Source organism: Gymnoscopelus braueri (assembly GCF_963280865.1).
Source record: "Gymnoscopelus braueri genome assembly, chromosome: 21".
Lineage (NCBI taxonomy): Eukaryota > Metazoa > Chordata > Actinopteri > Myctophiformes > Myctophidae > Gymnoscopelus > Gymnoscopelus braueri.
Window position 1 is genome coordinate 35498217 of NC_137623.1, and position 72089 is coordinate 35570305.

The window sequence follows — 72089 nt, forward strand, 5'->3', positions numbered from 1 at the left end:
ACTGGTTAAATAAAGGTTACGTAAATAGGGTTCAAGTGGTTGAGGGTTGTTTGTACAAAGAACCTCGGTCTGAAAGGTACTTTCTGGAAGCACAAATGGTTCTATGGCAGTGGTTTTCAACCATTGGTCCGGGGACCACCAGTGGTCCTTGAAGGGGTTCCAGGTGGTCCCCAGCTAAATGATAGTGTTGGTAACCAAATGGACCCTTATAGATCTTTAACTCTTGTTAAACATCTGCATTACATAATTAAAGAATTGTTATTTTGATCAGCGTTTTCCTGTTATCTCTCCTATGGTACCACATCAATACAGCATGGAATTGTGGATAAAATCGTATCCAACGATAATAAAATATTCTAAGTTTTGGGTCTGAGAGTCTAAATCTCATCAAACGGTGGTCCGTGGCTCAAATGCCGAATAAATAATGCACCTTGATATGAAAAGGGTTCAAAACCACTGTTCTATGGCAACCAGTTTCGGTTCCAGTTGGCACCTTTTATCTTTCGGTGTGTTTAGGGAGGACAGGAGTCTGTGTCCTTTCCAGAGGGAGCTTATCCAACTGAAACTCAGGAGGAGAAAAAAAAAGAAGTCTGTGTCGAGAGTTGAACCAGGCTTTGGTACTTTCCCATAAACTCTGACACTGCATCTTATCATCGTAGCTAAATCAGACACCGGTGTATAGAACGTTACATTTCATTAGGAAAGGAAAAGTCACCCTTCATTATTTCCGCTGCCCTATTTATGCTTTGCTTTGTTGATTGTGTGTAAATAATTAAGCTGAAATAACATTCCAGACCTCGGTTGCATTCATAATTCAGGAACAGTTCATGTTCTGTTTCATTAATTTGTTTTGGTTGGTTTCTTGCACTGATTAGAACGAATGTGGACCCCCTGCCCCCCCGATGTGGGTTGCTCTTATTTATTTTTATCCCCCCCCCCCCCCCGCTTACTTCAGAAGTTACCAGGTATTTTTGCTGCGTCTCAGACGTTGTATAGCAAAGCATGTCATAGCAGCATAAACACAGGTTCGAATAAAGACAGACATAGAGAGCAGTCAGTGGCGGTTATGGGACTTATGACAGGGGTGGGGGATAAATAACTGCGGCGAGCGCCTTTGCGTTCCGGAGGTTTTTGTCTAGCCCTGCTCATCTTTCTGTGTTTTTTTTTTGTTGCATTTGTATGCGTTGTCTCCTAGAGCAGTGGTTCTCAAGCTGTGGGTCGGGGTCCCCCAAATGATGTTGATGGGTCCCCAGATGATTTAATGTGCAACATTTTTTTCTCACTCAACAGCTACAGAATAAGGGTGTTTGCACATTTTGTAAAGTGACAATTTAAGGACTTTTAAAAGTGCTTGTCAGGGTTGGAAAAAGTTTGGGAACCACTGTCCTAGAGTGAGGAGAGACATGCGTGACAAGACGGGGTTCGGATTCAACGCCGTGTCCTCGCACTCACAAGGAGCATATGGTGTGTGTCATGCGCCTCCTCAGCCCCATAGCACTGCTGATCCGAGACACACACACACACACACACACACACACACACACACACACACACACACACACACACACACACACACTTCAGCTCAGTTCCCCACACTTTCATCACGAAGGCAGAGCCCCTGCCTATCCCCACCGGAATCCCCGCATCAAACAGCAGAGGGAGCCTATAGGTCAGTGTTTCTCAAACTTTTTCATGTCAAGGAACCCCAAATTGATGTGTATTTGGCCGCGGACCGCCATCTGAAAAGTTTTTGTGCCAGGGACCCGCAGAAGAGAAGATTTATGGGGGGAAAAAATCTAAATTATTCATTTTTTCCCCCCCAAAAAGTATATTTTAACAAAATTCAAAAATAGCAGATGAACGCTGGGAGCTTGTACATCTACTATTTTTGAATAGCCAACATATAAATGGATAAAGCGGTTAAAATGGTTGTGATGCTATGTTAACTACTTTTGCTGGGGAACCCCAAAATGTGTCTAGGTGCAGAACATGACCTTTGATAGAAGAGCAGGGAGACAAAATACAACCACCCCAATGGTATAAGTGACATTGTATTAACATACTCTACCATACAGAATGGACAAAGTAAAACAATAAGTTACATAGTCCCGCTTTAAGTACAGTACTTGAGTAAATGTACTTTAGTTATACTATCCACCACTGAGAAAGAGAAAATGGTGAAAAGGTCGGCAGGAGAACAAGGGGGGGGGGTAGGGAGGGGGGTTCTCGGGGGACAGGAAATGAAGGGCACACAGTAAAGCATGTAAGACCTAGAAGACACAACGGTTGAGGCAGTTAATGTCATGGTTCACTGTCTTCGACCCCCCCACCCCCTCAACCCCCCCCCCCCCCCCCACCTTCCCCCGCATGCCAACACCATGTGTCACAATTAAGGCCAAACATCATATCCTGTCCTCTTACCAATTACCGTTAAAAGGTTACCGCCTCAACTGTTAACCTGCCTTCTGTACGCAACCCCTGTTCCAACCTCCAGGAATTCATCTGGTATACCCCCCACTGTATGAGTGGACATAAATATTGTTGACGGGCAGAAACCTTTTTTTTTTTTGTAAATTAACGCCCTACTTGATCATACTACAGCAGCGTCACACAAAAATGTAGTCGATCTGCTACTTTTGCATTGCATTTGAATCCTGAAAAGTATATATATATTTTTTTTTACATTTGAGGTTTCAACCCGACAGAGACGATATCCTGTCCTCTTACCAATTACCTTAAAGGTTACCGCCTCAACTGTTAACCTGCCGTCTGTACGCAACCCTGTTCCAACCTCCAGGAATGCATCTGGTAGCAAAATGGCCGTGTCGGTATGGTCAATAACATCCCGTTTTAATTTTCCTTTTAGTTTTACAACCTCTGGCCCTTTTTATGAAAAGGCTCGGCCGCGCACGCGCGGGGGGGGGGGGGGGGGACTTTGTACTATAGCACTTCTTTGTATCAGCACTTGCTCTGCTCAGTGACACTTTTGATCTTGGGCAGAAGAAGGAGAGAGGTGCACTTTTGGAGATGACCTTAGATCAGTGGTCCCCACATTATTTTCGGGGGGGGGGGGGGTCCCCAGATGACAGTGAAGTTACAAGGACTTTTAAGACCTTTTTAATACCTAAAACCTAAGACCATTACTGCATCAAAAGTAATCAACAAACTATATAAAAACTGGTCAAACATTGGCCAAATTGTCAAATAATATAAGAAAGAGGCAAAGCTTTTGAAAATAGCCAATCTACAAACTCACAACGCCTCACAATGCAAGGCGTTGTGAGCTTGTAGATCTGCTATTTTCACTATATTTATTTGTGGAACTGAGTTAAACTAAATGTAATGCCTCAACTCGTACAATTCCAAGTGCTTGTCAGGGTGGGGGGTCCCCAGTTCAAATAGGGTTATTTTGGGGGTCCCCAGTTCAAATATGATTATTTTGGGGGGTCACCAGTTCATTTTATTGCGGCCTGAAAAGGTTGAGAACCACTGCCTTAGATGACATGGAAGGTGTGCTCTCACTCTCTCTCCCTCCTCTGAAATTCAACTCTTTCATGCTATCATGCCCTTTGTAAATGTGGTTACGTGATGACTATAAGAACAGGTCAGATGGTAAGTGGGCTATAATTGTTTTCCCGGGGGCTGGAACTTTCTAATTGTTTTTTATCCATCAAGAACTGTACATTTGCGACTGCTTATTGTTATCAAGGTTCTAATGTTAGCTTGCCGAACTCTGAACTTTATAGGAGCGTGAGCGCAGTAGCAGTGTGAGAGTGATTCTTGAGAGGGTGACTCATGCCTGGAGAAAATGTGTAACCATTAACAGCCTGCAAAATTGTCTTTCCAATCAAGTCCTGCGTCCTTTTTTTTCAGGGTAAGGCCTATTATATGTGTTCAATAAATGTCAGAATACGCCACGGCTCTCTGAGCCATATAACCCTTGACCTTATGCGCGAGGACATGCTGTCCGCGAAAGCAGCCGTATCCCTATAACGTTCGATATTACTTCCGCGAAACCAAAGTGCAGTAATATGCAGAACACAACTGTATCCAATCTATTTCTACGCTGTGTCTAAGCCATTGTGATGGAAACCCCCCCCACCCCCACCCACCCACACACATACACAAGGGACTTGTTTTCCTGACTTCCCTCCACCCTAAAACAGACACAGAGAGGCCCCCCTTAGATAAGCCCCATACGTTCAATTTGTTCTGCCAATTTACTACCTTCCCTCCTTCCACAGTGATGGAAGGCAACTGCTCAATGAGCTGGAATGCCACCCTACTGCAGTGGTGGAAAAAGTACTAAATTTTCTTACTTAAGTAAAAGTATCAGTACCTCAATCTAGAAATACTCTGTTAAAAGTAAGTAAAAGTCCGGAATTCTAAATTTACTTGAAAAAAAGTACAAAAGTACTGGTATCAAAATGTACTTAAAGTAACAAAAGTAGAAAGTACTCATTATGCAGAATGTCCCGTTTCACAAGGTATCATATGTATAAAATGTATTAAAATCTTTTGAAAATAGCAGATCTAAAAGCAAAGCTTGAAGATCAGCTATTTTCAAATAGTATGCATAGGGCTGAAGTGGTTAATGTATGTTTTCAATCGAAATCTACAAAGTAATTTTCAATCAAAATCTACAAAGTAACTAGTAACTAAAGCTTTCAAATAATTATAGTTGAGTAAAAGTACAATATTTGCCTCTGAGATGTAGTGGAGTAGAATTATTGAAAATTGGAAACACTCCAATAAAGTAAAAGTACCTCAACATTGTATTGTACTTAAGTTCAGTACTTGAGTACATGTACTTAGTTACTTTACACCACTGCCCCACTGCCTCCTCTCAACAAAGGAGAAAAAGAACCCCCGTGCCTTGTTTTAGTTTTTATTCTGGGGATCCAGTCAACCATTCGCTGACAGATTGGCCGGGGCGACTAACCAGTCATCTCTTCAAAGAGACAAAAGAGAGTTTTGAGGTGGGTGGGTGAGGAGGGTAGGAGCGTATAGGAGGGAGAGAGAGGGGGGGTGTGGTGGGTTCACAAGGTGATGGCGGCGGTGGGGGGGCGGCTGCTAGCGAAAGAAGAAGAAGAATGACCTGCCAAATGAGAAAGAAAGACATATTGAAAGAGACAAGAGAGAGTGAGGAAGAGAAAAGAAAAGAAAAGGGGAAAAACCGTATTGAACGGGACAGAGAACAACCTTTTGACCATCTGGCTTGACAGGGTGTCAACAGGCTGCGTGTGTATTTTTCGGGACCAATCATCCTGTCAGAGAGATGAAGGGGAGTGAGAGGAGCTGCAGAGTGGTGAAAAATGGAACAGTGTCTATAGGACAACAGTTATATAGGGTATACTGTGTGCTGTTTAACACATTAACTGCCAGGAATTAATTAATCAGCCTCTGCCAGTGTTTTTACTAATCTTTCGAGACCCACAGACTTTTTTTTTCAATAATTTTTTTCAATAACGATATTTGGGGGGAAAGACGAGGGTCTCTTTTTTCATCAAAAAAAAAAAAAATTGTAACCGCGATCTTCCATTCTTTAGTTATCGGCAGTTGAATATGGCTTGTTTTTACCAAAAACGCAATCTGGGAAAAGAAATCAGAGATACATTTATTTTTATAAATCTGATTTAAACGTTAGACTGGACGGGCTGGATTTTGTTTTTGATCACGTTATTTCCGGTTGTATTCTTCTTCGGGAGTCCTAGGATCACTGACAGGTTGCGGAAGAGCGCTCTCTATCGTAATCACTGACATCACCAAATGACGTCTATAGACATCAATGGCAGTGAAGCGTTGGATTTGAAATGACACTGGCAGTCAATGTGTTAATATGTTGTCGCTGTCGGGCAGAAACCTCTCATCTCCATAGATTAACTTTTTGTGTTTTTTCGTAAATTACTACAGCGTCTCACAAAAGCATCACAAGTAGCAGATCGGCAAGCTCGAAACCGCAACGCATTCCGAGCTTGTAGATCTGCTACTATTGCTCGTTTTTAAATTTGAATCCTGAAAAGTACGTTTTTGGACATATGAGGTTTCCACCCCGACAGAGACGATATCAAGTCCCTGGATCCAGAAGTGTTCATCTTCAGATATGGATTATGTATTCAATGCGACTACTATTCAACACTGTATGGAAATGCCCGCATGCAGTGAGGCTACGATGCGTATCGTCTTTCCCTTATATGGAGATGAGTTCTGAAATTGTAAGTCATCGTAGCTGTGCCAGAGCCTTGTATTAGAGAGTTGCGTCACCTCAGGGGGGCAGAAAACAGCACCGGTCACGTGGTTCATGTAAACTCGAAATAGTGACAAACGCTCATAGACTCCAGTGCAGTCCGTAAACTTCCGGGCTTTGTCACTATTCGCCAATAGAAGGCTCTGTAGAAGACTGGCCCGATGAAGTGAACAGAGGTAAACATAAATGTAATTTACTGTAGGAACGTTTCGTGTAATGAATGAACCAGCGGCCTGGAACTGTTCTGCTGCTGCTATAATCTATCCTAATTTTCTATTTAAACGTGGTTGACTACTTGTTTCCAGTGCGATGAGAATCACGAGGGAAAACTCTGAGATGATCTCAGTATGCTTCCGCTGTACCGTATTAATCCTCCAAAATGCCCTAAATGAAACTCCGCTCTGTTTTCTTCTGATGAGCCCTCTCTCCTCCGCGCAAAAAAAACAGGGATCAGATAGCCGTGACCACAGCTAATCTCCTTATTGCGTGCTCCATTTGTGCGCGTGCACCGGTGCACACCTTCCCTTCCGACGTCCTTTCTCTGCAATTTGGAAAGCCCTAATAGCTTTGACTTCGACCGGGTGCTGGCAGTGAAATACAGTATAATGCGGTTTTGAGTTTCGTTCCTCTTTATGCCCATAAATCGCTCTTACGGATCAGAGCCGGCCCTCTTTGACATGCATTAGGGTAGTCGGGGAGGGGGGGTGTGCTTCTGCAAGCGTGAGAGTGAAGGTGAGTGCAACTCCAGCACCACTCCCCCACTCCCCCCTCAGCTCAGCCCATTTGCTTTTTTCTGCGTTTTCTACTTCGCTGATCAAGGACCTGTTCCTCTCGTCCTCCTTACCCCCTCCCCCCTGACACCCCCCCCCCCCCCCCCCCGGCCTGCTGGCCACTTAATTCTCTTGCAGGAGAGATGAAATGAGTGGCTTTTTGTAGTGCGCTCGAGAGCCTTTTGCCTCCTCGAGGCCGCCTTGCGATTGACTTCACCCCTACTCTTCCCTCCTCCATCTCCCACAACTCTCTCTCTCTCTCTTTTTTTTCCTATAGTGGTAACATGATGGACAAATGATTAGTCTTTTTCCCCCCTTTTCTCCCAATTGAGTTGTCAATTCAACCTTTTTCCCCCCAGCTCCTACTATATACACTCACCGGCCCACTTTATCAGGCACACTAGTCCAACTGCACTGCAATTTCTAATCATGCCAATTAAATGGCATCAACTCAATGCAACTGAACATAACCTCAAATAAACTCAAATAACCACTTGTTACAACCGAGGTATATAAGAGCATCTCCACAGCAGCTGAAGACCACACCAGGTGCCACTCCTGTCAGCTAAGAGAACAGGATATACACAGGCTCATCAGTGGTGGAAAGTAAATTTACTCAAGTACTGACGCGTTGTGAGCTTGTAGATCTGAAAACTTGTGAAATGGGACCTTCTGCATAATGAGTACTTTTGGTACTTTAAGTATATTTTGATGCCAATACTTTTGTACTTTCACTCAAGTTGATTTTGAATACCGAACTTGTACAAACGTTGCTGTGACATTCGGATTGGTAGGGTCAGAATGTGGCATCTACAACATGAAGGAATGGACCCAGCCTGCCTTGTATCACCGTTTCACCGTTTCAATTCACGTTGAAAGTCACTTAAATCACCTTTCTTCCCCATTCTGATCTGCAGCAGATCATCTTGACAATGTGTGCATGCCTAAATGCATTGAGTTGCCGCCACGTAATTGGCTGATTTAGACATTTGTGTTATAACTTGCAGATGGACTAGTGTGGCTGATAAAGTGGCCGGTGAGTGCATATTACCACACAGTATACTGTACTATACTAAATCACACTTTCCGTTACCATGAGGTCCAATACGATGACCATCAGTGATATTATTTATGTGATTTCATAAGCAGATATCATGACATATCGATATAGCAAAAAACATGCTGGTTGATTATTGTTTCCATATCACCCAGCCTTAATGTTAACATCTCATAACCTGTATCTCTTGGTCTCCCTTCCTATATCAGCTTTTCTCACTGAGTGCGCCTTCCTTTGGCTCACATGCCTTTTGTCTCCCTGTAATTCTTCTGTCTGTCTATCTTAACTTTTCTCTGCATCTTCTCCGGCTCTTCTACCCTCTCTACTATAAGTTCTCTGTTGCTGGAATCACCATGGAGCGCCATAGGCAGGCTGCCCCACTGATTCTAGCGAAAGGGGACGAATGGTCCTTTAGCCTGATTGGCTCCCCAAGCTACATGACACTGGTGGGGGTGGGGGGGTTGGTGCTGAGGGGTGTGTGAGGGGTTATGCAGACAGCTCAGCGAGAGAGAGAGCGTGTGTGGTGAGATTGTGAGAGAGAGAGCAGTGACAGGATAGTAAAGGCAGGGAAAGAGAGAGATAAAGGGGGAAGAACAGAGAGATTGTGAAAGCAAGAGAGGGGGGAAACTTCACAAAGGGGACAGCGTGGACTCAGGTGACTTTATGGAAACTAATGCACCGCAGGCAGCTCCTTTCTTAACTTTTACAAGGGACATTTTAGTGGGTGTGTGTGTGGTGGGAAAAACGAGATAGACTAAGAGAGGGAAGAGACACGTGCGCTTCTCAACGGGACAGAGAAGAAGAAAAGGGAGAGGGAAAGGGAAAAAGGTAAGGCTTGCGTTTTATTGTATTTCATTATTCTATATTTTTCTATTTACTGACTTGCATCCAGTATTCAGTGAAGATTTTATAAGACAGTAGTGCTAATGAGAAATGCCTGCAGTATCTGTCTTTCAAACCACAAAACGAGGGGGGGACTGGTGAATGTGATTGCGTGGTGCCTTGGGGGGGGTTTTGGCAGCTACCTGAGTAACTTAGAGCGGAGTGAGACATAAAGTGCCCAGATGAATAAGACATGAGGTTGGCATACTCTGTCTGTGCGGGCGCACAAATCAATAGTCCTCTCCTTGCTAATTACAAAACCGTGACAAACGCGCTCGTGTAGACAATATGTTCCGTGGACTGGCTGTCAAAAGCACAGGTGTGGTGTTTTTAAACCCGAGAGTTATTTGCTCAGTTAGACAAGGGGGTGCCAGCGGCGCGTTGGCAAAAAAGTTGTTGGTATTTTTAGTTGTTGTTTTATTTTACGCTCTCTTCTGAGCTCAAGGCATGCCATCAATTCCCGGCACGTCAGTGCTGTCGCTGATTCAAACAAGCCTTGCCAAAATTAAGAGAATGTCTATATCTTGCCATTTAAGAGAGTTTGTATTTTGGCATTCAGATCCACATTCCTCAGCCACAAGCCAAGCTTTTTCTCAAGATGAGGACAAGATTCAGTTCGTTTTTCTTTGTTTGTTTATTTATTTATTTCAAAGCCATATCGGTCTTGTAAGTCGATGCCGGCAAATAACAGATTGACAACCAAGTGGTGCTGCCAAAGGAGTTTTTTTTTCAGGCTAATAGGCTATTATCGCTGTCGGCGCGAGGCAGCTGGGAAATGCTGTCTTGGTTGAGCCATCTCATCAGGAAGTATTACAGAGTATCTCTCCTGCTTTCATGTGCCTTAACGATGGCAAGAGAGTCGCAGCACGTGACCTGTGACTGGGAACTGGTCACAAAGTCAGATTTGATGTCGAACCTTTGACGTGGTGACTCTGTGTAATTGGTCTGAGGTCTGTGTAATTGTTTGTGAGTGGGGTCTGTATCAACTGGCTGAGCAATGAAGAGGGGACATTCCAGCACAAACAGGGGACACAAAAGAAAGTGGGGAATGGGGTAGGAGAGGAGAGGAGAGAGTGAATAAATAAGTCCAATGCTGCTTCCTCTTTTTTGTCCACACTGGTGCTTAAATTCCATAGAGATTATGGGGTAATATTAACATGAATGGAGACCACTGTCCCGGGGCCTTTTTTTTCTTTTTAATTTGCGGGGCTGGTGGGGTGGTGGTGGTAGTGGGGGATTGACACTGATTGCAAACTTTTCCAGATGACGCTGATGCGTGGTGACATCATTTCCATGCGCCACTAGCCCGGGATGAGTGCCAGTTGCCGTGATTTAATTTCTCAATAAATGACAAAGCTGCCTTTTTATGGCCTCCACCAGGCAGGGAATGAACTGAAGAGGGGGGGGGGGAGAAAAGAAAGAAAGGAACGGGAGGACGGAGTGAGGAAAAGAGTGGCGAGGCAGCGGAGAAGAAGGAAAGTGTGTGTGTGTGTGTGTGTGTGTGTGTGTGTGTGTGTGTGTGTGTGTGTGTGTGTGTGTGTGTGTGTGTGTGTGTGTGTGTGTGTGTGTGTGTGTGTGTGTGTGTGTGTGTGTGTGTGTGTGTGTGTGTGTGTGTGTGTGTGTGTGTGCGTGTGCATGGATGGGGGGGGAAATAGTAAGAATGATCACCATGGCATTTAAACCAGTGGCATTCCATGGCATTCACACTTTTTTCATGTCAAGGACCCCCAAAATGTGTTTGGCTGTGGACCCCCATCTGAAAAGGGTTTGTGCCAGGGACCCCTCAGAAGAGAAGATTTGTGTGAACATTTTTTTAAAATCTCAAAAATAGCAGATATACAAGCTGTGAGCTTGTATATCCCCCCCCCCCCCCCCAGGACGAACCAATGATTTAAACTACACAATGAGACAGATTGAAAAAAAAATAAAGAAAGACATTAGTGGAATACAGATTGAGCATTGGAGAACAAAACAATAACCCATTAGTAATACATTTGCATGTTTTCCCATCCACCATCCCAGAAAACATAGCATGGCAGGGCACACACACACACACACACACACACACACACACACCTAGGTGTGGCTCTATAGCTACAACTGAGGAGTGTGGCACAGGCAGGTTCAAAGCATCAAAGCCTCTGTGTTGGAGTTGGGGAGTTAGGATGAATAGAGACTGACGCACACCCATTCACACATACAAACATACAGACAGTGGTGTAAAGTAACTAAGTACCTGTACTCAAGTACTGTACTTAAGTACAATTTTGAGGTACTTTTTACTTTACTGGAGTATTTATACTTCTACTTCTACATTACATCTCAGAGGCAAATATTGTACTTTTATTCCACAACAATTATTTGAACATGTTTAGTTACTAGTTACTTTTAGATTTTGATTATTATTACAAAACATACATTAGCCACTTCAGCCCTACATATATACGCTTCGGCTATTTGAAAATAGCCGATCTACAAGCTCACAAGCTTGTAGCTTGTAGATCTGCTATTTTTATGCATTTTGAAAACTTGTGAAAATTGGATATTCTGCATAATGAATACGTTTTACTTTTACCACGTTTAAGTATATTTTGATGCCAAAACCTTTGCACTTTTACAAAGAATTCTGAATGACAGACTTTTACTTGTAACAGAGTATTTTTCACAATGTTGTATTGATACTTTTACTTAAGTAAAACATTTGAGTACTTTTTCCACCACTGCATATACAGATAATGTTGTCCTCATATCCATACCCACATACACACAAACAACTCTGTGATCTCGGGAGAGCTGGGGCCAAAACACATGGCTCCCCTTGGCCCCAGACTGGCTTTGAAGGCTGCCATCTCTCTCTCTGTGAACTCACTGGGAGAACAGGATCCTTGCTGCAGGCTATAATATACCAGGGTGCAGGAGCCCTTTGCAGTAGAAAAACCACAAGACCTGGAGTTCTGTCGTCAGGTTGAGATGCCATACTGTTGCAACAACACTGTCTGCTTATCTCAGAGCCAGGTTGCAGCAACAAAGGCAAAGGATCAATCGTAAAATTTGAATTTATAACCATTACCAAAGAAATATCAACTATAAAATGTAATAATACTTCTTCAAAGACACAATTTGTGTTGCCAGGCTTGAAGAGTGCAAGCTAAAAGCAGCGGTTGCTTGTGGAAGGAAAAACCTCAACTCGGCTTGTATATAAAACATATTTCCCCCCCCCCCTCACATTGTATTATAGCGCTCGCTTTTACTTCTAGGGCTTATTGTAAGCCAGTTTTCTCATGCCACGGTCAGGAGTAATTCGTGAGGGGAGCTATCTATGCCACCCTTCCTGGGTCAAACATGCAAAGTGCCTTCGTGGTGGCCATGCACTTTTTTTACACCATGCAAAATCAATTGTGGTTAACAAATTGGCCATGACGTTTTGCCCTGCCAGAAAAGGGGGGGGTGGGCGGGCATGGGAGAGCAAATCATCCCCATTTTTCACGGGTCCTCCCATTTTTTTTAGCAGAAGGAGGGGGGGGGGGACTTTTAGGTGGTCCGGGGGAATGTCTTTTTAGAGTTAGGTGAATGGTAGCATACGGACATGGCTGGTGTGAAATCAGGCCTTAATAACGCTCCGCACGGCACTTAGACAACACAGAGCAGGGCTGGACCATGCTAATGCACCACACACAAAGTCACAACAGCAACACCAGTACGGGAATTTAATGTGCAACGCTATCATCTGTACTACTATTATTAGTACTATACTCTACAGTGACCTTTTTTCAGGGTATTAACCTTTCAGAAAGGTTGATCCTGTATCAAAAGAATTAGAATGGGCTTCATACATGATGTAGCTACTGTGAGAAGGTTTCTTGACAGCACACATGTAAGGGATAATGAACAGCCAGGCAGTCATTAGTGACGATGGAACCCTGGCTGGGTGATGCAGGACCACAATGCAAAACGCAAAAGGCATCTTGAATCACCCTGAATGGGTTTATGTAATGATTTTTATTGATTTGAAAAGAATTCCATTGATTCTGCTAAAGAAACATACTCTGTTCGATTGTACAGTTGTCACAGGTGTTGCGAACGAGTTGATTGCTATTTATCTAGTCTGTTGTTGAGCAGAGTGGTCTGCTATTGAGAAATAAAACAACACAGAATGCCGTGATTGACCGTTCAGAATCAAGCGGTAGAGATGAAAATGTTTCCAAAATGTCAAAAGAAATTCTAAATATTTTATACATTTTTCAAAAAACAGCTACAAGCTCGGCTATTTTCGCGAGTGGTTAACAATGGGCTCATAATGTCTGACGTTGCTGTTGGCAGAAACCTCTTATCTCCATATTTTAACTTTTTGTGGTTTTTTTTTGTAAATTAACGCCCTACTTGATCATACTACAGTGTCACACAAAAGCATCAAAAGTAGCAGACCTGCAAGCTGGAAACGCGGCTTGTCGATCTGCTACTTTTCCTAGTTCTTTATTTGAATCCTGGAAAGTCACAGTTTTGGACATATGAGGTTTCCACCCGACAGAGACGATAAATAACACAAACAAAGAGGTAGTAGCATCAGCAGATGGACATGGGCAATGCTTTTTACATGGGTATGAATGCACTGACTGCCACACCAAGGCGGAGCTTGACCATGTTTGTATTTATTTTTCTTTGATAGCCGTCGGGAGGCTAGTGTCAGCAGTTGGTCTTTTCTTTTTTCTTTTGTTTCCTGTTTGTTTTTCCTCCAGGGGGAACGGCGCTGTTCGCCACTCTCTCCAGCAGCGCAGCCAGAGTGTGGTCTGTTCTTGTCAGCTAGCAGCTAATGGAGTGGCAGGTGGACTTGGAATATAAGATGATACGACAATATGTTCCATCATTTTGTCATACCAGCTGCTCTCGTCTGCACTCGTGGCGCCCCTGCGTTCCGTTCTGTTGTGCTTGCACATCTCGCCAAACTTGCTTATTTTTCCTGTGTTTTCTTTTCTTTCTTTCTTTTTTTCCCACACACAACTAGACACCCTAGCCATAATTTGCAGAACTGGCTTTACTTCAACTTCAAGGTTATTGTCACATCATAAAGTTTGATGATTAACGACATATGTCACATTTTCCTCCCTAGACAAGAAAACATTAGGATTCCCTGTGATTACCGTAGATTGAGTTTTTTTCACAGGATCCACGCGCAGATCTACAAGCTCACAGTGAGCTTGTGGATCGGCTATTTTGGGGCGAAGAGATTTGATTTTTTTTTTTTAATGTATGGAAAGTTTTGAGTTTTGATTTTTTGATACATAAATCTTCACTTATGGGGGTTCCCTTCCCTGGCAACAAAACCTTTTCTGATGGGGGTCCGCGGCCAAATACATATCAATTTGGGGGTCCTTGGCAGGAAAAAGTTTGAGAACTTAACTGGTCTAGAGGGTTTATGATGGCTCCTCTGCCCTCCACCTCACTCCTCATCCTGTGCTCATCCCTTCATCCCTAAATCCTATCCTCTCTCTCTCTCTCTCTCTCTCTCTCTCTCCCCCCCCCCCCCCCCCCAAGAGTGGGGCTGCCTGTGGCAAACGGCAGCTGCTCCCTCCCTTGTACTTTGTACTTTGCCCTCTCCTTTAACAATGGAAAAGCCACAAGATTAGCCGGAGGAAGATGTGTGGAATGTTTTGCCGGCACAATTATGTAGCCATGTCAGCTCATTAGGCAGTACAAAATAGAGCAAAATGCACGGGTGCAAGCCGTGACCCCAGTGGGGGTGGGGGGGGGTGGGGGGTCTGTGGGGGGCTGGGAGCATACAAGGGGGCCATGGTGAGGGATTGTGGACCAGGAAGGGAGAGTCGGGGGGGTGGGTGGGGTGGATGAAGTGGATAGGGAGCTAATTTGACTTCATAATGACAACGGGGACCACTTGAATGGCAGAATAGAGGAGAATAGAGGTCAAGTCTTATACCCACCCCATCCCACAGCCTGCCGAGCTGGCTCCACGGTCCGACACAGCCCAGACGTCCCCCCCCCCCCGCCCACCACCCACCAACACCCACCCACAGCCACGCCCAGCACCCTTCTGTGCCTCTTCAACAATGATTCACTGAGTCGGGAGATGGAGAGCGAGTCCATAGGCAGCACAATGCACTCTCTCTCCCTTACAAAAACATAATGAAGTCTAACAGTCTCTCTTTTTCTGCTGCACTCTTTGTGTGTGAGTGCGTGTGTGTGTGTGTGTGTGTGTGTGTGTGTGTGTGTGTGTGTGTGTGTGTGTGTGTGTGTGTGTGTGTGTGTGTGTGTGCGTGCGTGTGTGTGTGTGTGTGTGCGAGCCCCCCCCCACCACCCCCACCTGCCAACTTTCCAACTCCTCCTAACAGCCTTTCTCCGAACTCTCTCTTTGAATTCTCTTTCCCTTTTGCCTTTTCACCATAAATCTGGGCCATTTTTATCCGCAGCTTGTTAATGCGAGGGGTAGTGGAAGCAGATGGACCCATCCTCCTCCTGATACGTAAAAAAAACAAAACAAGGTGCAGATAGAGAAAAAGAAGACAGAGAGAGAAAAGCTGTGTGTGTGTGTGTGTGTGTGTGTGTGTGTGTGTGTGTGTGTGTGTGTGTGTGTGTGTGTGTGTGTGTGTGTGTGTGTGTGTGTGTGTGTGTGTGTGTGTGTGTGTGTTGCATTTGGAAAGCTCATTAATAGCCTAAAATTGGACGCATGCTCTTAGAATACACTTATGGCGAAGGAGTTCATTGAGAATCACCTCGCCGATCCTATTGATTAGTGGATTCAAACTTTAATCACTTTCAAACCTGGCGTCCTTTTTTGGGCATGTCGTTATAGACCAAAACTCTAGAACAGTGAACATGGCCGTTCCTGCTGTGTGTAAGAATTTGATTTTTTTTTAGAGGGGAATGCGTAATTCTGCCACTCTGAACCCTCCTTGGACTATTTCTGTACTCACGCTTTTTGGAAGAGATCATAGTTAATCATTGTATCCATCTTTGCAACTGCAGGCAGTGCAGGGTATGTTTGCATGGTCCACAGAGTCCCTAACAGCACGAGGAAAGAGTTCTTATCATCATACCAATTTCAATAGCTGTCATTTTCAAACGTGCTTAGACTGCTTACAGTGTGAAATAAATAGACACCTTGTGTGCTTACATAATAATGTGCTTTCACTGCTTCAGAATGCTCTGTGAGTTGTACTACCAAAAACAACAAAATGACACGTTTTGAGCCTCCCAGGACACACAACGTGCTGTTATTGTGCAAAAACGATATGACTACGTGCACAATAATATGTATGGGATGTTACAGTGGAGCTTGTACCGCCTCATGAAATGCATTTTTTTTCTTTTTTTTAATGAAAGTTTTATCCCACGATTTTTGTTAACCATTTTTTCACCCAGTGCCAATTGTCTAAGTAATCCTGGGCGCTACACTCCCTCTGCCAGCCTAGGGTGAGCCTAGAGCCGAGCTCATGCCTCCTTCAATGCATGAGAGCTAGCAAGCCGCTTCTTATCATCTGACAGGGGGGGAGGTTCCCTGGTTAAACGTAGCGCGTGGAAGGAACACGTTATTCCAACCAGTTCCTTTCCCCTCCATCAGGCGCCCTGGCTTGACCAGGGGGAGGCAGTATAGAGACCAGGATTACTGCATGTTTTTGTGAGGGTACCTACCCTAGGAGACACGGGGAGAACATGCAAACTCCACACAGAAAGGCCCTCTCATGCCGAGTATATTTAGGGCTGAAGAAGCATGTGAAGTATAGGGCTAGGGTGTATGTTTTGTAATATTAATCAAAATCGAGAAAGTAACTAGTAAATTACGTTTTCAAATAATTGTAGTGGAGTAAAAGCACTGACTATACTGTACTTGCCTCTGAGATGTTGTGGAGTAAGTAAGTAAAAGTATTGAATTATTGGAAATACTCCATTAAAGTAAAAAAGAAAATACCTCAAAACTATACTTAAGTACAGTACTTGAGTAAATGCAGTCAGCTTACTTTCCACCACTGAACTGCACACACAGGAGGAGTGTGGTGCGTTGGGCTGGAGGGTCTTATGTACTACACAGTGTGAGCATGGCTTAGGAGGGTGTGTTGACAACAGCACACCGCAGACTCATCACAGAACATCATCACACCCCCGGGCCCTTCGCAGGATGCTCACCTCTCTCTTCCTCTCACACACGTACTCGTGGCGGCGGCTAAACATAGACAGTAAATGAGACAGGGGGTGGGAGAGAGAGAGAGAGGGAAAGCGATAGTAGATGCACTTCGTTTCAGGCTAACGCAAAGACACTAAAATGTCATTTACATAGCCTGTTATGTAGACAGATGCCAGGTTCATTTGTAGACCTGGCTTCCTATAGTTTGTATAGTTTCAATGTACAGATTATTGATTTTGTTATATTATACTGTTTCGACTGATGATAGGTTCTTGGTTTACCTATGATCCTAGATTACCATTTCTATGCATTTGATGTATTACCTCGTGTTGTCCTTGCTTACTGTAAATCACTCTGGATTAAGAGCGTCTGCTAAAGGCCTAAATTGTAAATGGTTTTAGTGTGCAAGGTCATTATAAACATAAATAATGGTGCAATTATAATAGCACCTTTATCCAAAGCGCTTTACAATGTAAAATGGTAAAGGGTGCATTTATATAGCGCTTTTATCCAAAGCGTTTTACATAGATTGTGCATTACATTCACCCATTCACACACACATGCATGGAGGAAACCATGCAGAATAGATTATTGTATGTTCTTATTGTATTACTATACTAGACATTTTAGAACAGCATTTTAGAAATGTTATGAATGCCTTTTTTCTAATATATATGTATTTTTTAAAACCATTTTCCTTATGCGGACCAGAAAAAAATGTCCTCACAATGTCTATTTCTCAAATTCTACTATATTTATGGGGACATGTGGCCCTTAAAAGTATAGTAATAAAGTACACACACACACGCACACACTGAGTTCATTATCACTCAACAAAAAAGCCCTCAGATGAGGGCTGTAGGAGAGAATAAAAGTGGACGTGACATCTAGCATCTCTCTGCAGTCTCCCGCAATGAATCACAGAGGTGTCTGGGCCTAATCAGAGGACAGAGTTGTGTAATAACAAAACTCATCTTTCTTCCATTCTTTTCCTCCTCCATCCAGGAGCCCAGGCGCCAGGCACACTCTCACACACTCCAGGGGAAAATCACAAGGAGACGCTGAACATCTTCACCACATTCAGTGGAAGAGGAGAAGAGAAAAGAAGTCAAGAAGTGTGATCATTCCCATCATCAGAACACGATGCCTCCTCCTCCTCCTCGCCTCCTGGCCACACTGCCCGCCGTTTTCGCCGCCCTGATCCTTCTCCTGCCCCATGGCCTTCTGGGTAAGCCGGAGGAGGAGGAGAGAGCCGGCAGCGCGGCGCTGCTGCAGAGGGTGAAGCGTGGCTGGGTGTGGAACCAGTTCTTTGTCCTGGAGGAGTACACGGGCGTGGAGCCGCTGTACATCGGGAAGGTACGTGGGGACGATCGCAAGACACATAAGCACACAAATGACACACACACACACACGCACACGCACACACACACACACACACACACACACACACACACACACACACTGTAGCTCACGCACACGCATAACACCACCGGTTGCTTGATTGATTGAATACTTTGTTAACAGTTTGCAAAAAGTTCAGATGTACAGTTATAAATGAATGCTAAAATACATTGTGGTCCTATGTATGCAATTCATCAAGACATATAAAGACATGCAATACTATATAAAGAAATCATCAATACTAGGAGCAGTGAAAGTATATTTACAGAAAAAAAACTGTCTTTTGGCAAGCTAGAAGACTTGTCTAGGTCCCGTTGCAAATTGCAGACAGGTGCTCTTTTATGGCAGTTTTGAAGGAGGGTAGGGAGACACACTTTTTGATGGCTAGTGGAAGGACATTCCACATTCTGGTGACATGATAGTAGGATGAATTCATCCCTATGTTTGTGCCAAATCTGTGGGGAATGAGATCAGTGGAGCTCCCTCTGGTGTTGTGCCCGTGGGCGTTGCTCACTCTTTTGAAGTAGTCTGACAGGTACATGGGCACTGGTCCCTTGAGTATCTTGAAAACCAGGCCCATTGCAAGTTGCTGTATACTCTGTCCTCTACCCTGAGCCATCCCACCCCAGCATAATGTCCTAGGTGTGAGATCTAGTATTCGTCTGTCTAGTTTGTTTTGAGAGGTCTGCAGTTTAGATTTTAGTGCCATGAGGTGCATGCATAGTCAAAATGACCTTCCAGAAATCCACACACACACACACACACACACACACACACACACACACACACACACACACACACACACACACACACACACACACACACACACACACACACACACACACACACACACACACACACACACACACACAGGCAGACAGACAGACAGACACGTGCGCGCACATACACGAGCAAAAGGTGCAAACTCAAGAACAATAGATTCAGTATGGATTTTCTTTTCTTGGCCGACTTGCTGGAACTCGGGCACCTTTGACCTCCCTCTGCCCATGTGAACAGCACCGCAAGGTGTTGCAGACTAAACCTTTTTGGAGACACTGCAGTGGAACCATTCAAATTCAAGACAGACACCGTCCGCACGTGGTGGGGGCTTGGGTTGACGTTAGCTGCAGTCCGGGGCTGAGTGCACGCATACAAAGGTGTGTGTGTGTGTGTGTAGGACTGTCACAATTGTTACATAATCGTCTAATCGCAATAATTTAAGATAATCGCAACTGTTGCGCATTATCATTTCCATGTTGAAACATTTTCATATAGTTTCAAACATTTTCGAAAAGTAGTGGAAATAGCAGATCTACAAGCTCACAACGCATCGCGTTGCGATGCGTTGTGAGCTTGTAGATCTGCTATTTCCACTATTAATGTTTTTTTTAGTTAGTTAGTTATTAAATATGCCAGTCAGCTTTGTATATTTAGGTTATTTGTCACATCTGCACCTGTGTAACTTCAAAGCCTAAAAGCCAAACAGAAATATAATTTGTATTCATATGCTCCAGTGTTCAACGACGAAAACACAATTAAACCGCTGATCGCAATCATTTGTATGACAATCAATCGTCAACTTAAATGCCCTATAGCTTGTATAGATCAGCTATTTTCGCTATTTCTGATATAGGGCTGATCCCTGATGCACAGCCGCCTCCACACTAAGATAGGACCCAGTCAGCCTTGATGCGGAGCCAGACAGTGGTGAGATACGGCTAATTTGAGGGCTTCGCAAGCGCCCAGTTCCTGGGAGAGAGCCATGGCGTGCATCTACACAGAACAGGGGCTCCGAGGAGCGCTCACAAAGGGTTACTTTGATCCCTCAACCGTTAAGAGTGAATTGAGCATTTCATCAATAACTGTAAACCCAGTCATTGTTTGCCATATGAGACGCAACATGCAGCGAAAACAAACAAAATAACTTGTATCTAAAATAAAGTTTGGTGTCTGTGTAGAAGATGAATTTATTCATAGTCGAACACGTTATTTATTATACAGTGCAGTAGATATTCAAGCATATCAAATGATATATCTGGGTTGGAATAAAACATGATCGTCTGGTATTTATTAAATAAAATAAAAAGTTACCTCATGAAAGGAATGGAGTTTTGCTTGCGTTAGAAATCGGGTTAGACTTAAAGCTCTCGCAATGATATGATGAAAGACCATTACATTTTATCTTCCATAAAGCCTCGAGAGCCTATTTCCCCAATCACAAGTAAACGCGACTGGAAGGGCTTTAAAACCCAGACTAGAACAAGTGATTGAATTCAGTTACACAGTATGTCTCGTTGTTTTACACTGATCTTAAACGGATGCGGTGGAAATCCCTTTCCTTTCCTCCCGGTCTTCCCCCCCGAAGGGGGAACGCTGCAGGGATAGGAGCACGTTTGACTGCAAAGTGCAAAACCCACCTAATTAATGTTATGGAATAAAAGTCGCTGTGGGGAATATGCCCAAGCCAGCAGTGAATGTGTGCTCTGACTGAGCTCGGAGGCGTAACAAGTCCTTCGAGAGTCTAGTCTCCTAGAAAAACCTGTAGCATGAGAAAAAAAGGAAAGTACTACATCTGTGGTATATAATCAAATGCGCCAGCCCTCCAACCCCTGACTTCCTTTTTTACCCATTTAGTATGCCTCTGCCAAACGGAGCGCTTCCTTTTTCAAGTCAGTCTCCCGCCGCACCTCTGTTCTGTTCAGGAGGCTGAATCAAATCAAATGGCTCTGACAAGGCCAGGCTATTACTTAGACATTCTCTCAGGACAAAAGAACAGCGATGGAAAAAGTACATTCAAGTAGCAAATACTGCAATGTAGAAATGCTACAAGTAAAAGTCCGGAATTAAAAATGTGCTTGAGTAAAAGTACAAACGTATTGGTATCAAATAAATATACTTGAAGTACAGTAAAGTAATTGTATACATTATGCAGGTATCATTATGTATGACTATAAAATGTATTAAAATCTTTCAAAAATAGCAGATCTACAAGCTCACAACGCGTTGTGAGCTTGTAGATCGGCTGTTTTCAAATAGCCAAAGTTTAAATAGGGCTGAAGTGGTTAATTGTATGTTTTGTAATACCAATTCAAATCCACAAAGTGACTAGTAACTAAAGTTGGCACATAATTGTAGTGGAGTAAAAGTACAATATTTGCCTCTGAGATGTAGTGGAGTAGAAAAAGTGCAAAAAAAAATGAAATAGTCCAGTAAAGTAAAAATACCTCAAAATTGTACTTGGTTACTTTACACCACTACTGACAGGGCCAGGCTATTACCTAGCCATTCTCTGAGGACAAAAGAAGGCATTCTGGGAATATGACATGGCGGCATGCACACAGTGAGGATGTCCTAAACACCCTACCCCCCCCCCCCCTTTCTCTTCCTTTTTCAGTTTTTTGATCTCCTCACCTCAACCTACTTGCTTTTTTTTCTTATTTTTTTACCTCTGTCGAGACAAGACGCACACAGACTTTGTATTTTGAGCTTTAGGGGGGAACTTAACCCATTTTGACCGGGAAATCACTTTAACCATTATCTTATACTTCGGCTATTAAAAAATAGCAGATACACAAGCTCATAGCGCGTCTCCGAGTCCTGCACTATAAGTGTGTTCAAATCTTTGAATATATATATTTTGTAAGCGAACATTTGTAACTCAAATCTTTGCTTCTGGGGGTTCTACAAATGTTTTCTAAATCCTAACAGTTTTTAAAAAAAACGTACATTGTGGTTCTCAAACTCTTTCATGTCAAGGACCCCCAAAATAATATGTATTTGGCTGTGGACCCCCATCTCAAAATATGTCGTTCCAGCGACCCCCCAGAAGCAAAGCTTTGAGTTAAAAATGTTCGCTTTAAAAAATATATATTCAAAGATTTGCACAAAGATCTTTCAAAAATAGCAGATCTACAAGCTCATAGCGCGGCAGCTTGTAGATCTGCTATTTTTTAACAGCCAAAGTACATAATAATGGTTAATGTGGATAAGTTCCCGGTTTTCATGGGTTAAGGCCCAAGAGTCTGAACCAGGGGAGTGTGTGTGGGGGGGAAATGGTGGGTGGGTGGGGGGGGACGTCTGTGTGGAAGAAGCAGGTAATTGATTGCCCCGACTGTCAAGCGCTCTCCTTTCATGAGTGTGGGTGGAGAAAAGAAGGGAGGATCATCCGGGGGAGAGAGGGAATAGGGGGAGGTGGAGAGAGAAGGGCTTGGTTGGTCTCTATCTCGCCCAGGAGACACATGAGGGGCTGATGCTCACAATGGACTGTTGATTATAAAATCTATGCGGAGCTGAGCCCGCTACACAGGGGAGAGAGAGAGAGAGAGAGGTGGTGCAGGTGGGGCACGTTGTCTGTGGAAAAGATTTAACGTTGCCCTTCCTTTAGGGCTGCAATGGAACTAATCGAGTCACTGATAATTTACTCAAAATAATCAATCAATAATCAATCATTGTAGGCGAAACCTTTTAAAGGCCAATTAACACATAAGCGGCCATGGACGCAGATCTGCGTCCTATTAAATAAAACCGTGGGCTGCCAGAATAATCTAGAACGCAGATCTGTATCCTAATGTTTAATTTGGTTAATAGACGATCACGCTGTTTTATTTACATTCCGAGATCAGTTTCGTTTTCCACTCACCTCCGCTTCACCCGGAAGCAATTTCAGCGATTTCCGTTTCCGGTTTCCGGTTTTAGCTTGAAAAATGCGCTCTTTAGGCCAAAACACGTTTTTTTCACACGAACGGAGAGCTCCACTTCTATTTTTCTACAAATGCCTTCTAAATCAGTAGTTCTCAAATGTTTGCGTGCCAAGGACCCCCACATTGATGTAGTTGGCCGCGGACCTCCATCTGAAAATGTTTTGTGCCAGGGACACCCAGAAGAGAAGATTTGGGATAAATAGTATATACTGAAAATAGCAGAACTACAAGCTCACAACGTGTTGTGTGCTTGTAGATCAGCCTTTTCACTAGTATGTTGCATGACACAGTTGTGCGTCGATGTATAACATATTTGGTTAATCGACTCGTTGATTTATATACGACATATATAGCGTATCGATTATTTGATTCATCTAAAAAAGTTATCAATAAAATAATCGCTATCATAATAATGTATACAGTTTGCAGCCCTACCTTCTTCGGTAGCATAATATACACAGACATTGCATTTTAAGCTCAAACCTGAGTAACGACAGCCAGCAGACCCTCGGAGCTGTAAGATGTTAAGCACTGTGTTTAGTTGTCAGCCGGGGTTGTGCAGCAAGTTTAAGTTGCATGAGGCTGACAGGCCCTCGCTGCACAGGCGTCGTGTTGATTATATAACGAGGCAGATTTCACAAAGCAAGGTGTGAACGCTCATCCACAGGGCTGGTATCTGCACTGGCAGACCCACAAAAGCCTTCCTGACGGCACGGCGGGCGCACCGTGGCAACAAATCAGACTTATACTAAACCGCTTGAGCCCTGTAAGACTTTGCCATACGATGAATAGTGGACGTAGCCAATCTACAAGCTCTACAATGCGGAGTGAGCAGGGCCTGGTATTTTGTCATTTTTAGGGGCATGATGAAGGCCACATGGCATGGTTTAATTTGAAGATGGGATGGGGGGAGTTACAATTTCAGATTCTCAACAAAAGACGTTAGTGTTTAAAAACTGTTTTAAAAAAAATGGTGCCCAGACCAGAAACGGGATTGTGCCAAAGGTCGTGTCCAACGTAGACACATGATCTAATCTAAATGTCTCAATAGAAGAGCAGGGAGACCAAATACAACCACCCCAATTGTATACGTTATGTTGTATTAACATGCTCTACAGTTTGGAGATTGGTAGCAGTAGCAGATCTACAAGCTCGAAACGTGTTGCTTGGCGCCGCGTTTCGAGCTACTTTTGATGCTTTTCGTTTCCGCCTGACAGAAATGATGTTTCGAGGGGCAGAAGGCCAAACTGAGGGGCTACAGCGGCCATGAGAAATTCCAGCCCTGGTCGTGAGCTATTTTTTTTTTTTTTCAAGGTTTCTTTATTGGCATTTTCCAATTCACATACAGGTCAATAAGACAAAAGCAGACAAAAACAGTGTACATGTTACCGCTCCCACCCCGCAAAGTTCCCGCTCTGCAAGAGCCACAACCCTGGTGTCTTGTTGTGCCATTAACTAAATAAGAAAATACAAACAAATAAGACACATTTGCAATGACAGTTGAAAGAAAATGTAAAACAAGGATACAAACAAGTCAAATAAGTGAAGTATACACAGTAGAATATGTATCATTAAATGAAATAAAAAATGAAAATACAGTCGTGAGCAATTTTTTTAAGCTATTTTTGAATATTTGTACGTTTGTTTTGGGGACAACTCAAGGTTTAAAGTGTTTCATTGACATGTACTGTACACACTACATAGCTGTACATAACTGCTCTGTCATCACTGTTGAGGCCCCTGCAGATAGTTTAACCACTTAAACCCTCTAGACTTAGTAAACTGGACCTGAGTAGCAGATCATACCGTTAATATGGATGCTGGTGGTTTATCAGACCTCGTAGCCGTAATGATGTGAAGCACTGTGTGTAGTTGTCAGCCGGGGTTGTGCAGCATGTTAAAAGGGCAAGACCAGAGAGGTTTGGGTTATGTAGTGTTACCTTGCCATGATGTAACTCCAAAGGTGGACAAGAAATCCAAAATAATTGCTCCAGTGATTAGAAATTGATCGTTCAAAATATGCTCCTCCATTGAATGTTTTGATTTATGAATTTCTAATCAATGGAGCAATTATTTTTTATTTCTTGTCCACCTTTTGGAGTTACATCATGGCAAGGTAACGACACAACCCAAACCTCTACCAAAGTGGTCTTGCCCTTTAAGTTACATGAGGTTGACAGGCCCTCGCTGCACGGGCCTCGTGTTGATTATATAACTAGGCAGATATCACAAAGCAAGGTGTGAGCTTGTAGATCTGCTATTTTTTTTTCAAATCGTGACAATTTGTGCAAATCTTTTATTATATATATTTTTAAAGCGAAATTTGCTTCTGGGGGTCCCCTGGAAGTAAATATTTTGAGATAGATGGGGGTCGGCGGCCAAATTCATATCATATTGGGGGTCCTTGACATGAAAAAGTTTGAGCACCACTGATATATACTATAGCAACATACGCTTTTCAGAAACCTGTTCTGATTTAGAAGACATTTGTACAGTAGATGCGTACACTATGGCTATACCTAACCTGTTGACGACCCCCCCCCCACAGCTCCACTCCGACATGGACAAAGGGGACGGCTCCATCCGGTACATCCTGAACGGCGACGGCGCCGGGACCACGTTCACCATCGACGACAGCACGGGCGACATCCACGCCATCCAGCGGCTGGACCGCGAGGTGAAGGCCCAGTACGTGCTCCGCGCCCAGGCCCGCAACCGCCTGACCGACCGGCCGCTGGAGCCCGAGTCCGAGTTCATCGTCAAGATCCAGGACATCAACGACAACGAGCCGCGCTTCCCGGACGGCCCCTACCAGGCCAGCGTGCCGGAGATGTCCACCATAGGTAAAAAAAATAAACTGAAAATATAAGGTGGAAAACTCATATGTCCAAAACTTTCACTCCTCAGGATTCAAGTTCAAAAAGCATCAAAAGTAGCAGATCCGCAAGCTCGAAACGTGTCGCTTCGCGCCGCGTTTCGAGCTTGCGAATCTGCTGCTTTTGTGTGACGCTGTAGTGTGATCAAGAAGGGCGTTAAGTTACGAAAAAAAACGCAATAAGTTAGAATATGGAGATAAGAGGTTTCTGCCGTCGACAGCGACAATATCGTCAGTCACTGTCGGGCAGGAACCTTGTATGTCCAAAACTGTTACTTTTCAGGAAATGGAGAAAAAGAACTATGTGTGCCAATGGATCCAAATTAAAACAAAAGTGAAAACAGACGATCTGCGAGCTCACGTTGAGCTGTTTTTCGCTGCTTTTGTGTGACACTGTTGTATGACAAAGTAGGGCATTCATTTACGAAAAAGCTTAAAAGTTGACATTTGTAAATACAAGGTTTCTTCGGGCAGAAACCAGTTAAAGGTAGGGTAAGTGATATTTTTGGGTTAAAACAAAAAGTATTTTTTAAAAAGGTTAAAGCACTATATTCTGATAGTAATCATTGCTATAGAGTGTTTGTTCAGTAATAGGAGTCTCTCCGTCTCTCCAGCTCTTTAATAAACAGAAAATACATTTTCTGGTAGGTGTCAAAATCTCAGCCAATCAGGAGAAAGTACCCATTTTTAAGCTTCATTTTTATAGTGTTCCAGTTCTAATTTTGCCTGCTCATTTCTTAGTGTCATCACTTCCAATTTCACTTGTTTAATCTATATCCTGATTGAGTTCTCTATCCTGATTGGATAAAATTGGAAATGAAACTGAAACTGAAACGAAAATGCATTTTCTGTTTTATAAAGAGCTGGAGAAACATGGAGACTCCTTATATGGACAGGACACTCTATAGTAACGAGCACTATCAGAACATAGACCCATTTTGCAATTATTTGAATAATTGCAAATCACTTACCCTACCTTTAACTCTTATTTTGACGCTCTTAATTTTTTTTCCCCATAAATCAGTGCTATTGAACACCCTGTGTTAAAATATTAAACCAATGAAAAGTATTAAAAAGCGCTTCTGACAAAACCAGCTAACTCCATTGGATCCTCAAACTTTCTGCTAAACCAGCTAACTCCACCAAAGGGGGGTGGAGTTAGCCTGGTTTTAATGACTCCAGTCTCCACCCCCTTTTGACCGCCAACCTCATTGTGAGCTTGGAGGTCCATTCAGCTGTTCTTATCAATGATGAACATAACCTCCTGACTCCACCTTTTGTTAAGTTTTTGTCATTTCCTGAAAAATGAACATTTTGGAGTTAGCTGGTTTCTGCCCGACAGCAAAGATATCACATATCAGTTTCGGACATGAGGTTTCCACCCGACAGAGACGATATGCAAACACACATAGGCACGGAGGCAAACAAAAGACAGACAGATGCATAAACAGACAAATAAGGATTGGCAGGATATCCACAGGCAGATAAAATTACAAAATTGCGAAATGTTCCATGGTAATAGTCCAAGCAGGACACAGGAGTCATGCACGCCCCCAGCTGTAATCAGCCGTCATTCTGCTGACTGAGGCGTGCGTGCGTGCGTGCGTGCGTGCGTGCGTGCGTGCGTGCGTGCGTGCGTGCGTGCGTGCGTGCGTGCGTGCGTGCGTGCGTGCGTGCGTGCGTCCTTCTCTGGTACTCTCTGCTACTCCAATGCTGACACACACACACACACACACACACACACACACACACACACACACACACACACACACACACACACACACACACACACACACACACACACACACACACACACACATACGCTGCTGGCAAAGCTTATTTGCCTCCACTACCCCAGGCTCCACCTCTCTAGTTCAGAGTCTTACATTGTTCAAAAGTTAAACTGAAATTCAATGTTTGGCTAAACGTAAAAGTTACGTTTAGCTCTACGTTACGTTTAGTTCTAAAGTTACACCAAAATTCTATGTTTTGCATAGTTATGCTGAATTAGAGTGCCTTGCTTTGTACTCGCTCCATCTTGCATACCCATGGTGGTGGTTCTGCATTGTGTTCCCTGATTTAGCATATGTACTGTATGCTGCTTGGCTAATTCAGGGACCATCGTCATAGCTGAGCCATTATTATTCCATTTGTGGCGATAAATGGTTACATCTAAGCCATGACGTTGGTGTTCCTGACTGAATGGAAATAAACACATTCAGACAGAAAAGACTGTATGGCCACAGATAGAGGAAGACAGTAGGCCCATAGACAGAGAGAACACTGTGGCGCTCATTCAACGTCCCTTGCATTTGTTCTGAGTGAAGCGTCTGTTATGAATTTGCTGTGCTTCTGGCACAATAGCTGGTGAAGTACATGATAGCCGCTGTCGCTTCGAAACCACTTGCTTTCTCAGAACGATTTCCATCTGCTTCATTCACTATTCATGACTATTCCTACGTCTCTCGCTACTTGGAAGTAAATAACCCGATTATTTTCCTCTTTGTTTTCCTCGCGGGGGGGCCACATTTCACTCCTCTCCTTTTCTACTAATCTTCCCCACCTTGTTTATGATGTCTCTACGTCTCTCTTCTCCTCCCCAGGGACGTCTGTGATCCAGCTCACCGCGACGGATGCAGATGACCCCACGTACGGCAACAGTGCACGTGTCGTCTATAGCATCCTGGAAGGCCAGCCTTACTTCTCAGTGGACGCCAAGACCGGTACATTTACCTGACTTAAGCTGTAACTCTCCAAACTCTATCATACTTCACCTAGAACATTACGACACACTGAGATGCTGGGGAAAATACTGTTGATCTTCCCTTGAGGAAGGTACTTAAACCTTCTAGTAGAGCAAGAGGCGCACTGTGGAGGAATTGATCTCCAATAACCACAGTGGAGGGCGGGTACTTTACCCCCACACCAGTGGTTCCCAAACTGGGGGTCAGGACCCCCAGGGGGGTCCCCAGATGATTAGCTTAATGTCCAACATTGTTTTCTCACTCAACAGTAAACAAACCAACATACAGTATAAGTGTATACAGGGTATCTGCACATTTCTTAAGTTACAATGTAATTACTTTAACTTTTAATACCATATTGGCCAAATTGTCAAATATTACATAAGAGGGAAGCAAACATTGTGAAAATAGCAGATCTACAAGCTCACAACGGCCCGCAGTGCGAGGCGTTGTGAGTGCTGTCCATTTGCTCCATATGTTGCTGTGAGACTCGCCTTGGAACCGTGCCGCTCTTTGGCTACAATTTTTAAAAGTATTCAAATTAAAAATTTAGAAGCTGCTCAGTTCCGAGCAACAGCCACCTTTCCACCGACCGTACAAAAGCGAAAAAGCACAGAAAGGCAAAGACATAGCGAAACGGGCAGAGAGCCTTGAAGGGAATAATGTGACACTCCTGTTAGGAGTGAGATGTTCTCGGGCTCATGCAATTAGGCTAGTTTTAAGGACACCCTCTTTTCATTACACACTCTAAACCAGGGGTCTTCAACAGGGGCTACGGGACCTCTAAGGGGTCCTCAGAGTTACTACATGGTGGCCGCCAAATCTTTGTGCGATAGGAACCTTTTTTTTTTACATTATCCACTTGAACCCTATAGCAACCCTTTTCTGAGGGGATCATTAGCCGTAGAGCTTGTAGATCGATTTTCAAGCTCACAACGCCTCACAGTGTGAGCTTATAGATCGGCTATTTTCGGCAAAGGGGTTTGGTGTAGGGGAAGGTTTCTAAGTATTGAGGGTTTTAAGTGGTTAACTGTCTGAAAATACACATTAACATGATGAATCCATGAAAAAGATGAATCTCACTTAAACAAAAAAACACAATTTGATACAATATGTAGTGGGGGGTCCCTGCTTCATCTCTCTCTCAGCTAAGGGGTCCTTGGCCTGAAAAAACATCGAAGACCCCTGCTCTAAACTACTACTGGATGCTGTGCGTCATCTCTGCGTGTGTCAGTGCATATATAGCACCCGTGTGACTAATCAACGCTTTGTTGATGATAGTCTTTTCGCCAGTGTCGCTCTCGGCAGTTTGCTGGTTAATTGCCGTGTGAGGTCGATAGCTCACTCTCATCACAAACTGAACTTTGATATACAGTACAGGAATCCTGCGGAGGAGAAGGAAATAATGCGATATGGAGCTAATTGAAACTGCCTGAGGTTAAACTAATAATCTAATCAAAATGCTCAACCAGTGAGCTGGAGGCCCCAAGAGATAACAACAGCGTCGGAAACAAACTAAGTAGAGAAATGTGTGCTATACTGTAGCTTTTCTATTGGTTTTCAGCCCTCTCCGGTGTGAAGTGTGAACCACAGATACAAATCATTAGCTTTAGCCAAACATTATTTTTTTCTCTTTACCCTTTGTCTGTTTCCACGGATTACAAGAAGCTATCTCTCTGACACATGACCCTAATCTGTATCACCAGGCTCCAGTTACTGACCCTTTATTCACCTCCTTTGTGCACTCAGCCACTCACTTTCTCTCTCTCGTTCTGTCACCCTTTGTCCCATTCATTCACCCTTTTTCATTTTCCCTCTCTCCCTCTCTCTCTCCCTCTCTCTGTGTGTGTGTCTCTCTCTCTCGTTCTCCCTCCATGTCCCAGGTCTGGTGCGTGTGTCCCTGGCGGACATGGACAGGGAGACCAAGGAGAACTACACGGTGGTGATCCAGGCCAAGGACATGGGAGGCCAGCTGGGCGGACTGGCGGGGAACACGGTCATCAACATCACCCTGAGCGACGTCAACGACAACCCGCCCATGTTTGACCAGAGTAAGAGTCCCTGCACTGTCTCAAGCATATTCCAGCGTTTTGTTCCATTGACTTGACTCCCATGGCTGACATACATATCGCACTTTAACCTGTTAAAACCGGGAAAGCATCTGTGTCATACTCATTTTATACTTTGGGTATTCAAAAATGGCAGATATACAAGCTCATAGCGTGTCACTTCTGGGGGGTACCTGCAATGAAATATTTTTTGAGATGGGGGGGGTCGGCGGCCAAATACATAATAATAATTTTGGGGTTCCTTGACACTGGGGCGGCAGTGGCTCAGGGGTAGAGTGGCCGGTAGAGCGGTCAGATGGCGCCCGCAAGGTTCCCAGTTCGATCCCGGGCTCCCCCCAGAGCTAGTGTCGAAGTGTCCTTGAGCAAGACAAGACGCTGAACCCCTAATTGCTCCCAATGAACAGGTTGTGGTTTCCTCCGCCATCGGTGTATGAATGTGTGTGTGAAGTGAATGGGTGAATGTAATGTACAATCTATGTAAAGCGCTTTGGATAAAAGCGCTAGATATAAATGCACCATTTACCATTCATAAAAATGTTTGAGAACCACTCAACATAGCAACATACGTTTGTCAGAAAACTGTTAGGATTTAGAAGGCATTTGTTAGAATCGGCCTCGGGTCTTAACGGGTTAAATCATTGCAATTGTCGTTGTCCCCTGGTCCCCATTAGTATTGGTCCCCCAATAAACGTAAAAGCTTTTTCTATGTATGCCGTAAATTTTGGTTGATTCCCGGTGCTGGAACGAGGAACACACTGAATAGGAACTTTAACCATTAAGCTGTTATAGGTCCATAGATACACGCTATTCGCCTTTAGCTACAAAGGACCGCATCTCTCTGAACTAACGCCCACATCTCTCTCTCTCTCTCTCTCTCTCTCTCTCTCTCTCTCTCTCTCTCTCTCTCTCTCTCTCTCTCACTCTCTCTCTCTCTCTGACTGTACAAGTCATTAGCCTCAACCTCCTATCGCCTTCTCCCTCCTTAGGGCCACCAGTCAACCAGCCATTTACCCCCCAGGGCCTCCTCCTCCTCTCAACCCTGCATTCCTCTCCTCTCTCCTCCTCCTCCCTCGCCTCCGTCCCCTTGTTGCCCTGCCATTCCGGCCCATGCTGTCTCTTGTGATTGCCCCCGATCCTGGCTCCTCTCATTACCCTCTCCTGGAGGTGACGGGTCATTTAGCCTGTCCGCCGCCATCCTCCCAGTCTGGCCCGTCTTTACTGGTGGCTTAAAACCCCTTAAGAAGAAAATCATAACCAGTAACCACCCGTTCCCAAACGACTAACACCGTGCTGTCCCCCTCCCCGTCCCCCCTCGTCCCCAATTAGTGCACATTTAAGTCCCATCACTTTGATGGGACTTGAGTCCATTATAAAGAAGGTTCACGGGACTCCGTGTGGGCGAGCACAATGCGCGGTCGCTTCAGATGAGCACCGGTCAGAAGAGAAGGGAATTAGGGCGGCCATGTTTTGTCGGCCCTCTGTAGGGATGAAGGGGAGGGCAAAACGGTAGATAAAAATGAAATACCTAATAGTTGTGTAGTGTGTGTGGTAGGTGTCTGTTTTAAAAAAAGGGGGATGAAGGTTAGGAGGACTTTAACCACTTAAACACTATACCAGCGGTTCTCAAACTTTTTTGGTGCCAAGGACCCCCAAATTGATATGTATGTGGCCGCGGACCCCCTCCTGAAAATATGTTGTGCCAGGGACCCCCAGAAGCAAAGATTTGTGTTAAAAAATCTTTGCACACATTTTCAAGATTTTTCAAAAATATAGCTAAAGTAATTTTGGATAAAGGGGTTAAAATGATTGACACATTTTGATGGGGACCCTCTGGTATCCCCCCAAGGACCCCTGGTCCTTGGGGGGATACCTTTGAGAACCAATGCACTATACAGTATAACTTGACTGGTGTCCCCCAGGGCTCTCTACTAGGACAGTATCTCCATCTATACCAAATCTATTTGCCGAAATTAGATGATCTACAATCTCACAACGGGTCGTGTTGTGTTGTGCAGTGGTTCTCAAACCTTTTCACGTCAAGGACCCCCAAATTCATATATATTTAGCCGCACAAGCTCGGAGCTTGCACATCTGCTATTTATGAATAGCCAATGTATAAATGGATAAAGTTGTTAAAATGATTGTGATGCCGTATTAACGCATTTTGCTGAGGACCCCCTGGAAACCCCCCCCCAAGGGGTCCCCAGACCCCACTTTGAGAACCACTGGTGTCGTGAGCTTGTAGATCAGCTATTTTTCGACAAATGTTCGGCCCAGGGAATAGGGTCATTTCTGGTTAAAGTGACCATGACATTCATTCCAAAATCCCAGCAAGGATCGTTATCCAGTGACCTGAGTGGTTGAGCTATTATTCAGCATGATATAGTGTACTGTCTGGCAGTGGTGGAAAAAGTACTACATTTCTTTACTTAAGTAAAAGTATCAATACTGCAATGTAGAAGTACTCTGTTACAAGTAAAAGTCCGGAATTCTAAATTTACTTGAGTAAAAGTACAAAAGTATTGGTATCAAAATATACTTAAAGTACAAAAGTAAAACTACTCATTATGCAGAATGTCCCATTGCACTAGTTTTCAAATGTATCACATATTTTGAAACTAGCAGATCTACAAGCTCACAATGCGTCGCATCGCGACGCATTGTGAGTTTGTAGATCGGCTATTTTCAAATGGCCGAAATGTATATAGGGCTGAAGTGAGTAATGTACAGTATGTTTTGTAATAATCATCAAAATCTACAAGTTACAAGTTTTGAAATAATTGTAGTGGAGTAAAAGTACAATATTTGGCTCTGAGATGTAGTGGAGTATTGGAAATTGTACAAAAGTTAAGTACAAATATCTCAAAATGTACTTAAGTACAGTACTTAAGTAAGTGTACTTAGTTACTTTACACCACTGCTGTCTGGTGGACCGGCTGTAAAAGACAAGCCATTGAGGTACGAGCAAAGGGGCTTGGCGCCCTCTTGTGGACAAACGAACCAAGTTGTTTGGTGGCGTTCCCAGAGATGTGCCTTTTGAGGGCTGAGCCCGTGCACGTTTAAATTCCATCTACTACAACAGACCAGCTGAATTCAACACTCATTAGCACACCTTTGCACAGTAAGGGAGGTAACTACAGTAATTGGTGCATGGCTTGGTTGGAATGAAAACCTACACACACACACACACACAAGCACACGCGCACGCATACACACACACACACACACACACACACACACACACACACACACACACACACACACACACACACACAGCCTTGGATGGATATAAATTAAACATTTTCCGTCCCACTCATTTACACATTTGGAGCATTCAGCTAACAGGATTATCTGGCACATCTTGCAATGACACATTGGTAGAATCAGCCAAACTCCTGTACATCCCTCTGTGGATCCCTCTATGGATCACTCTGTATATCACCCTGTAGCTCACTGTGTAGATCACTCTGTAGTGTAGATCACTCTGTAGATCAATACGATCACTTAATAAGCAGTGGTGGAAAGTAACTACAAGTACATTTACTCAGGCACTGTACTCAGTACTTACTTGAGTATTTCCAAATTTCTATACTCTTACTTCTACCCCACTACATCTCAGAGGCAAATATTGTGCTTTTACTCCACTACAATTATTTGATAACTGTAGTTGCTAGTTACTTTGTAGATTTTGAAAAAAAATACATTAAATGGTAAATGGTGCATTTATATAGCGCTTTTATCCAAAGCGCTTTACATAGATTGTGCATTACATTCACCCATTCACACACACACTCCATGCAAGGCAACAACCTGCTCATCGGGAGCAATTAGGGGTTCAGCATCTTGCTCAAGGACACTTCGACACACCGGGGCGATTTTTTCATGCGAATAATACATATTTTTTTAAAAACCTTATAAAGTCAATGGAAGCGTACATGGAGGGAAAAGCGAAAAAGCATCTTTTAATTATTCGGAACGAGTCAGAATTTTGCGTATATTCGCATATTCGCCGGTGTGCCTTAACTCTGGGGGAGCCCCCCAGCCCGGGATCGAACTGGGACCGGCCACTCTACCCCTGAGCCACTGCCGCCCCATTAACCCCTTGAGCCCTATTTAAACGTCGGCTATTTGAAAATGGCAGATCTACAAGCTCACAACGCGTCACAATGCGACGTGTTGTGAGCTTGTAGATCTGCCATTTTCAAAAGATTTTTTAATAAATTGTACACATAACCTATGATAACTTGTGAAACATTATGCATAATGAGTAGTTTTACTTTCGGTACTTTAATTATATTTTGATGCCAATACTTCTGTACTTTTACTCAAGTACATTTTGATTACCGGACTTTTGTAACAGAGTGTTTTTCTACATTGCAGTATTGATACTTTTACTTATGTAAAAAAAATGGAGTATACTTTTTCCACCACTGCATAAGCAGCCGGTTGTAAATAGTACAAAGATCAGGTCAGAAACATCTCTCTTTCTCTCTCTCTCCCACCCTCCATCTCAGGGCTGTATCAGATGAGCATCCCTGAGTCTGCCCCCGTGGGGTCTGTGGTGGGCCGTATCTGGGCCAGGGACAGGGACATTGGCCTCAACGCCGAGATGACGTACAGGATCATCGACGGAGACGGCAGGGACACCTTCGACATAAGCACCGACCCTACCAACCTGTTTGGCATCATCACCGTCAAGAAGGTATGTACAGTATACGCCCAAATGAGCTTCAAGATGAGAATCTGACAGTGAACGGATAACAGCTGATGAACCTGGCTGACCTTAGTGACCTATATGGAGCTTTTTGTGCTTTTGTGCGCCTTTCCGTGTCGATAAACTAAAATAAGTCATACCTCTGATGCGGAAACGTTTTACTTTAGTTACTACTTACTTTGTTGATTTTAATTATTAATACAAAACATACATTAACCACTTCAGCCCTATTTAAACTTTGGCTATTTGAAAATAGAAGATCTACAAGCTCACAACTTGTAGAGCTTGTAGATCTGCTATTTTAAAAAATAATTCAAAACATTAAAAATAGCAGATCGACCAGCTCAAAACGTGTCACTTCGCGCCACGTTTCGAGCTTGCTATTTTTGATGCTTTTGTGTGACGCTGTAGTATGATCAAGGAGGGCATTCATTTACGAAAAAACACAACAAGTTAGAATATGGAGATAAGAGGCCCGACAGTGACGATATAGAGTGGTGTAAAGTAACTAAGTACATTTAGTCAAGTACTGTACTTAATACAAATTTGAGGTATTTATTACTTCTTCAATACTTACAATTTTCAATACTTTTACTTCTACTCCACTACATCTCAGAGAGGAGATGTAGTAGATTTTTTTTGAAAACTTAAGTTACTAGTTAAGTTAGTTGATTATTAACACACTAACCACTTCAGCCCTATATATATTTCAGCCATTTGAAAATAGCAGATCTACAAGCTCACAATGTGTCGCATCGCGACGCATTGTGAGCTTGTAGATCGGCTATTTTCAAAAGATTATTTATACATACAGTATTGAACTTGTGAAATGGGAGATTCTGCATAATGAGTACTTTCTACTTTGGTACTTTAAGTTCATTTTGATGCCAATACGTTTGTACTTTTACTCAAGTAAATGTTTAATTCCGGACTTTTACTTGTAACGGAGTATTTCTAGATTGTGGTATTGATACTTTTACTTATTGTGAGAAACACTCTTAAATCTTGGAATCAGATACGAAGGCATTTTGGTATTACGAATCAATATTCTGTTCTTGCTCTCTCCTGTGTTTTGTAATTCTGATTTCGGTCAATCATGTTCAGATGTTGGGTTCAGAGCCTGGAAATATATGCTGGTATTTCTAAGATAAAATATATTTTTTTGGGTAGCACCTTAAAATCCTTTGCTCAATTTAAGACTGCATTTAATTTGCCTCAAGTACATTTCTTCCGATATTTACAACTTAGGAGTTATATCCAATCTTTACCACTATATAAAAGGGAAATGAGGGTGAATAATTTGGAAAATATTCTATTGAAAGCCTCTTCTTTTAAGGAAGAGTTATAAGTTATATATACTCTCAAATGTTTATTAACACCCCTAATTTTAGTAGTAGAGCATTTTGGGTAGAGGATTTTGGGTGCCAGCTGGATGATAAAAAGTGGAAAAGAATCTTATTAAGTGCAAAGAAAATCACTTGTTCCAATACTTTGGAACAAGTTTTTCAAAAAACTGTGAAGACATTTGTAGAATCCCCAGAAGCAAAGATTTGAGATTTGAAGCAAAGATTTGGCTTAAAAAAATATGTATTCAAAGATTTGCACAAACGTTCACGATTTTCCAAAAAAATAGCAGCCCAAAGAAGAAAAAAAAATGACACACAGACGCGTTCACGGTCTAAATGGGTTCAAGTCTATAATGCATGTATCTGTCTGTCCCCCCCCCCCCCCCCCCCCACACACACACACACACACCAGCCTCTGGACTTTGAGAAGAAGCTCAGCTACACCCTGAAGGTGGAGGGGGCCAACACCCACGTGGACCCGTCGTTGCGGCACCGCGGGCCGTTCAAGGACGTCACCATCGTGCACGTGAGCGTCGAGGACGTGGACGAGCCGCCGGTCTTCCTCTCCCCGGCCTACTACATCGAGGTGGCGGAGAACGCCGAGATCGGCACCGTGGTCAAGACCATCTCGGCCCGGGACCCCGACGCCGCCAACAACACCGTAAGGTACGGACAAAACAAACCACTACTACTAATACCCACTGTACACACATAGTGTACCTTTAGGCTTTCAGGTGAGTGTAATATGGAGAAGTGGTTCTAAAACCTTTTCATGTCAAGGACCCCCAAATTCATATGTATTTGGCCGCGGACCCCCATATGAAAATATGTTGTGCCATTGTACTTTTACTATGTTAATTACTAGTTACTTTGTAGATTTAGATTATTATTACAAAACCTACATTAACCACTTCAGCCCTATATGCTTTGGCTATTTGAAAATAGCCGTTCTACAAGCTCACAAGCTTGTAGAACTTACGAAATGGGACATTCTTCATAATACTTTTACTTTTGGTACTCTTAAGTATCTTTTGATGCCAATACTTTTGTACTTTTACTCAGGTGAATTGTGAATACCGGACTTCTACTTGTAACACTTGAAACATGGAGTACTTCCACTGCCTAAAAGACTGCATACACAAACGCACATAAATACAGTCATGGCATCCCAAGAGCATATAACAGGTCATATGAAAGGTTATGTAGTCTACAACAAAGTCGACACCAACAAGTCAGAAAAGGTGCCACGAAAATGCACACTGTCGCAGTGTTGATTTCGTCGACTAAAACTGACGAAAAATGTTCGTCGACTACCTTTTTTCACTGACGAAAACTAAATAAAAACTAAATAAAAACTAAGCTATGATGACTAAAACTAAGACTTAATATATGTACAATGTTGTCAACAAGTAAAAACTAGACTAAAATGTTAGTGAGGGACGAGTGGAGAAGAGATCCAGTAGAACTAAAAGACAAGACATTTTATGTTTGGTTGCGCTCCGGTGTTGTGCTCTGAAAATAGCAGATCTACAAGCTAACAACGCGACGCGCTGCGATGCGTTGTTAGCTTGTAGATCTGCTATTTTCAGCACGCAACCAAGTGTAAAATCAGCCATTACGACTCCATCAAGGCACCGCCAAAATACATTTTAGTCGACTAAATCAACTGTAGATTTAGTCGACTAAAGTCTTATGCTATTTAGTCGACTTAAACTAGACTAACAGTAAAACATTTAGATTACTAAAATATGACTAAAACTAAAAATGGAAATGTATTCAAAATACTGTGACTAAAATGAAATAAAGATTTGCTGTCAAAATCAACACTGCACTGTTGCAGAAGATTTAGCACCGCTCTAGTCTAGGGTAACTTTAGCTACAAATATCACAATCAACATGGCTAATAGGACTTCCGTTTAGTCATTTAATTTATGTGTTTTCCCATATACTCAGTTTAGACATAATTAATCAGTCAACCCCATTATCCACAGTATATGGTGCGTGTACTGTCCCCCAAGTGTTGGTGTTCTATCAACAGTCTTCTTGCCTAAACACACTCAAACTGATTTAACGGCATCGGTATAATTATTGTTTACTTGGACTGAACACCCCAAAGGCAAGTTAGCTGTGAGTGAACAAACCTCACATTTTATGAGCTATGGCACAAACAAGTCTCCAATCTGTTCTACTCTAAAAAATCACTGGAAATATTTAACAATAGCATTTGTGGCACAGCAATGGTGAGACTAGGGCCCTATTTTCGCTGGTGCCTTACCCATTATCCCTAAACTTCTTTCCAATTTTTACTATTTTTAAAAACATTTTCAAATAGTTCAAATAGCCAATCTATAAGCTCACAACGTGTCGATGTAGATCGGCTAGTTGAACTAGTTGAAAATGTTTTTAAAAATAGTAAAAAATGGCAAAGAAGTTTAAGGATAATGGGTAAGGCACCAGCGAAAATATGGCCCTAAATATTCAATTCAAGATTCAATACTTTATTACAATTTCAATGAGACATTGATTGAAACTCGATTTGGTCTGCGCTCAGGAGACAAAACAGCACAGCACAAATACCAGTGGTGGAAAGTAACTAAGTACATTTACTTAAGTGCTGTACTTAAGTCCAATTTTGAGGTATTTGTACTTATACTCCACTACATCTTGGATCCAAATATTGTACTTTTACTCCACTTCATTTATTTGAAAACTTTAGTTACTGGTTACTTTGCAGATATACATTATTACATTACAAAACATACATTAACCACTTCAGCCCTATTGTATACCTAGGCAAACATTTCAGTACTTTTACTTTTGGTACTTTAAGTAAATTTTTATACCAATACTTTTGTACTTTTACTCAAGTACATTTTTAACACCAGACTATTACTTGTAACAGAGTACTTCTACATTGCAGTATTAATACTTTTACTTAAGTAAAACATTTGAGTACTTTTTCCACCACTGACAAATGCACAAAAGTAAGAATGTAACCTTAAAACGTCCTCCAAACGGAATCAATACAACTGTTACGTTATAAAAAGACTGTTTTGTTTTTGCTCCCGCTGTGAGCAGGTACGCCATTGAGAGGTCCAGCGACCCCGGGAAGTACTTCTACATTGACATCACTTCCGGGTCGTTGATGACGGTGCAGTCACTGGACCGAGAGGACATGCCCTGGCACAACATCACTGTCCTGGCCATGGAGATGAGTGAGTCACGCACACACGCACGCGCACACACACACACACACACACACACACACACGTTCTCCCAGTGTGAGTGTGTGTATGCAACATATTTGCTCCTACTGTCGGGCAGAAACCTCTTATCTCCATATTCAAACTTTTTTGTGTTTTTTCGTAAATTAACGCCCTACTTGATCATACTACAGACACAAAACCATCAAAAGTAGCAGATCCGCAAGCTCGAAAGCTTTTAGATCTGCTATTTTTTAGGCTTTTGGAATTTGAATCCTGAAAAGTAACAGTTTTGGACATATTATGAAGTTTCCAGGATAAACCGTTTGAGATGCAACATCTCATTTTCGAGGGGGGTCCTTAGCACAAATGAACAAGGCACACAACTACACAGACAATACAACAAAAATACATCCATGCAGACAGACAGACAAGACCAGACAAGAGAAGAGAAGAGAAGAGAAGAGAAGAGAAGAGAAGAGAAGAGCTCTCCCAAAGCTAGCCGCTCCCACCCCACCAGTTCAACCCCAAAGTAGCATACCCAGAGACATGCCCATTAGGCATGTAACGAGTTGTCATAAATCGATTGAAATCGATTCAAATTGGTGACCATTTAAATCGATTAAATAAGAAATGTATCACGACGCAAACAGCAGAGGGCGCAATCGAGACAAGACAAAAAAAAAGAAGAAGAAAATACAGGATCTTTGTAAGAGAATTGATAAAAGAGATTTCAGTCATTTGCTACTGTATTGAAAAGAGGATAAGGGAAAACACAGTATTGTAAAAAATAAAATAAAAAAAGAGAAGAAAATACTTGATTTGTGTAAGAGAAATCATTTTAAAAAATTTGAAAATAATTTAGTGTTAAAAAAAATCACACCCTGTGTGAAGTGGGCGGTGTCTTGCTAGCTAATCACAATACTGAATGGAGTCAACCAATCATGTACAAAAGATAAATACATTTATTGAAACACTCTTTATGATGGACGAAACCATAACTTGAGAAAAACAAATTTATGGTTTTTCTCAAGTTATGGTTTCTTATATAGGGCTATGCACATGTGTCATGTGACACTGAATAGATTGTGATTGGCCAATCACAGCGCAGGATAATTGTACAAATTTCCAAACCTCACTTTTAGGGCCGGTTTCACTGCCCAAGATATTTGTACATTTGTCCAAATCTCACTTATAGGGGCGGTTTCACCGCCCAAAAATCATGAAAAATCGTATCGTGAACCTAGTATAGTGATTCGAATCATATTGTGAGTTGAGTGAATCATTACATGCCTATTACCCATACAAAATGATATGAACACAAAAGACATGGGTGTGCTTACACTGTGTGTGTGTGTGTGTGTGTGTGTGTGTGTGTGTGTGTGTGTGTGTGTGTGTGTGTGTGTGTGTGTGTGTGTGTGTGTGTGTGTGTGTTCTGTCAGATAACCCCATGCAGACGTCGAGCGTGTCGGTTGCTGTGAAGGTGCAGGACGTGAACGACAACCCTCCATCGCTGACTCACTACTTTGAGGCTTATCTGTGCGAGAACGCCAAAGCAGGACAGGTACGACACACACGTCCAACATATCACACTGTATCCATAGTATATCGTTGTTGTCGGGCAGAACATGTATGCCCTACGTGATCATACTAGAGCGTCACACAAAAGTAGCAGAGAGCTTGTTGATCTGATACTTTTGCCATTTTTGGGCGGTGAAACCGCCCCTATAAGTGAGATTTGGAAAAATGTACATTTTCCTGCGCTGTGATCTGGGCCCAGGAAATTTGTACAATTATCCTGCGCTGTGATTGGCCAATCACAGTCTATTCAGGACTGTGATTGGCCAGTGTCACATGACACATGTGCATAGCCCTATATAAGAAACCATAACTTGAAAAAAACCAAAAATTGGTTTTTTTCAAGTTATGGTTTCGTCCATCATAAAGAGTGTTTCAATAAATGTATTTATCTTTTGTACATGATTGGTTGACTCCATTCAGTATTGTGATTAGCTAGCAAGACACCGCCCACTTCACACAGGGTGTGATTTTTCTAGTTTTATTTGAATCCTGAAAAGTAACCAAGATTTAAAAACAGTAGCCAAGATTTGTGGCGAAAGCTTTCCCCACAATAACAGAAAAACAGAAAAGACCCTAGGATAGAGCCCTGAGGGTCAACTCCAGGTCTACCATATGGGGTTTTTAACCCATTCAATCCGGGAACGCATCTGTGTCATTTTAGATCTGAGCTATAACCATTATTTTATACTTTGCCTATTCAAAAATAACTGATCAACAAGCTTGCAGATCTGCTATTTTTGAAAAATGTTGAACATTTATTTAAACAACATTTTTTACTCAGATCTTTGCTTCTGGGGGGGTCCCTGGAACAACATATTTTGATGGGGATTGGCGGCCAAAAACATATAATTTGGGGGGTCCTTGACATGAAAAAGTTTGAGAACCTCTGATATAACAACGTACGTTTTTTTTCTTTTTTAACTGTCCAACGACATTTGTAAAGATTTGCACACATTTTCATGATTTGAAAAAAATACCAGATCTACAAGCTTGTATATCTGCTATTTGTGAATAGCCAAAGAAATCTAAAATGACAGAGATGCGTTCCCGGTCTTAATGGGTTAAGTAGTTAAGTACAGCACTTGAGTACATGTACTTAGTTTACTTTCCCACCACCGTAAACTAACTATGTGTCCTGTTGACATGGCCAGCTGATCCAGACGGTGACGGCAGTGGATCCAGACGAGCCGTCGGGAGGCCACCGCTTCTACTACAGCCTGGCTCCGGAGGCCTCCAACAACCCCAACTTCACCCTGAGAGACAACCAAGGTAAAGCCGTCTAAAACATTGGTTCTCTAAGTGACCCCAGGGGTCCTTGAGAGAGTTCCAGGGGGTCCCCAGCTAAATGATAGTTAGGAACCAAATTGGGTTTAGGAACCAAAAAAAGTTAGGAACCAAATTGACCCTTATGGGTCTGTACAAATGGAACCAAATGGACCCTACGGGTCCATTTGGTTCCATTTGTACACTCTCAGAGTTAAATTAACATTGATTTTACTATATAAATTGGGGTCCCAGAGATAGAAATGCTATAAAATGGGGGTCCGTAGCCTAATGCATGTCAAACTGGGGGTCCTTGAAATTAAAATGGTTGAAAAGCACTGCTAGAGCTGTAAAAAATCTTCTCTTATGGGGGTCCTTGGCATATCTTTTCAAATGTGTCAATTTGGTGGTCCTTGAGATGAAAAAGTTTGAGAACCACTGGTCTAAAACATGCAGCGCTTCCTTTACTTTTTTCAGTGGAGACCACCAAAAATAAATGTGTTGGTTTTTTTTTCCCACCCGGGACCCAAATCCGTTATGAATTAACCACTTACTACTATTTCATTGTGAAAATAGCCGATCTACATGTTTTGTTTTTCATTTTCTGAATGTTGTTTTTGGAAATGTAAAACAAAATGAAAAAATTGACATTTATTCACGACCCATAAAAATGGGCCCTCGACCCCAATAAAGGGTCCCCACCCATAGTTTGGGAAACACTGGTCTAAAACATCCGCTCAGTTAATTACAATACAAGCTGGACGATTTTTTTTTTTCTGTCGATTTCAATATGAATTATTATTGAATTCGAAAACGTTGAACGTCCCTGTCAATATGTCCTGGTTGGATCTGAATAAAACGTTTTGGTTGCAACCTTGATCAATGTGCAGGATCCATTTACGGATTAGAGAAAAAAGCTTTTTCTATACAAGCATGCAGAAGCTTTCTTTTTTTATAGATCCTCTCTATGCCTCGCTCTTCTCCCGCACAGAATACATTGATTACCTTATAACAATGCAAAGTTACTGATGGGCTGTTTCATTTCTGTTTATAGCTACATTATGAGCTCTAATAATGCCAGACATTATGTCTAATTATTGACTGTTGAGGTGGGTGTTGATAAAATTGACACAAGAGGTGGCAATTTGCTGGAAAAACAGTGTTGATCTAGAATAAAACTTTGTGGGAGGCTTTTGATGCAGATAGAGAACAGTACAAAATGGCCGCACTGTAAATGATTAGTAGAAATGAAAGACTTAAGTGGGAGGAACAGGGGATATTTATTTGAGCCAGACTACAGAGATGAGGAACTATATGTGAGCACACAACAGCTGCTGCTGAAGCAATGCCTCATGGTTAAAGTAGGAAATCACTTCCCTTAGAGGCTCAGTAAATGTTTAATTTGTAGCCCACTTCACTTTTTCGTTTCACTCCCTGGTTCTTTTAGACCTGTAGGGATGCTACGAGCTTGTTGTAGAGTTTCCCAGATAGCAGAATTCTGCTCAAGATGTATCAATTATTTCCCCTGGCAATCCAGGACTTCACACTGAACAATTCTCAGCACTATTAGTTTTTAGTATTAGTTTTAGTTAAAGCTAAAACCAAGCTTTAAAAAGAAAAAGTAAACTAAACTTGCAAACCTGTTAAAAAACCCAAATCAAAACTGACCTGAAATTAAAAACATAAAGTCAAAATGAAAAAATAATATATACAGTATTATATTTTGTTGTTGTCGGGCAGAAACTAAATTTGTCAGCTTTTGCATTTTTTTTCATAAATCAGTGCTAATCTGTGTTGATTAAAAACATATTGAGCCAATGAAAAGTATTAAAAAGTGCTTCTGACAAAACCAGCTAACTCCATTGGATCCTCAAACTTTCTGCTAAACCAGCCAAGTCCAGCCAAGTGGAGTTAGATGGTTTTGCTGACTGCAGGCTGAGGCTCCACCCCCTTTTGACCTCCAACCTCATTGTGAGCTTGGAGGTCCATTCAGCTGTTCTTATCAATGATGAACAAAACCTCCTAACTCCACTTTTTTTTGTTTTGTTGTAATTTCCTGAAAAATAAACACTAAAAACAGCAGAGATTTGTTTTTAGTTTTTTTTATGAAAAAACCTATAATAACCCTTTTGCCTCCAGACAACACGGCGTGGATCCTGACGCGACGCGGCGGCTGGGCCCAGCAGGACCAGACCGTCTTCTACCTGCCCATCTTCATCTCGGACGGCGACCAGCCGGTCCAGACCAGCACCAGCACGCTGACCATCCGCGTGTGCAGCTGCGACGGCGAGGGCAACGTCATGTCCTGCAACGCCGAGGCCTACAGCCTCCCCGCCAGCCTGAGCCGAGGGGCGCTCATCGCCATCCTGGCCTGCATCTTTGTACTGCTGGGTGAGTTGTTGTTGCTTAAAGCTGCACTAAAAAGTTACATAGTGAGGCTTTAATTGAGGTATTATTAGAAGAAAATCTAAAAGAACACATACTGTATGGTAGGCTTGAGTAGACCTTCCACACTGCCACTACCTCATGGTAATTCTTAGCCTGAATCTGCACTAAATCTCACCCGGAAATTGATTTTGTAACTACAAACTTGTTGATTAATTGTATCCACTGTATACCAGTGGTTCTTAAAGTGGGGTCCAGGGACCCCTCAGGGAACCCAAAGGTTCCTTGGGTTCCAAATGGACCGTCAATACAGATCTTACGGGTCCATTTGGTTCCATTTGTACTCCCTCAGAGTTATGGGGTCTTTAAAATTAAAAGATTAGCATAAGACACACTTCTGTATACAGAGTGTATTAGGTCTACACTGGGATACCAAAAGCTGCCTCTAGGGGGTGCATGACATTAATAATGTTATGGTGGTGCAGGGGTTATAAATAAATACAAAATCAACACATACATTTCTCTTTCACCAAACAAACTCCTCAGTTGGTCAGTTGACCTTTTATTTTCAAACCATGTGAGAAGGTCATCTTCTATCACTGGTAAATATGTTTTTGCACCAAATTGGAGAAATCTAACTTCACAATCACCTACAGTGTATATGTCACAGTACGTTTGGAGAACCAGTACGATTGAAGACAGAGCGCTCGTTTTTAGGCACGGGGCTTCGGGGCGATGCGGGGCTTTTCGAGACAGGGTTTATTAGCGAGGCTCGCGAGGAGGAGGAGCTCCTCCTCCTTCTCCTTCTCCTCCTCCGTGTGTGTGTGTGTGTGTGTGTGTGTGTGTGTGTGTGTGTGTGTGTGTGTGTGTGTGTGTGTGTCAGGGAGAAACTAAAACAAAAGCCAGCAGAACACAATAAAAGTATCTTAACAGTCCACCTGATTCGAATGCTATCTGCATTGAATGGGGAAATAGGCGAGTTTATTAGACCTTTGAATGGGCGAAATAGGCGACCTTCATTGGGTGTTATCAAGACATACTAACCTACCAACTGACATGACTTAATAGTTCAGTTTAGGTTTCGCTTTTGGTTTTGGACCCTGACGGAGGCGCGCAGTCACAGGCGAACTGTCACCCCGTGAAGGACCACAGAGGGAGCTAAGGCGACCGAGTTGCCGTCCTGAACGGTGTGACGTTCGCCTGTGCCTACTCAGCGCCGTTTGAGTTATGTACCGATAGGCACAGAATCGTAAATATTGTTGTGCGGACTGCTCCGCCTCCAAGTAGGTCAGTAGCTCCTGAATGAATGGTCTGATAAATCGCGGGTAGGTAGTAGCCTATTTCGCCCATTGAAAGGTCTAATAAACTCGCCTATTTCCCCATTCAATGCATTGATAGCACTCGAAGCCGGTCACACACGCGCGCACGTGTGTGTGTGGTCGCGGCAATATATGCTTGTGCACAAGCCTGGCTTGTGGCTCCCTCTAGTGTTGCTTCTACAGAATTGCTGGGTGGGTGGTAAAAACGAGCGAGCCTTCTTCAATCGTACTGGTTCTCCAATCATACTGTAACATATACACTACAGTATATACCCCCCTAAAGGTAAATAAATACCCATGTACTGTAAGTAGTCTTGAGCCATGTGGCCCACAGGGGCAGGAGCATATCACCATACGGGCAGGAACCTATATCCTGTTGCATGAGGCAACTTGATGTACAAGTAGAGAGGCATTGGTCTTTTTATGGTCTTTGGTACGACCCAGCTGGGGAATTGAACCCCGGCCTCCCAATCTCAGGGCGGAGACTCTAACCACAGGGCCACTGAGCTGGTTAAATAGCTGTGTGTGTGTGACAATAAAGACTCTTAGGGTGTCTTCACACCTGGATGTTTTAGAGTGATTAAAACGAACCGTGGAGCGTATTGTCGGAAAGTGCGGTTCGTTTGCTCTGGTGTGAACGCTCATTCAAACTCTGGTGCGGACTAACAAGCGAACCCTGGTTCGCCAAAAAACGGGGGTCTCTGTTCGCTTCCAAGTGCACCAGAGTTCGGTACACTGTAGGTGTGAAAGTGAATGCAATCCGAACCAAATATAGCGAGTGAACCAGAATACACTCGATAATAACGATTATAGTAATGCACATGTTAATAAAATATATTATTCTATAACGGATGATAACTTCCGACCAAATCATTAACTTATTATGATAACATTACCCAAATAGGAATAATTTATTCTACGTTCTACTCCGTGTCGTTGTACCCCAGTGTTGATCCTGCTCATGCTGTCCCTGCGGAGACACCGCAAGAAGCCCTACCTGTGCGACGAGGAGGAGAACGTGCACGAGAACATCGTGCGCTACGACGACGAGGGCGGCGGCGAGGAGGACACGGAGGCCTTCGACATCGCCGCCATGTGGAACCCGCACGAGGTGCACCACCCGCACCACCTCCACCCCCCCAACCCCCTGCTGGGCAAAATGAGGCAGGACATGCTGCCGGAAATCGAGAGCCTGTCGCGCTACGTGCCGCAGGCCTGCGTCCCGGGCGTAGGAGGTGGAGGAGGCGGCGGGGACAGCAACGTGAGCGGCTACGTGCTCACCAAGCTCCTGGAGGCCGACGTGGACCCGTGCGCGCCGCCCTACGACTCGCTGCAGACGTACGCGTACGAGGGCGAGGGCTCGGTGGCCGATTCCCTGAGCTCCCTGCAGTCGGGGGCGTCCAACACCGACCACGAATACGACTATCTCAACGAGTGGGGGCCGCGCTTCAAAAAGCTGGCCGAGATGTACGGGGTGCTGGAGACAAACAATCCCCCCCCTCCGCTATGGTAAGGCCGGGGGGTGCGCTCTTTTTTTTTCTTTCTTTCTTTCTTTTGTTTAAATCCGAGATTGACGACAAAGTCGAAAAACACAGCGACGGATGAGAGGAAAAATACGGAAACACAAGACGGACTTGCGAGCGCGCTTAAGAGAAATTATGCCACTTTATAGTGGGTGAGCTTAACTCTCATGACCCCGTCGGCTGTAGCACTTGTGATTCCTCCCTGCCTTGAATGCTGGAGGCGGTTGCACGGAGAAGGACTGGAGCGAAGGGACTTCAGAGAGGGCCGGACTGGAAGCTTCGTGGATAGGCCTTAAAGGAACAGCTTCAAAGCACACCGCAACTCCTCTGCCTGACCGCACCGCACCAACAGGCAAAACTCTTTAGTCCAAAGCGTTTCAGGTTCCAGTGCATCCCCAGGATGTAGAGGAAACCAGGGGCACTCAGTGAAGCCTTACCTACTACAGTCATGCAGGAGATAAACTCTGAATGCTGATTGTGTAAATCAGCGTTCGCATTTTGTTCAGCTGAGATTTGTATCTTTTTTTCCTTTCTCATGGCCCTCAACAACTGTCAACGAACAACAGAAAAATTAATTGTGAAGTCACGCTGTCATTTCTTCTGTCTATTTCCTCTATGCTCCATATGTGTGCCGGTCTTAATTTATTTATTTCTTCTTTTTTCTTTTTTTTACGGCTGTATTTATATTTCTTATAACTTATTTGGGTACATCAAACCAACACTGTACTTATTGTCACCATTACGGTTTTGAGATGGCAGTATGAGGAGGAAAAAGTTCAAATGTATGATGTAACATGTTGGGTTTGGTGGTGTTTAATTGCCCTTAGTTTTGATACGTGTCCAAAAAGAATAATTATTTGTCCATGCATCTTTAAGTGCTCTATGACGGTGTTTCTCAACCATTGGGGTGATTCATACATTGACTTCATGGTCAATAAAAAATGTGGATCCCAGTGAAAAACCAGTTGAGAACCATTGACCTATACGTTACTCTCAGGAGATGACAGTGCAATCCTATGTGGAATGGATTTTGAAGGTTCATAATGTTTGTTGTATAACTTTTTTTTGTTCATTTTTTGTACTATTATGTATCGTATTGTTTGCTTCCACAAAAACACAAAGCAGACACTGTACTTCATAAGGACTTTTAGATGGGTTGAACTACACCCCAGCAGAAGAACAAAGGGACATCTAACACTCCGATGCACAGTGTGGACAAGAAAGACATGTAACATCTACATGTCTATCAACAGTACGCTTGTTGTCCCTGGATGAGCACACGCAGCAGCCAGCCTACACTGCTCATCACTTTGGAATGCTTCGGATACGCTGTCGTTTCGGCAGCAAAGGAGTCCCCATTTGTCTTTGTTTGCCTTTTGTCTGTTTGTATTACATTCTGACCTCTCATAGCACCACACAAATGTGGCTTAAAATACTCCATTTCCTACAGACTCTTATGGAGACATTGATAATCTGCTTCAAGTGCCAAATGTAAAAAGGACATTTAAAAAGTAAAAACGACAAAACATCACCAAAAAAAAAAAAGTACAAAAGAGGGAGAGACATTGAATTGCAGGGAGGCCAGAAGTTAATTTTGATAAATCTGATTGGGAGGAATCCTTCTTGAAATCTATGTGGTCAGCCATGCTACATTTAGTGGTATGTGAATGTAGATAATGATTTTGTTGTATACTTTGTAATAAAAAGAGAAAATAATAAGTGGTTTTCTTTTAACATTAAATCTAGACAATTATCTCGATTATATTGAACAACGAGACGAAATTTGAGTGCTTCGTGGTGGCAGTCATTCCAAAATAATTTGGAGTAATAAACTGGATGTTCTGGTGGTGATCCCCCGAAGCATGACAGAAATCTAAACCCTTCCAAAGATGATATCCGTTTAGATTTGCAGTCATATACTAAATTGTCCTCCAATGGGTTAGCGCAGATGATTCTGTTTTTATTATGGTCTCCCTCAACGCCCTTAATTTGCTTGACTTATTTTGTTTTGAAGCCAGCAGCAGGGCTTTGTGTTGATTAAAAGCTCATTCCCCACACCGTCTGTTGTACCTGCACCCACCGCCCTCGGACACGCCTCGGAAATCGTTCCATGTCATTGACTCTGCAACAATATTTATGAGAGGGCATATAGGCCACCGAAAATCTATCAATTGTGCATAAGGGGTGGAGTGGGGGGGGGGCATACTTGGGTACCTGGTGGCTCAGGCACTTGGTAGTGCACAGGCCATATGCTCCTTGTGAGCACTGACTGAATCAAAAACCGAGCATGCCATGCTGTCTACAAGGGGTGGAGTCCTCATCTAGTTAAGTTACCCATCACATACAGATGAGCGCAATCATTTCTCAGTACACTTATGTGAGGGTCATGCAAATCAGTGCCGTGGAATTGTGGATCAATCGGTAATTGATGAGGCAATAGGAGTCGAGACAATATTCTAGGTGGTGATGGTTATGCTTTAACTCATTTCCTGTCAACGAAAAGCACTGTAAATCACTTCGGCCTCAAGTTTGACTTTTCAGATCCCATTCCAAGTGCCGATGACTGCCTTCCAATGTTTGCGGGGTAGGCAACCCGGCCTGGCGGAGACCTGTGGTACAAGGAGCACCCTTTTCTTCTTATTATTATTGTGGGCTATTATTATATGTTTTTTTTTATTGTAACAGCAAAGTCATTCAGTGTCTTTAACACATCGGGTGCCAGAATTTTATAATAACAGATTACGTTCGGTGCCAGAAATCTCACCGTCTGCAACGCTGCGCTGTTCAGAGCTGTGGACTCCACGGCGAGCACACGCACGTAAACAATGCATGCGTGCACAGCAATGGATGGTCCTGGCTAAAGCCTGGAACAACAACATGTCTCATGCGAGTCACCATTGCGGAGCGATCGCGCATCGAGAATGACTCGTTTTGCCCACTGTAAAAAGTTAAGGAGATACAGAGGTTTTTAGCAAGGAGATGGAATGGAAGCGGATGGGAGCCAGATTTTTTGGCACGGTGATCCATCTGTCCCTTACTTCTTAGAGTGTTCATGGGTGATTCCAGGGCTGCGCTAGCCCCCCTGTGTGGAAAAAAACAACAACAAAAAAAAGACTGTGTTCGGTAACTAAGCGCTACTCTGTGAAAACACAGTTTGAACCGTGTTTGGCACCCGATGTGTTAATGACATGTATGACCCTGTGAACATTTTGGGAGTTCAGTAAACAATAACACTGTGACTGAAACAATAATATTGTGATGCCTAGATTGCCTACATATTGTTATGAATGTCTTTTAAGCCCATATTGGCTTCCTGGGCACCAGGAAAGATGCATAACACTTTAACCACTTTAACTCAGGTGTCCTGGTTTTGGGGATGTCATTATTGGCAGAAATGTTCATTCATTGCTATAATAGAAGATCTACATGGACACAACAGTTGCAATTACACTTTGTGACTTGTGAGCTTGTAGATTGTTATTTTCGCATGACAAAATCATATGACTAGAGTATTAAATGGGATAGGATTGTACAAGATTATTAGTATTGCCATAGCCTACTTTAGATCACTAGACATAGTTGCAACACACCAAACAACATGCAGTTTGCAGTTTAACGTTATTCAGATAGCTATAAGCAACCAACTCTTTTGTGATAGAAACCATTATTTACTTTGATTGGCAGCCTACATTCACAACATGATGCGATCATGCGTCGCTAGTTTGTGCTTGAAAAGTTATCCATGCTTAATGATGTTGGATAAGAAAGGCATACAGTCTTTCTGTTGTGCTTGCTTACCACACCAACTTCTTCCTTCACATGGTAAACTGTCCTCTCTACAAGTGTGCCGTCCCGTATTTTTCTCCCTCTCTCTGCTCAAAGACTCATCATGTATTCCTCGTCGTGTCGTGCTGAACATAGAAGATCTACAAGTGCATAACACGACGGGTCAGCGACGCGTTATGGGCTTGTAGATCAGCTGTATATGATTGGGTGGAACTCCTGGGCCACGCCACTGTAGCCTGTGATTTGATTGTGTGAACAGTGAACACTACTAATACTTTAATACCTTTAACACTACTAATACTTTAACACCTTTAACACTACTAATGCTTTAATACTTTTAACACCTTTAACACTATCAATACGTAATACTATCAACATTCCTAGCGAGCCCACACTGTTTCTTCAGGAACAGTACTTTCTAGTAATCATTATTATTATTTGTATTATTATTATTGTTATAATCTTTCAGTCTCACAGTCCTGTTCCTGTATCTCTCCTCTGAACATTCTCAGGTCCTTCATCCTCCCTGTGATGGCAGAGAGAGAGCAATGAGCGCTTAAACTCTGCAGTGCAATAGAGGGGGATGGCTGCGTTAACCAACGGAGGGACCATGGTCAGAAATATCAGTAGGAGCTGGTTTTGTGGGTATGCTTCTTCCAGTGAGAGCATGGCGAGAGCGCAGCACATGGGCAGCATCTGCACCAAGACCATGGCGAGGTACAAAGCCACGGTAAATGCAGCTATATAGTCAGTGGTGTAAAGTAACTAAGTACATTTACTCAAGTACTGTACTTAAGTACAATTTTGAGGTACTTTTACTTCACTGGAGTATTTCCAATTGTCTATACTTTTACTTCTACTCCACTACATCTCAGAGGTGAATATTGTACTTTTACTCCACTGCAGTTATTTGAAAACTTTAGTTATTATTTCATAGCTTCGTAAGGTACTTACTATGGGATATCATCGCCCCCCTGGCGATCATACAGAGCACACACAGACTCCCGAATTCAATTTCCTATTGGAGTAGGGTTGTGTGACGCAAAAACACTGGCGTCACACTGCGTCATATGAGCTCGTTCTCTTCTTCCACTCTGCTTACGCGACTGCGCACAAGCCGAACTAGCACGGAGAAAACTTGTCGAATTCCAACACAACCCAAAGCGAGGGCATTGGCGTGCCACTCCACGGGTGCTTTCTTACAAATCAGTTTTCAGTTCCTTTAACTCTCCCGAGTTCCTTTGATTAATTAAATTTTACTTTCTTTCCTATCCTCTCCGTTTTCTCGCCACGAGGCGAAAGCTAAGCTAAGCTAACCGCTAACGCTAAGTCCTAAACAAAGCAGCTAGGCTAGCTACCTAGCCTTTTGTTGTTTGTTTGCCTCGTGCTCGAAGGAGAAAGGAAAGAATGGAGGCGCCTCGTCCATGCGCCATGCGAGGGTGCGAATACCTCGTAGCTGTGGACGATGGCCACGCCTCTGCCTGTCCTGCTTGGGGCTGTCGTGTATCAGTATTCAAGACTGATGAATATGAAGTTAATATGCTATTAATATACTATGAACACAAATTGTCAACAAAGTTCCCTGTCAGAGTGTGGGGGAGTACAGCTGTCTGCAACAGAGGTAATTGGGTTAAAACTCTGGGATCCTGTCTATTGTCTTAGGTGCTAACCTAAAAGACCACACCCAGCCGAGTTCTTTGTTCCCAAAAAGGCATTGTAATTATGCGATCTATTCACACATGTTGCCATCTCTCTCTCTCTCTCTCTACAGCCAGCCAGTAAAGAAATAGACTTAAACTGAATTATTGTAAATTATAACTAGCTCACAGTAAAAGCTTATTCTATAGTAAGTACACAAGTGTGAACAAATGTGGTTGGGGAGAAGCCAGTTAGTTGCATGTAGACTTTTCTTCTTGAATCTAAGGAAAACGCCAAGTCCCCTTTTAAATCATCTCTTTCTGTCTAAATCATTCATACAAAGTTGAATACAAATATGTGTGGTCTTATTTTGAAGGTAATAAGGTGTTAAACAAAGATTGCATAATATGAGCTTGTGTAAAGGTACAGTTTTATAGATAAGGGTTAAAGTAAATTGTCACATGTTTAAACCAAGTGAGATGCTAATTCCTTGTGCCGATTGAGAAGGCCTGCCCAAGAAGGTCTATTGTTCTATAAAATCTGTGTTGTGAGTGGTCAGAAGGAGGAATATCTGGTTGCTTATAACATGGTGCTATTGGGAAAAACAGGACTCTCTGTGTTTTTGGGCTACACACAGATGTCGCGTCCAACAGGATAAAATGGATCTATGGACTATGCACTGTACGTCGAATTGACTTGTATGTATGGGATGCTGAGAACTCTGACAATAAAATGGAATTGTTGGAAATGACTACCTCGGACTTTAAAGGATTGTGACTTATTACCGCCCAGAGAAACATGTCTGCTTCCGTCTTCCAAAATGGGCTCAGTTTACCACAAATTATTGGCGAGACAGCTAGGCCCTTTGCTGCTGGAACACGGGACATTTCTACAAAGTTTTCGTTGAAGGTATGTGTGAATTGTACCTCTAAATGTTAAACTTTGTCCGTGTTTATGGCGGTTGGAAAAAAAAAGACCTTACATGGGCCATTTTGGCTCCGGCGGAAATGGATATTCTCTGAGTGGTTTTAAGTTGCGTGCTTGGGGCCGCTTGGAGCCTGTGGAGTGTATGTTTTCATGCACGCATTGGTGAGACACTGACACAGGGAGCGTAGAAGTGTGTGTTTCACCGTTTCCGTGTACCACAAGAAAGTGTTCGATCTCTTCACGGGGGTTCAAGCCGTGTCTGGGTTAAACTGCATTTCGGATAGTATAAATGGACTTTTGATTTGTCGTGGTACATTAAAGCGTATAATTTCTTTCTAGGGGTTCAAGCTAGACATTAATTACACGTAGGATCTGATCAGAAAGTGTAAAAAACACATCTGGTTTAAGAGGGCTCTTGTGATAAAATAGAGCCTTGTAAGTCTAGACTCTCACTATTGGTGTTTAATTTTGCTAGTTATAATATACGTGAGCGCACCGGATATTTCCACATGGTTATGAAAGGAAGTGAAGGTATGAAAGTGCTGGATGGGGTGTTCTGAGTTGTTTTATATTTTAAGCTTGTTTTATCGGGGAATAACTTCCAGTATTGCCGTTATCGTCAGACGAGCGTCATGTGATCCATGGCTACGCAGTGATTTAAGCCGACACGTTTCTAAATACCGATATTTTAAGCTTATTTTGTGAAACAGTTTGCAACATTGTATCCCAGCGTTTAAGGTTGACAGAGAGGCCTGTGGAAAATATTCGGTTCGGTAAGAATGTCTATAAGTATGTAATGTAAGGGCAGCCCACTGATGGCACTTAAAGTTGGTTCCTGGTACTCATTGTGCGTGTTTGCATATGTTGTTTCCAAGCGTCGCGGTGGCTTTTTGCTTGTAGCGTTTGTGACCTGTTTGTTAATGGGTCTCGGGTAGGGCTACGGCTCTCTCTCTCTCTTTTTCTCTCTCTCTTTCTCTCTTTCTCTCTCTTTCTCTCTCTCTCTTTTTCTCTCTCTATCTATTGTTAAGTGACTGTGGACTTGAGCTGCTGGTGCACGCAGCAGTTTGAGTCCATTTCCAATTTTTCTACGTGAATGGATTTTGTTGAGTTGAAACAAGGACATTCGGTATACGATACATGTTTTTTACAGGACTTTGTATTGCTTGTTCGTTAGTTTTTTCTCAAAACATTGTTAATAGGTATAATGTTTTGAAGAGGGGAGTGGAGTATGATAAGCTTTTAAAAACTTTGTTTGGACTTAGGGTTCCGTTTGTATTATTGTAAGAGATGGACAGAACTATATGGTTGAAATTTGAGGCTTTAGAGATGTTGGTTGAGAGGAGTGATTCTTTTATCTTGGCCTATTGTGTCGAGTGGAAATTTGTGTAAATATGAAGCTGGATTTGATTTTTGGAAACCTACGAAGGCGAATGGAACGGTTATGTTTTGGTTAGGAGCCAGTTTAGAATGTGGCTGTTTATAGGATTAAAGAAGCGTCTTGCTTCTTGACTTGGTGAACAGGTGAGGAAAGGAGTTTAAATTTAGAGCAGCGTAGGCCTACTGTTTCGTGTTGTTGTTTATTCTAGAGGGGGAAGGTATTTTTTTGCATAGCTCATTCTTTGTTCTTCTGTATGAGAGCTTTCACTCGGGCCAGACGCGCAATTTGTAGTTTTTGGGCCGGGAATGTAGTTTTTCTACGCGTCTTGACTTCCGCGTTTCTACGTCATATCCGGAGAGACGCAGTTTGGAGTTTTAACTTTAAAAAACTTAAAAGCTACTTTCTTATGTATATTACATTCGTAATATCTCCTTATTTCAACGCTTGTACGAGATTCCTTTTGTTTTGATGGAATAAGATCTTTGAAGGGAGTAAAGTATTAATTTTTTATTTTTATATTTAGAATAATTGTACGTTATACCCTGTAGTTGTACAAGGACACACGTTCTCTCGTGTGTGGGAAAGGCTTCTTTTCACTGTGTTTAAGCACAAGATGGCGTTTAGTTTTTCACACTGTTTTGTTTATGAAGCTTTTTTAGCTTTCTTTCTTTTAATAGGAAGACTTGTCTTTTTAAGAAACTACGGATCAGGTTTCTGTTGTTTTGAAGGTTCTCTGTAATGGTGTTATTTGTCTGTTTTGACACGTGAGTGTGGAGCAGTGCCATAATTTTCGTTGAGATGTTTTACCGTTGTTTTTTTTTTTAAATAGTCGTTAAGTGGTCGGGTGGGAACGTTGTGTGTGTATATATGAGTGGATGTAAGAAGGGGTGGAGTGAGGTTGGGATGCTGGGTGTATTGTTTATTGTGAGGAATGAATTGAATTGGCGAAAGTAGCTGTTGATGTTCAAATTAGGGTAGTTAAGGTATTGTGTCTAAATATGTTTAAATGGTTTGTTATTGGCCTGTTCTGCGTGCTTTATCCACGCCCGTATTCATTAATGGTCTGGTCGTTAACCTATGTGCTATGGAGAACATTGTCTTTATGTTAAAATATGGTCTTTTTAGTGCACACACAGTAACCTTGGGGTACGCGACCCCAGGGTCCCTCATTCTGGCTGGTTCCAGAGGAAAGGATTCTGTTGTGTGTCTTTGGAGGCACCAGGGTTTGATTATGTCGGCCATATCCTCTGTAGTAATATGTTTAAACTTGGTCATGGTTACTTTGTAGGTTGGGCTAAGGTGTTTTACATCTGTGTGGTTCAATTCACTGATGTATTGCATTTTGGCTCACTGGGCTGTGGGAAGAAGTGATATTATGCGTCGAATTTAAAACGAATTGTTTGATTATAACTAAATAGTAAATGCTAGGATAAATTTGATAAAAACGAGTGCCTGCTTAAATACCCACAATGAGATATTTTTCCCATAATATCTGAAAGGTGTTTAAGAGTGGTGCTATAAGTGGCTTTAAAACCCTACTAGAGGTATAAATTAAAATTGTTTATTATGCGTGATTATTTGATGGGGCACAACCATTCGAGACTATTCCTGTCCCTTTAAACTGATGGACATTGCCTACTGGTAGATGTGAGGAATTATCACACCATTTAGTAACCTATTTAGATCGATATGTTAAAGGAAAGTAGATATTCTTAAATAGATTAAACCCGAACTTGAATAACAATTTATGAACAGCTAACCAGTCTATGTTACTATTTTTAATGACACGAATGTGTAGGATTTGAAGTTGCAAACGTGTAATTATACTCGATTTTTGTGACGTACCACTGGTGGCTAAGAATAAGTTGAAATACGTTTTTTGGTTAAAGTATTGTAAAGAGAAATTAAAAGTTCACCCCACTGGAAGCACGGACCGTCACGTGATCATTACGTGATGACGTGTTGCCTGTAGGAGTGATCTATTTGATAGTGTATTTTACCTCTGAGGGGGCTGAGCTGACATTGTCAGATTGGCTCCCCCTGGCGGTCAAAATATGACGCCTGTCCATTAATGACAGTTGATTTTTAGGTCTTTTTGACATTATTTTCATGGTGACAGAGTTGCTTCCTTCTAACAGTTCTTAGTTTTAACGAGGTTACCTTAGTAGTATTTTTTAGGTCTAGTGTGTTAAGAATGCTTGAATTAACATTGTTTGTCTGTTGTGTTAACGATTAATCCTTTATTTCATAGATGGCCTATACAAGTGAGGCTTAATGATTGTCAGTATGGCTTGAGTGTCTTGTGCCAGCTTAATAAAGACAGCTCCTGTCTGGAAGAAGTAATGTATCGACCAGACTTTTAAAATTATTAGACGCTCAGAATGTTTGATTTGTATTTGATTCAGTTTTAGAAGTAACTAGAGGGGCTTAGTGTAGTCCCAGAGTGTCTTAATTCTAGAAAAATGACCTTTTATTATTGTTATTATTTTAACCGTTCATAGATAAGATCAAAAGTTTCTAAAACAGAGTATTTTTTAAATTGAGCTTCAAAAATGTCCTATCCTTGGCGATATAGCCTAATACCTTTTGTTTACATTTGCTACAGCTTCTAAACAGAAATCACGATAATACATGTATTACAGCATGTACATAGAGTGTACATGTGTTGACCAAATTCACACCCATTTTCTATATTGTATTGACAATGCTTAAAAGTTTATATGTAATACTGGTTGTAGAATATTGTGTGTTGTGTAGAATGACACATTTTTCATACAATATTACATTAGTATTAGTTTCCTTTTGAACAAACTGCTCTGAAGTAACCAACATAATGGTATCCATCGTTTGTGTTTTATTTTCAAGGAAGGGAAGTACAGTGTAAAACATACTTTCAGTAGTCAGAATAGTAAGAGGAGAATTTAACATTTTTATGAAAACAGCTGTATGCCTAGAAAATGAAATAGAATGACAAATGTTTGTGACTGAAACGATTTGAACAAATACTAATTAATGTGGCCTGAGGGGAGCATATTTGATCCACAATAATTGGGAAAAGAAGGAAAGCGGTCGTATTATTTTTCAAAAAAGGGAACGAGGTAACCAAAAAGCTCACACAAAAAAATCCCACACTAAAACTGACAACCGTATGGTGGTCCAGTGATGTCTTGCAAGAATTCCATGTGTCCCAACAAGTTTGATCCAGTAATACAGGAGACCGCAGTCACAGCAGAAGGAAGGTGCGACCGTTTCGATGACGGTATGCTGATACAAGCCTGCTGTATGTGGCACACCAAAGGTTTCGTCAAAACTCAACTGACGGACACAAGCAGGACAACAGGTTTTGCCAACACACAGGTGCAGCTCGACGGACGTGGTTGATCATCAGGATTGTTTCATGCATAGAAGTCACATCATCTTGCATAATCCTGTCCACGGCCTCTCAACAAACCTTCGGCTCAACGTCTCATATCATGGTGTCCCTGAGGGGGCCCAGCGATTTCGCGAAGGAACCGGTGATCCATTGTAATGGTTCACCGGAGAGGGGAGGAGTCCAGTGGGCATGAGGTAAGCCTGAAGATATCGATTGCAAGAATTCAAAGTTATTACAGAAAAAGACATTTGAAGGACACTTGAAATGTACAGAGACATTACTTTAGGTGTTGGTGAATATTGGAAATACTGGAAAATACCAGAAGAAGCATCACCGTACAAGGAAAGAAAAACAGTAGTCATCTTTTGAACTTGACACAAGGACTTGACACAGCACAGATTATAGTTTGGTGTGGGAGTTAAAAAAAAAAAGAGCTAAATAATTTGCTTCCATGCCTATTTTGAAACTTGATAACAAAACTCTTTCCCTAAAACTAATGTTAGATTTAGCAAAATATGCTTTCAAGAGTCTACTAAATTGTAACAAAATTATAGAGTATGCAGGTTGCAGATATTGTCAGTTTATTTGGAAAAATGCTCATTTAAAGAAAATATAGTTCTGTGGTTGTCCTTTAGACTTCACAGTTTTGGAATATTCTCATAATTATCAAATCATGGCAAAACACATTTTGGAACATGCTTAAAAAACGAAAACAAATAGTAAGTTAACCAGGACTCTAAGAGAATCACAGTAAATTAAGAGATTTGTCCTTAAATAAATTACAAACTTTGGAAATAATTGTCAGAAAATTTGGAGCAAAATAAGATGCAGTAAAATATTTAAAATAGGAGATTTATTATTAGGGAAATACAAGAGTCATATATGGAAAAAGGAGAAAGCTGTGGTAAATGAATAAACGAAATGGAACGATTGATTGACAAAGTACAACAGGAATTAGAAGAGTAAAATAGGGATAAGGTGGCAAAGATCACTTTAATATTGGAATTTAGTTAGTACAATGTATGAAGGAGCGAATGGACCAGCAGGAGAATGTACTGTCTGAAAGAATCGGATAGCAGTCAAAAATGTGATGATAGGTTCTCTAATTTTAACAGCATGAGTTAAACTGTGCGTCTATGAGTGACTAATCCCTGAATGTATGAGTATTAAAGCAGTTAGGCATCTGTTTAGCTTCTGTGGAGCAGGTATAGGTGGACTTTTGTTTTTGTACTAGGAGAAATAAAGCAGGTGCTGAGATTGGAGCCATCCATCTTGACCAGGATGACAATGCAGAAGGGAACAGCTGACCTGGAACAAACAGAGGTCGCCTGAACTTCTACCTCCAGGGAACCACAGCTACCCTATCTTCACATCTCTCCACCTACCAGTGACCATCACAGACCATGGTCGAGAGGGGAGTCGTGGGGATAAAACCTGCATGAGATTCAGCCGGCCACACCGGAGGAGAGAGTTCCAGACCTGACAGCCGTTTCATCTCCGCGTTATCGATCCAGCAGGAAGTGGCGACCACCAGCTATCTGTCAACTCATCATCATCGGCCCTACAAAACACCTTGCCAAGGCCAGGGTGCAACACCTCTGTCGTCACAGATCTACAATAGTTTCTGACAAACCAGCAGCGGTTGGAAGTCCCAGGTACCTATAGGAGTTACCCGTGACACATCAAGTTGCATCTGCAAATTGAAAGACATGACACTTTCTTTCGATCATATGAAAAGAGGGGCACCCGTACGGATCAGGTATGGATAAGAGAATCCTGATTGTCAATATCAAGTCAAGTACTGAAATAGCTGTGATTCGGTTCAGAAGCAACACCCTTAGGATGACAATTCTTGTGTGATTCCCAAATTCGGACAGAAAGGATATGGGTGGGTTTTTTGGGCTATGGTGGTGTGCAAATCTGCAGATTGCATATTCCATCATGTCCAGAGAATTCGTACTTATGCCTCATGTCAAATTGTGCAAAATGGACGGTCAAAAGAATGAATTGCGTTCGTTAGAATAGAAAAAATAAGAGCAGAGCTGTGTCTCTGTATTTGCGCGTTGTCAATGTAACTGCCAACTTGTAATAATGGTGTTTGTATTAACTTGACTTTTTCTTAGGTTTTGTGAAAAGAAGTCCAGCTGAGAGTACAGCGATATTAGTTCTGTGTGTTTGATGTACAATGTTTGTTGATGAGTCACTTTTATAATTCAACAGTCTTGAGGGGTTACGGATTGACCATTTTAATAGAATAAGTTGTCTTTTGGTTAAAACAGATTCTAGTTGATACCTACACAAGTGACATCAGTCTTGAATATCCTTTTGTGGAGATGTATTAATATATCTCCATGAGGGGAATATGTCGTGTATCAGTATTCAAGACTGATGAATATGAAGTTAATATGCTATTAATATACTATGAACACAAATTGTCAACAAAGTTCCCTGTCAGAGTGTGGGGGAGTACAGCTGTCTGCAACAGAGGTAATTGGGTTAAAACTCTGGGATCCTGTCTATTGTCTTAGGTGCTAACCTAAAAGACCACACCCAGCCGAGTTCTTTGTTCCCAAAAAGGCATTGTAATTATGCGATCTATTCACACATGTTGCCATCTCTCTCTCTCTCTCTCTACAGCCAGCCAGTAAAGAAATAGACTTAAACTGAATTATTGTAAATTATAACTAGCTCACAGTAAAAGCTTATTCTATAGTAAGTACACAAGTGTGAACAAATGTGGTTGGGGAGAAGCCAGTTAGTTGCATGTAGACTTTTCTTCTTGAATCTAAGGAAAACGCCAAGTCCCCTTTTAAATCATCTCTTTCTGTCTAAATCATTCATACAAAGTTGAATACAAATATGTGTGGTCTTATTTTGAAGGTAATAAGGTGTTAAACAAAGATTGCATAATATGAGCTTGTGTAAAGGTACAGTTTTATAGATAAGGGTTAAAGTAAATTGTCACATGTTTAAACCAAGTGAGATGCTAATTCCTTGTGCCGATTGAGAAGGCCTGCCCAAGAAGGTCTATTGTTCTATAAAATCTGTGTTGTGAGTGGTCAGAAGGAGGAATATCTGGTTGCTTATAACATGGTGCTATTGGGAAAAACAGGACTCTCTGTGTTTTTGGGCTACACACAGATGTCGCGTCCAACAGGATAAAATGGATCTATGGACTATGCACTGTACGTCGAATTGACTTGTATGTATGGGATGCTGAGAACTCTGACAATAAAATGGAATTGTTGGAAATGACTACCTCGGACTTTAAAGGATTGTGACTTATTACCGCCCAGAGAAACATGTCTGCTTCCGTCTTCCAAAATGGGCTCAGTTTACCACAGGGCCTAACCACGCCTGGCTCGCCCGTAACCGAGACGGAGACGAACACGGGTGCGACCCCTGCAGGAGCTTCTCTGAGGACCGGCTGGAGCGACTGCCACGAGCACCCCCAGACTCTGGATCTGTGGGTTTACCCCGTGAGAGGTCGAGTCTAGCCTCGCAAGGCCTGCCCTCTGCAGTGGTAGCCACTATACAGGGGGCTAGGGCGGATTCTACCAGACGTCAGTACGACGTTAGGTGGAATATGTTCGAAACATGGTGCCTGGAGCAATCACCTCCGGTGGTGGCTTTTCAGGCCCCGGTGAGATGCGTTCTGGTCTACCTACAGGACAGGTTGGACCAGGGTTTGGCTTTCTCTACCATCAAGGTGTACCTGGCAGCCATCTCCGCTTGCCACGATAGATTCGATGGCCAGTCGGTGGGCGAGCACTGGCTGGTGCGACGGTTTATGTCCTGCACCAAGCGTGCTAGGCCAGTGAACAGACCTTTGTTTCCTAAGTGGGACCTGACTGTAGTGCTGGGCGCACTGTGTCGGCCCCCCTTTGAGCCTCTTGAAACGTCGGATCTGAAGATCGTGAGTTTCAAAACGGTGCTCCTGGTGGCCCTTTGTACGGCGAAACACGTTGGTGACATGCAGGCGCTCTCTGTGAGCGAGGAATGCATGTGGTTTTCAGACGACGGCAAGAGGGTTTTGTTGAAACCCAACTTGACGTTTGTGTCTAAAACCGGCGCGGTTGCCAGGGCCCCGGTGGAACTGGGGGCTTTCCATCCTCCGCCGTTCACTTCGGCAGAGGATGAACGATTGCACTGTCTCTGTCCAGTAAGGGCCTTAAGGCTCTACTGTCAGAGGACGGCGGTCGGCCGTCTGTCGTCTCAGCTTTTCGTCTCCTTTGGCCGAGGTCAGAGGACGGCGTGGCTAGACCGACTCTGTCCAGATGGATCATGGAGGCGATTCGGTTGGCATATGAGAGCCCACTCTACTCGGGGTGTTGCTGCATCTTGGGCCCTCTACAAGTTAGGTGGACACAGGCATGCCTGAAGGCATGTGGTTCCTTCCTACTGGTGAGCAACAGCTGGTTCAGGGCAGGGAATGCGGGGCTTGCCGGAGGGCATGTTCTATTTCCCTGCCTGGCTGGCCTTTTCGGCTTTCAAGGTTAGGTAACATAAACATGCCTGGTGGCATGTGGTTTCCTACTACTTGTGGACAACAGCCGGTGCAGGGTGACTGTGAGCCATGCTTGGGGGCATGTTTCTCTTTCCCTGCCGGGGTGACATTTCAAGCCCTCTCTAGACCTGCTAGGCATGGTCTGGGAGGAGGAGACCTTGGTTTCTCTGTTACGGGCCGGTCAGACCGGGGGTCTGGTCGGGTTGGTGACTAGGGACGGGACTTATGTCTGTCAGGGTCTTGTCATAAATCCTTTCACTTCCTGACCGGAAGGGTCAGGGTTGCCTGGGGGCCATGGTCTTGCCGGGGGCGGACCTGTCTCCCTGCGCAAGTGTTTGGGTAGGGTTGGTAAGCATGGGCTCCCCGGGGGACGTTTATGTGTCCCATAGTAAGTACCTTACGAAGCTATGAAATAATAACCCTAGGTTACGTATGTAACCCAGGTTTTATTAATAGCGTAAGTAAGGTTCTTTACCCCCTCTGTGCGCAGTGTGGCGTGCAGAGTGGAAGGTTTCAGAGAACGAGCTCATATGACGCAGTGGTATTTATACCACCACCGGTCGCCGGTGTTTTTGCGTCACACGACCCTACTCCAATAGGAAATTGAATTCGGGAGTCTGTGTGTGCTCTGTATGATCGCCAGGGGGCGATGATATCCCATAGTAAGTACCTTACTTACGATATTAATACAACCTGGGTTACATACGTAACCTAGGGTTACTAGTTACTTTGGCAGATATAAATTATTACATTATAAAACATACATTAACCACTTTAGCCCTATTTTATACCTGCAAATAGCAAATCTACAAGCTTGTTGTGAGCTTGTAGATCTGCTATTTTCATACATTTTATTACTTTTACTTTAGGTACTTTAAGTACATTTTGATACCAATACTTTTGTACTTTTTCTCAAGTAAATTTCGAATTCTGGACTTTTACTTGTAACAGTGTATTTCTACATTGCAGTATTGATACTTTTACTTAAGTAAAACATTTGAGTACTTTTCATCCTATCCTGTTACATGAAAATAAACTTGAAACTTAATGTTTGACACAATACAGCAGTGGGGGGTCGGTACAAACAGTACAGTCGTACGTAAACAGACCTCTCCCCCGTTCCCTCGCTCTCTCTCTCTCTCATCTCTCCTTCCCTTTCTAGCTTTTTCTTACAGCGCCCCTAGTGGGAGCTCTCATACTGAACAATGGTTATTTCTTATTTCAGACATAACAATACCCCATGGCTTAATTTCACTCTTACAGTATTATGACAGAGATAGATGAAGAAAATAATGAGCAGAGAAAAGATAACATACCACCACTTATAGTCAGGGGATATTAGCAGAAAGACTTCCAATCTTGGAATAAATTCCTTACCAAAAAAAATCTTCCCCAATGTGTTTGTAAAGGTGTCTAGTAACACATCTCACAAAGACTGAAATGCAGTTTCCCTAGGAGAATTTTTGACAGCTGCTGAAAGTTGGGGTACCCACCATTTCCCTGCATTTCCATGCAGGGCAAAAGAAATCTAATTTTAATTCTGTTTTAAGTAGCATGTGAGGGGTCAAACTAGGGTGTTTTTATGATTCTGAATCCATTGCAAGCATTTGTTTTGCACCAAAACCACTCCTTGGGCTAAAAACAGCCCAATCTCAATGGGCTTTTTACACAAAAAGTATACCTGGACAAGGATGGCTATGGCCGTTTTTAGCCCAAGGAGTGGTTAAAACAGAATAAAAATTAGATTATTTTTGCCCTGCATGGAAATGCAGGGAAATGGTGGGTACCCCAACTTTCAGCAGCTGTCAAAAATTCTCCTAGGGAAACTGAATTTCAGTCTTTGTGAGATGTGTTACTAGACACCTTTACAAACACATTGGTGAAGATTTTTTTTTGGTAAGGAATTTATTCCAAGATTGGAAATCTTTCTGCTAATATCCCCTGACTATTAAACACTGTCTGAAAGAAAAAAAGAGTTTTTACACGCACAATATACAAGATAAGTATTGCCACAGCAGGGGTTAGTGTGGGACCTGAGCAGCAGAGAACAGAATTCATTCATCTATTGTCTCTCCAACTCAGTAAACACAATAAATAATAAATCAATGAATCAGTAAATAATAATCTGGACTTAAAAACAACATGATGGTATACCAGGCCTGTGTGTGTGTATGTGTGTGTGAGTGAGTGCGTGCGTGCGTGCGTGCGTGCGTGCGTGCGTGCGTGCGTGCGTGCGTGCGTGCGTGCGTGCGTTCGTTCGTTCGTGCGTTTGTGCGTGCATTGTAGAATGACGTTCTATTCATTTATCTCACATCTATTCCAGTTGAAATGCATCATGGGAAGGTTCAAGTACAGTATGCTGGAACTTAATTAAAGCATGTGGACATTTTTAAGTGTACTCTTTATGTTTTTGGACAAAAGGTTGTGTACATAAACTTTTTCATTGAGTACTGTACACTGAAATGATGTCACATGATACTCTGAACAGCCAGAGAGAGAGAGAGAGAGAGATAGAGAGAGAAAAAACACACACAATTATACTCATATCCACCACTGTTGTGTGAACTCTGGCATCCATTTTAGTTGGATTTTCAAAATGATATTTAAAACAATAGTCATTAGCATCTTGCTGAACATCTTCCTGACTGCGTATCTTTATGGTGATATTACATTTAAAACATTCAACTTTAATTAAACATCACTTTCATATTTTACTATCACTATTAAATTGTGCTTACGGGTTCAGTCTCACCGAACTTTAATTCTGCCTACAAAACGGATTCTGCAAATGCTTTTCAATGGGAACGGAGTGTTGTTTTGCCATTTGCAGATTTCCGCCAAAAAAAGCTTTGTTCAAAGTTTGGTGTGAACGCGCCCTCAATGGTTAATTCACAATGCATTTTTGTAAGTTTGGTCCTGGGAAGACACCAAATGAATGTATCGTTTGGGTCTCGGCTGAAAAACGTTGGGAACCACTGAGCTAGATGAATGTAATCACCCCAACCCACACAAATTGCTTAAACAGGAATCAGCCTTAATGTTCTTGAACTTACTTTTAGGTTGGCAAGACGTTGGCTTATAACCAATTGACAACGTCTTTTTTTTCTTTTGATGAATTACAAGAATACAAAGATGAATAATGAGAAGCTTATAATGCCATGTTATAATTATGTCATAACAAGAGGAAAGTATTACTGTCTTGATAATGTCTTAATCAATTGAGACAGGCTTTATTTGTTATATCAATTTTTATTGGAATGTAGAAATCAATACTCAATAAATGAAGACAAATAATCACAATATAAACAGTATATGGTTAAAACATGCTATACCGCATGATTAACAAAGTTACTGTATTAGAATAATAAATCAATTGTATTAGGTCAGGCTTGTTCACAAACTTCATGTGTCCTTGAGGGTTGAGGGTTGGATATAACAACTGACTCTGCATTGATGGATCTTCAGGACATTTGGTGACAGTAGTTGCTTTTTGCTGCCACCCAGTGTATTACTTGTCTATATACAAGAGGAATTGTGTGCTGTCTTCCACCTGGTAATGCATCACCACACACTATGGTCAGGGGGCAGTCCACATAACACATATCACGTACATTTGTCTCATGAATATAACCTTTAGTTTGAAAGCATTTAGGTTTTGTGTGGTTGAAAAGGATATAATCTAAGAGTCTTGTTTTTTTTGGTTTTTTTTGGTTTGCAGGTTTATGATGGGAACTTGCGTTTCCTTGTTTCCATCCTTGGTTGTGTTCTTTCCTTGCTTGACCTGTCAGGTCTTCCTTTTGGTTGGCGTCCACTACTTCTTGGTTGTGGATGTTCTGGACCATTTTGCTGTGTGGTGGTTTTTAACCCAAGATTATCAGTGAGATATGGGTCCATCTCACACAGAAATGATATCATGTGTGAACTTGCATCAGGTCCTTTGCGCTTCACTGTATCAATGACAAAACTTGCCTTTAACTTCCTCGTCAGGCTAACAGCCTTCTCCCTCTCATCATCGTTTAACACCCTCTCATCTAAAAGTTTGTCCAGGAGTTTGTCGAGAACTGGATCTGAAACGCTTTCAATGAATTTGCACCGCACAGAAAACAGTTTGTCGTCCGCTGTAAGAATTGATGTTCTCTGAATTTGTTTTTTTCTTATATCATGAGGTGAAAGGTATACAGAGTGATCCCATGCACAGTCAGAGGTGTTACTGTCTCTTAGACGCAGTCTCACATGCTTAAACCTTTCCATTAAAGTTACCTCAAATGTTGTGATGTAATTGTCATAGGTTTCATAAATTTCAAATGGTGCCCTATTTGGTCTAATTATGATAGCGTCATCTTGAGGGGAAGTGGAGAGGGTATATTCTTTGTTTAGGATTAATTTACAGGTAGGCTTTTCAATGTAAATCTCTTCTCCATTTAGCTCCCTCCTTTTGTTTCTCACTTCAATCAGCACAATGTTGTCAGGTAGCAGCAATACTTTCAGGATTGATATGGGCTCGTTATCATCAATTGTTGGTGTATAAAACAGTGCCACCAATGCACGTTTAGGATTGGGGCTGTTGACATCCTCGACAACACCATAGGCAGAACATCCAGTTACATTTATGATTACATGAGTTTCTGTGATCTCATGGGGGTCGATAAGCTCGGGATTCTCATCCATCACATGGCCAACAGATAAGGATTTGCCTCCACCCGAGGAGAGGATCTCACAATGGGGAAGGTGTAACTGACGCACAGATCTCTGAGGGCATTCTAAGTCAAACAACGGTCCTGCAGGCCTCTTGCCAAGCTGGGCTAGAAGCCTTTGTTTCCAAGGGACTGTCCTGTAAGTCACATCTCCCTCTGCCTTCATATTAAACACCAGGCCAGTCACGTTGCATTGGAACAGTCCTGCTTGGGTGCTGTGTAACCAGTAGCTTTCCTTGTTCCCTTCAACACGGATATCAGGTGTATACCTCTCTGCTCTGGAACTTGCCCTTTTCGCCCCAAAAACGCCCAACCTGAGTGTACAACTGAGTGCAGTGTCATCAGCCTGTGACAGTGATCCTTTAACGGGATTGTCTGTGGTTGAGAAATCGCAATCTTTCCTATCTTCGGAAGTATCTTCCATCTCCCTATGCTTCACTCTTCTTGTATGATTTCCAGTTTGTGCAGGATTTCTTTCTCCTCTGGAGTCTCTTCTATCTCACTATGATGTGAGACTTACTTTTTGCTTCACTTCTTTTAATTTAGTCCCTGAGATGACAAATAGTTCCCTAAAACTGAGAGAAGAAAATCAAATCATGTATATTAAATAAACATAAATAAACAACGCAAAACATTTACCAAACAGAGGCTAAAGATCTCTGGCATCTTAAACCAGAATACTAACCCAGAGTTGTTAGTGCTGTACTCATTATCATAGCATCTCCTCTATTTAAGGAATCTAAGCCTATACACTTCATGAACTGTGGCATTGAAATGTCTAGCAACTAGAGATCTTTCATCATGGTTTCTTATATTGCTTTTGTGTTCAGTGATTCTAATTTAGTTTTCAACTCAATTTGTTTTACCAACATTACAAGAAACACAAGGACATTTCAACAAATAAACAACATACTTCTTCTTACACATAATCCTCCCCTGTAACTGTATCTCTTTTTCCCCCCCATGTATGACTATGTATAAACGAGTCACATCCCTTAAATAGTGGAGGAGATAGATAGTTTACAGGAGTCATTGATATGAAAATCCCATGTTTATAACAATTGATTCAATACCAGACTGTTAGGACATGCAATCATAATGCAATTGACAAAATATACAAATCCCCCCAGAAACAACAACCAAAATATATTTTCTTTCAATACTAAATCCTCATTTAGACCTTTTGGAAGTACTGTATTTAGAGTGTGATTCCAGTACACTTCTCTTTGTAGCAATAACCGCTCTCTATCTACTCTATTTAAGGAATATACTACTTCCATACCTTGAAATATAAACCTACAAACTTCATGAACTGTGACTTTGGAGTGTCTAGCAACTAGAGAGTTGTCATCATGGTTTTTTATATTGCTTTTATAACTCTCTTTGTTTACCAACATAACAAAACACCACAAGGACATTTCAACAAATAAACATAAATCTTCTTACATGTAATCCTCCCCTGTGACTTTATTTGAGTATATTTGTATATACTTTTTGTGACTTTTTTTCATGTATGAGGATGAAGAAAGGAGTCACATAGTAAATTCCTTAAATAGAGGAGATAGAGATTATTGCTACAAAGAGAAGTGTACTGGAATCACACTCTAAGTACAGTATTTCCAAAAGGTCTAAATGAGGAATTAGTAGAATTAGTAGTAGAACTCTTTCTTATTTAAAAAAAAAAGAGATCTTGGTTGTGGTTTCTGGTGGGATTTGTGTATTTTGTAAATTGTATTTTGATTGTATGTCTTTACTGCCTGGTATTTAAACAGCATAATCAATGACTCTTCTTAAACTATATACAGTAGGTCACATCCACCTAGGCAGCTTCTATGCCTTTTGAAGACCAACAGGCTGCAACGCGTTCATTGGTTGCCCTTGTAACTATTAAACACTATAAAAGTTATTTTGTTGTTTAGTACTGCTTCGAATCTGCACCCAACAGAAGTTCAGTTGAGTGTGCAGAGCCTTTGAAGATCATTACTATGACGTCATATTGATGACATTACAAATCTCCATATATGGGCATAAAAGTGACAGACAGACAGTATTGTGGATTAATAGATAGATTTCTGGACAACCACTGATACTCACATCACTCCCTCTGCGCCTCTGGATGCATACGCCAAGTTTTAAGTTGATCGGTCGGACGATTCTCAAGATATGCGGGAGAAAGTCAGACAGACCTATAGACAGACAGACAGACAGACAGACAGACAGACAGACAGTTCATTAATATACAGGGTGTGTACAGAGTAGGGCTATTAACATTCCTCAGAAATGAAATTCCAATATTGGTCTTACAAATTGGCTAATATTAGAATATATTCAAATATTATTATTATTAATTGTATTATTATTATATTATTATTATATTTTTATTTTTGTATTATTATTATTACTATTTATGTTTATTTGACAGGGACAATACAAAAAATGATGTATCAAGTGCTCGGATCCAATAACAAATATATTTTGTTATTATTGTTATCAAATAAACACACACACACACACACACACACACACACACACACACACACACACACACACACACACACACACACACACACACACACACACACACGCACACACACACACACACACACCTCACCCTCTCTCTGTCTCTTTGGTCGTCACTCCTCCACCAAATGTGCCCCTCCCCCCCTCTCCGCCCACCCATTGGTTGAGTGCTCCTCTAACTCCACCTTCACCAATCACATCCCTCTGCTGGCAGATATAAAAGGCCTGGGTCTGATAACTCTCACTTTTTCTCAGTGGTGTTGTGCTTGTGTAGTGAATCTCCTAAATTGGGTTTCTAGCGCACACTTCAAATCAGTATTATTTAAAAAAGTATTATTATCTGATGTGTCAAAAAATTACATACAAAAATGGTCCCCCCCCACACCTTGGGAGTCACAGATATGTCCCTGGACATGTGGACATACAAAACATACAAACATAATGTCATTCTCATGACATAATGTACATAATATACAGATACAGTCTAATTCCAGTCTGTTTCATTTACAACGCTGGTAACGTTAAACAGCACCTCTCTCTTTCTTTTGCTCGCTCTCTCTCTCTCCCCTCTCTCTGTCAAAAGTGTTTCTTGGCTTCTGCGGCATTTTAAGCTGCGAGTGATTCATCTATAGACTCGAAAATCAAACCTATCACTGGTTATACAGTATGTGCAGCGTTTCACTTGATGTTGTACAATAAGAATTTAGAATCTCAACCAGACAACTGGTGGTGTCTACCCTATTGACAGGAAGATAGCGCTGAGGAGAAACGGTGAAATCAGCTGGGGCAGTGCAGGCGGGGGCATTAAGGCCACTGTGGCTGTGGGGAATGTAATTGTTCACACGGCCAAAGAGAGGGGCAACAAGGGTGATTATTGTTATAAAGCATTATGAGTATTGCTGTTGAGTGTTTATAACTGTAATTATGCACTGTTATTTATAAGCAGATTATAAAGCATTTATTCTGGACCTTATAACTTATTATAAAATGCTTTATGATGTGTTATGATTATTGTTATAAAGCATTATGAGTATATGAGTGCTTACAACTATA

General features: G+C 42.3%; 1 protein-coding gene and 1 long non-coding RNA gene across 2 annotated transcripts in view; one reads left to right on the forward strand and one right to left on the reverse strand.

Annotated features, from left to right (window-relative positions):
* Positions 1 to 18379: 18379 nt before the first annotated feature.
* On the forward strand, positions 18380 to 49892 carry LOC308077676 (cadherin-20-like). Its single transcript, XM_080418529.1, has 11 exons — positions 18380 to 18446; positions 25740 to 26034; positions 28670 to 28789; positions 30694 to 30861; positions 35394 to 35581; positions 37352 to 37605; positions 40018 to 40154; positions 41585 to 41706; positions 42875 to 42992; positions 45126 to 45377; positions 47638 to 49892. The coding sequence occupies exons 2-11, from the start codon at positions 25752 to 25754 to the stop codon at positions 48201 to 48203; spliced, it is 2208 nt and encodes a 735-aa protein (XP_080274655.1). The 5' UTR covers positions 18380 to 18446; positions 25740 to 25751; the 3' UTR covers positions 48204 to 49892.
* Positions 49893 to 67067: 17175 nt separating this feature from the next.
* The window catches only part of LOC308077191, a 6552-nt gene continuing 1530 nt past the window's right edge, over positions 67068 to 72089 (reverse strand). Inside the window, exons 2-3 of the long non-coding RNA XR_013932373.1 lie at positions 70611 to 70702; positions 67068 to 69091 (exon numbers count right to left, since the gene is read on the reverse strand). This is a non-coding gene — a long non-coding RNA (uncharacterized lncRNA). The remainder of the gene's footprint in view (positions 69092 to 70610; positions 70703 to 72089) is intronic.

Excerpts from the sequence above, each read along its gene's own strand:
- LOC308077676 (XM_080418529.1), top strand. The coding sequence starts at position 25,752 with ATGGACAAAGGGGACGGCTCCATCCGGTACATCCTGAACGGCGACGGC. Across the intron at positions 40,155-41,584 it reads TGTCCTGGCCATGGAGATGA|ATAACCCCATGCAGACGTCG; the intron begins GTGAGTCACGCA and ends GTGTTCTGTCAG. Across the intron at positions 45,378-47,637 it reads CTGCATCTTTGTACTGCTGG|TGTTGATCCTGCTCATGCTG; the intron begins GTGAGTTGTTGT and ends GTTGTACCCCAG.